The following is a 67,517-nucleotide window of genomic DNA, read 5'->3' as shown; positions in this document are numbered from 1 at the left end:
CGTGGTCGAGGGCTTGTTTAAAGAACTCGGGCGTCGCGTTGAACCGTTCGGCCTGCTGCCTCTGCCGCAGACTCTGCCGCCCCTTAGCACGGGAGCGTGGGCCTCAGGCGCCCACGGGGGAGCCGGGGGCGGGAGGCGGGACGGGCTGGAGCTCCCCCGCGCTGACCCGTGTCCACTCTCCCCTCTGACGGCAGTGAGGTGCCGGGGGCTGCCGCGTGCAAACCCAGTGCCGGTCGTTGCGTCTCACCTCGTGTTCTCCTCCTCTAAGCTGTGAAGTGGACGTACCAACTTCTTCTTCGTATCGTTTCAGAGTTTCTGGAAGGAGGAGTCGGCCACGTCGAAATGCTGTTCCGCTGCAACTACTTAGCGTTAGTTGGCGGTGGGAAAAAACCAAAGTACCCTCCCAACAAAGGTAAGGCCGCCATGTGCCTCACGGCCGCGGCTCCCGTGTGCGCCTGTCGTGGCCGCTGTGGCCCACCCTCACGTCTGCGGCCCTTCGAGCCCCTGCAGTCCCACCCGGGGAGCGTGCAGGACGGGCCCCTGGGGAAGGGGTGTCCTCGGGACCCCGTGTGGTCCTGGGTGCTCTGCCTGGGCCGGTTTCGGAAAGGCCACACGTTTCTTCTGAAGCAGGGTTATTCTCCCGCAGAGGGCCTCTGCCTTAGAGACGGGAGTGCGTTTGCCACGCAGAACGGAAAACCAGCGTGGCTCTAGGTGTAAAGGCACTGCTTTTGTGGCGGGGGGGGCGGTTAAAGACGTTGCTGTGTGAAAGGCTGGCCTCTTTCAAAGCAAGGGAGGGCCCCGCTGCTGTAGCTTGGCACACTGAGCACCAGCCTGTGAACCCAAAGGTCACCGGTTCAGTTCCCAGGCAGGGCACAGGCCTGGGTTGCGGGCCTGTCCCCAGCCGGGGGCATGTGAGAGGCCACCACACACTGGTGTTTCTCCCCCTCCCCCTTTATCCCTAAAAATAAACAAATCTTTAAAAACAAAATCACGGTGAGGGACACAGAGGAGGTTGCTGCCGGGGCTGCAGCAAAGACAGCGCGTCCGCAGTGTCTGGCGCCCGGCAGTGCGGCGCCCCGAGGCCGTGAGGCTTTCTCCCGTGATCCGGGCCGTGCATCCGGTCCCTCGTCCTCGTCTCTGGGCAGCGAAAGTGCACACCACTGCCTCGGGCCGCCCTCGCGCTTCCAGGCCTTTCTGCGAAGGGAGTGAACTCCGGCCCCGCCCGCCTGCGGGCTCTGTCTGCTGGCGCTTGCCCACCCCTGCCGAGCACTCACAGCTGTGGGGGGGGGGGGGCGGCACAGGGCGTCCTGAGTAGGGAGGGCGGCCGCGTCTCCGCCTGCTCAGGTGGTGGTGGTGGTGGTGGTGGTGGTGGGGCCCTGTGCTCACGGGTCTCTCTGGTGTCGCAGTGATGATCTGGGACGACCTGAAGAAGAAGACCGTCATCGAGATCGAGTTTTCCACGGAGGTCAAGGCGGTCAAGCTGCGGCGGGACAGGTGGGTGGGGAGCCTGACTTGTGGAGTGGGGGAGTCACGCTCCCTGAAGACGGCCGGCGCGCTGCATGCTGAGGGAGGGCCTGGGAAAACGACACACTGGACTGTGGTGGCCCCAGTTCTCCACGCAAGGGCGCGAGGCTTGTTCATGCTGCTGCTGCAGGGAGAAACGGGGCTTCCGGGGCTTCCGGGGGTGGCTGCTGGCGAGGGCCCGGGGGCCTGGGGGGGTGCGCCCGCGCTGGGCCTGGCACCGCCCTCGGCGGCGCTCAGTCTCGGGGGGCGGTCCCCGCTCGGCAGGTGCAGACTGGGGACCCGAGTTGTGAGCCGCGCTTTTCCGAAAGCTGCCCCAGTGCCCGTCTTCAGGTGGGAGGTAAAGGGGAGTTTGGAGGCTCCTTGGGGAGAAGGTGTCATAAGAGCGAGTTTCTTTCTCAGCCTTTGCCCTCAGAGGGTTTGGGAGAAGAGCGAAGGTTTCTTACTGGTAGCAAGGTAGGGCAGCGCTTAATTTGGATTAAATCTGGTGAGCTTTACACAGCAGCACGGTCAGCTGCAGAGGACAAAGGCACTGGAGAAGGCCAAGGTCGTCCCCGAGTTCCTAGGTTGGTTACTTCCAGCGATGCCAGTAGGTGGGGACCCTCAGGAGTGCCAGGCCTGGCGCCCAGCCGGGACCCCTGCCCTTGGGCGTCCCCGAGTCACCAGACGCACCTGGAGGCCCTCAGAGTGTTCCTCTGCCCCGTGCGCCACGGGGCTCTCGCTGCAGGGGGACCATTGGTGACAGTGGTCTCAGCACGGGCGGGGGCCACCTCTGCCCGAGCCCAGGTGGCTCCCGGGGCCTTGCCGGGAGGGCCTGTCCTGCCAGGGCTCAGAATGACAGGAGCAGATGCCACGAAATGGTTGAGTTTTGCTTTTAGGGAGAAGAATGCTGATTGTTCTTTTCCTTCCAGGATCGTGGTGGTTTTGGACTCCATGATCAAGGTGTTTACATTCACACACAACCCCCACCAACTGCACGTCTTTGAAACCTGCTATAACCCTAAAGGTGAGGCGTTCGGCGACGGCCTGGCGGGTCCGAGGGCCCCACTGTGGGGGGTGGTCCTGGGGCTCCCCCTCCCCCGCCCCTTGGGTGGTCCTTCCCCCACTTGCTCGTCGTCTGTTCCCAGAAGCCACCTGTGGGCGGGGGCTCTCGGACCTCTGTAGCGGGAGGGGGGGCCTCCCTCGGGGCGGCTGCCAGCCCGTCGGGAGCTCCGCTGGGCCCGAGCACCCGAGCGTCCCTCCTGTCCCCCGGCCGGCGGGGGGCGCGCTCACGGCGAACCTCGTCGCTCCTGCTGGCGGCTTCACCTCCTCCGGGGAGCTCCGGGTTTTTCTCCGAGCTTTCCGAGACGTGACGTGCCCGTTCTGGGTGCGTCACGTGACAGACTGTGGCAGTTGTTCCAGGTTGTGTCACGGCCCCACAGCGAGGGCACACAGAGCGGCCCGTCACCCAGGGAGTGACCCCCGGCGGCGAGGGCCCGCCCCGCCCCCGCCCTCCCCGGCTGCGGCCGGCATCCTCCTCTGGGCTGAGTGCTTCCCGGGCTCCTCCGCACGCAGGGCTGTTTCCTTCCTTGTTGTCGCTGAGTCACGGTCGGGGGCACGGGCAGGGCACGGGCAGGCCACGGCTGTCTGTCCACACGGGTTCTCTCGGCCGTCGCGATCAGCATCTGCCGTGGACGCCGACACATGGGCTCTGTGGACAGAGTCCTCATCCGCCCCCCCTCCAGCAGCTCCACGGAGGGGCGGGGCTGCCGGGTCGCGCCGCAGCCCCCTCGGTGACGTGTGCGGGTCCAGCTGCCGGCCTCGCACCTGCAGATGCTGCCGCAGGGGGTGGCCTCGCTGCCGTTCGCGCGTCGTCTTGGTGAAGGAGCTTCGCGTCCTCTGCCTGATTTAAAGTTGTTCGTGTTACTGAGGTCTAAGGATTCTCTGTGTGTTCTGGTGACGAAGTGCAGTTGGGGTCTCGATTCTCTCCCCGTGGTCGGTGGTGTCTCTGTCCTTGTGCCAGCCCGGAGCTGCCTCGGTGTCTGGAGCTTCGAGATACCTCTAGCAGTTAGGAAGCCTAAGTCCTCCAGTCTTGTTCTCATTCACAAAAGTCTTTTGGTTCTTGTAGGATTTGCGCCTTTCCTTTAGCATCAGCTTGTTTACTTCTTCAGGACAGCCCGCGGGGACCGTGTGAGCGCCCGGGGCAGGGGGACCGGGTGCGGACCCCCGTGCCCGTGCGCTGCAGCCCGGCCGTCCGGCCTCCGCTGTCCCGCAGGGCCCTGCCCCCCGAGAGACGGGCTTGGGAGAGTGATGGTTCAGAAAATGTTTCCAGTCACGAGACGGTCTCGGCGGGGGGGGTGGCTGTGCTCGCCCCTGTGACACCCTTTTTGGGGCTCCGGTAGAAGGGGAGACCCACGAGTGACCCTGACTGTTTATTCCTCGGGAACTGGCGACCGGAGCGCGGGTTGGACCAGGCCCTGCCTGTGGGAGAGCAGAGGCCCCGACGATGGCCCGAGGCCCTGACGGGCTCCCGCCGTCTGTCTCCGTGCAGGCCTCTGTGTCCTGTGCCCCAACAGCAACAACTCCCTCCTGGCCTTCCCGGGCGCGCACACCGGCCACGTGCAGCTCGTGGACCTGGCCAGCACCGAGAAGCCGCCCGTGGACATTCCCGCCCACGAGGGCGTCCTGAGCTGCATCGCCCTCAACCTGCAGGGAACAAGAATCGCAACTGCGTCTGAAAAGGTGAGCCCGTGCCCCTGCCCCTGGGGAGGCCGTGTGCCCCCTGCAGTGCCCCCCCACCCCGCCCCGGGCAGCGTTCCCTTCTCTGACGCGAGGGACCCCCGTGTGGGCACCGCCTCTCCAGACACGGGGCCCACAGCCCTCGAGGGGCGGGGTGGCTCCCCGGGCGGGCGTCTGCCCAGGGTCCCGAGTCCCCCTGCCCTCCCTGGCCCCTGCCCAGAGCTGTCGGATGACAGGGCCCGCAGCCCACTCCTGGGCACGACCGAGGAGAAGTGGGGTCCGGGGAGACGTGGGGGCGTCTGGGGGAGGCCGTGCGGGCGGGTGGGTTTGTGAACGTCAGTCACTGCGGAAACCGACTGCCACGCTGCGAACCTGTGATAATGAAACACTTCACTGTCTTTCAAAGGGGACCCTTATAAGAATATTTGATACTTCATCAGGGCATTTAATCCAGGAGCTGCGAAGAGGGTCTCAAGCAGCGAACATTTATTGGTAAGGACCACCCGCGTCTCACCCCAGGGGAGGCCGCTGCTGTGGGCCCACACCTCGGGGGGCCTGTGTGTGGGGAGGGCCGGCAAGGGCCCCGCCCCCAGGCAGGAGGCAGCCTGCCCTGTTGGGGCTCGAACTTCAGTTCATTTTATCGTTGCTAATCTTAACATCCCTGATGGGAGCGTACACAAAAGCAGGGAGAACGTTGTGACTTTGAACCCCTCACTGCCTGAGCGTTTACCGGCACTGGCCGACCTCCTCACGTTCGCTCCAGCCGCTTCCCGTGCTGCCTTCAGGCGCACAGCAGAGGCCGTGCCGGCCGGCGGTCACCGCCGGGGCCCTCTCTGGGGACCGAGCTGCGCGTGTGGTGGCCGCAGCCCCACTGTGCGCGGCCCGGGAGGGCGGGACCCCGCCTGGGCCGGGCTTCGTTCTCCGCAGCCGCCGCGCAGCGTTTGGGTCTGTGCGCAGAAGCCTGACTCGTGTGTGAGGTCAGCGAGTGTGCCCGCGGGCCGTGGGGCCCCTCCGGCACGGCTCCTGCCGCTCTGCTCCCAGGGCCCCTGCGGCGGGGCGGGGCGGTCGGAGAGGTGGCGCTCTTCTCCCCCGAGCGGCGTGTGGAGGCCGCAGTCTGCAGGAGGCCCTCCCTCGTCCCCAGAGCGTGGCCCTGGCTGTGCGCCCAGGGAGGGGCCTGCCGCGGGGCTGTCAGTGGGGCCGGGAAGGCCGGGGTGGCGGGCGGCGGCTCGGTGGGCCTGTGGCTGGGGTCGGCGTGGAGCCCGAGCACGTGTGGTCTCCCTGCAGCATCAACTTCAACCAGGACGCGTCCCTCATCTGTGTGTCCAGCGACCACGGCACGGTGCACATCTTCGCCGCGGAGGACCCGAAGCGGAACAAGCAGTCGAGGTGGGTGTCCAGGGACGGACGGTCGCGTCAGTGTCTGTCGGGTCTCCCCCGAGTTCCAGCCTCTGAAGCCCGGGCGGGCGGGCGACTCGACGCTGAAGCCGCGGCGTCACGGCCCCGCCGCTCGTGCCTTTGGGCGTCCGCCCAGGGTCCGGGCTTGGCCCCGGACTCCTGCGGCCACCTCTGTCCGCTGTGGCCGGAGACGCGACTGCCAGCGAGCCCCGGAAGCCTGCGCCCTCTGCAGCCGCGGGGCCACCACACGGTCGTTTGGGGTGACCTGGTCCTCCAGGTGGACGGCACAGAGTCTGAGCAAGGCCGCGGCTGGGTCGGGGAGAGCCGTGTCTCTGACGTGCTGACGTGACCGTGGCTTCTCCTCCTGTCCCCGCAGTCTGGCCTCGGCCAGTTTCCTCCCGAAATACTTCAGCTCCAAGTGGAGCTTCTCCAAGTTCCAGGTGCCCTCGGGCTCTCCGTGCATCTGTGCCTTCGGAACAGAGCCAAATGCCGTCATCGGTGAGTGGTCCCTCCAGACGCGACTCCACCCCCTGCCCTCGCTTGGGCTGTGCTGGCCCAGCTCGCCGGCCCCTCCTGGCCTCCCCCTGGGGGCTGCACAGCCAGGTGGGGTGTTGCCGGCTCCCCACCCTCTGGGGTTTCCCAGGAAGTCCTGGGGCCGGTCGGTCGGCTTGTGTTTGTTTGCAGTGCCAGCACTCCCGAGTGCTTGGGGCTTGTGGCCCCATACATGCCCAGCGAGGAAGGGGGGCCCCTGGCTGCCCACAGATTCACGCACGAGCCGGCTGCTGGGGCTCTGCCCAGCCCCCGGTCGTGGGGCTGCACGGGGCCTCCTGCTCCGAACGTCACGGGGAGAAACGTGTGAGTGAAGGGGCCTCTCTCTCCGCAGCGATCTGTGCTGACGGCAGCTACTACAAGTTCCTGTTCAACCCCAAGGGGGAGTGCATCCGAGACGTCTACGCCCAGTTCCTGGAGATGACCGATGACAAGCTGTGACCCCGCCTCCGCAGAGCGGTCGGCACCCACGGCCGAGCGCCCCGCGGTGCTGGGTGCGCCCAGACTCCTGGGGCCTCGTGGGCCATGGGCCGGAGGGACTGCCCGGGGACCTGGGCCTGGAAGCCGCACGCGGCCATCTGTTTCCCTCCGCAGAGCTTCGCATTCCCAGTGTTGGAGGGGGAACCACCGTCGAGGCCCCACGGACACTCACGTAGCTCTGGGCAGCCCGAGCTGGACACTGGCTGGTCACCAGGGGTGCGGGCGCGGCGGCAGCTTCAGCGACCACCACTCCCCACGCCTGCGCCGGGGCTCCGCACGGACTGGGGGCCTGGGCGGGCGCGGGGCGGACACACCGAGGTTTGCTCTGGGAACAGATCCCATTGTGTTCACCGAGTCCGCGACGGGGAGGTGGGCGGCCGTGTGTAGATGTCAGTCCTCACGCGACGGCCAGAGGTGGCAAGAGCAGCAGCACCAGCAGCTTGCCTTGCGGAAGGGGAGGGGCGTGTCCTCCCGTCCGAGCCCGAGGCAGAGATGCCGCTGTGTCAGGCACAGGCGGCCGCTCCCCCGGGAGCCCTGCTGCAAGGTCCCCGCCTGCTGCGACCGGCGTCCTGTGTCCTGGGGCGGCTGTGGGCTCCGAGGCCGCCGCCAGGCCCACCCGTGGGCAGGGCACGTGAGCCTCGCCTGGGTCCCCTGGGGAGGCGGCGGTGACACGGCCCCCTGCTGTGTGCAGGGGCAGAGTCGTGCAGTGTCACCTGAGGCAGAGAACCCGGAGGGGCAGGGTCGGTGTCCCCGCAGGGCGGGTGGGACCCCCGCGCCCGTCTCCCAGCGCCGGCGGGGTGGGCCGCTCACTGCGGTCCCGGCTGTGGGCTCCCCCCCCGCCATCGGTCGGTGCCGCTTGAGTCTGCATCTGGGCTCCGTCCGTCCCCTCTGGAGGCCCCGGGTCACGGCTTTCGGTTCACGTCGCAGACACCTGGAGCCTGCGCAGCAAGTCCTCCGTCCGCCTGTCCGTCACTCTCCTGTAATCGCTAACTTTGTACGTGGGTTTCAGCGTCCAGCATGCATGTTCTGTCATGTGTATTTAATCATGCAGTTTAATTTTGCACACTTGTTTTTAATGTTTCTTTTAAATAAAAGTGACTAATTTTGTTGTACTCTGTACCCCCCAAGGGAAAGGAGCTGTGTCGCAACACCAAGCCCCTGGTGCTGAGAGGCGGGCCGGGTCGTAGGCGCTGCCTGCGGGGCTGCGGGGCGGGGGCGGGGGCCAGGGCCGCAGGACGCCCGGCCCGCGGACCCGGGAACAGAGCCCCAGGCTGAGCGGACACGAGCTGCCCGCGTGGCCTCAGGCCGTGGGGTCGGGTCCCACGAGCTGCTTCTCCTCCCCTCTGGTCAGATTTGCCAGGGGCACGTGGCCCCTGAGTTTTCTCTGTTTTCACTCAGGAAACACGTAACACACAGTCAGCCATTGTGCAGGGGCGTGTGGGCGGGTACCTTCGCAGTGTGGGCAGCTGCAGCCTGTCTCCTGTCTCCCACCACCCCCAGAACCCCTCGTAATCACTAAGAAATTACTCCCGTCTCCTCGCCTGGTGACCACTCATCCGCTCTCTGTCTGTGGGACGGCCTGTTCCAAGGTACATACGTTGTTTTTAGACAATTCATTTTAGCACACACAACAGACCACAGTATAACTGTTAAATGCATTCAGAAGCCTAAAACTTGTGGGATTCAGAATTAATATTTTACCACCTTTCTCCTTTATGTTGTGATTTTGTCAATATATTACATTTTACATAACCCTGAAAGACAATGTTACAGTTTTTACATTGAAAAGTCAGACATAAAGACTTCCGGTCAAAATGGTGGCACAGATAAACAGGGCCCACCTCTTTGCACAACCACATCAAAATTACAGCCAAACTACAGAACCACCGCCACTCAGCACCGGCAGAAACCGAACTGAATGGGAGTCTGACAGCCACGGGACTGAGGAGGCCACACCCATCCGGGCTGCTACGGGGTGCACACGTGGGACAGGCTGGTCCCCCACCCAGGTGTGGTGGATAAAAAAACCAGAGGAAGCTTCCATCCGAGACGGAGGCACAGGTAGACACGCTGTGACTCCTCAAAAAAAAAAAACGAAAGAAAGGCAACAACAAATTTAAACACAAAAACCAACCAAAACTGCCAGGAAATCCAACTGTATGGAAGTCCGACAACCAAGGAGTCGAAGAAACCTTCATCCAGACGGGCAGGAGGGGCGGAGAGGACTCGTGGCAATGCAGCGGCTGGTGGAGCGGGCGGTCCCACGTTCACGTGCGGACAAACTGGGAGGAACGGCTGGAGAGCAAGACAGACACGCAACCCAGGGCTCCAGCTCGAGGAAATAAAGCCTCAACCCTCTGACTGAAAACACCTGTGGGGGTTGAGGCGGCGGGAGGAACTCCCGGCCTCACAGGAGAGTCCATCGGAGAGACCCACGGGGTCCTGGAACGTACACAAACCGCCCACCCGGAGATCAGTGCCACAGGGGCCCGGTTTGCTTGTGGGCAGCGGAGAAAGTGGCCCAAAGCTGGCTGAGAGCTGAGCAAGTAGCATTGTTCCCTCTCAGACCTTCCCCCACGTGCAACACCACAATGCAGCCAAGAGGGTCGTCCCACCCTGGGAGACACATAACGCCCTGCCCCTCACTACGTAACAACCGCGCCATGGAGACAAAAAGGCCCAAATGAAAGAACAGATCAAAGCTCCAGAACGAATACAACTAAGCGATGAAGAAACAGCCAACCTATCAGACACACAGTTCAAAACACTGGTGATCAGGGTGCTCACGGAACTGGTTGAGGAGTGTGGCTGAAAAACAGAGGAAGAAGTGAAGGCTGTGAAAAGTGAAATAAAGGAAAATGTACAGGGAACCAACAGTGACGGGAAGGAAACCGGGACTCAAAACGATTTGGAGAAGGAAGAAATAAACATTCAACCAGAACAGAATGAAGAAAGACATAATTTTTTTTTTTAGATTTTATTTATTTATTTTTAGAGAGGGAAGGGAGAGAGAAAGAGAGAGAGCAACATCATTGTGCGGTTGCTGGGGGCCATGGCCTGCAACCCAGGCACGTGCCCTGACTGGGAATCGAACCTGCGATACTTTGGTTCGCAGCCCGCGCTCAATCCACTGAGCTATGCCAGCCAGGGCTAAAAGAAAGAATTTTTTTTTAAAAGAGAGGTTTAGGAACCTCCAGGACAACTTTAAACATTCCAATACCCAAATCATAGGTCCCACCAAGAGGAAGAGGAAGAGCAATAAATTGAAAACTCATTTGAACAAATAATGAAGGAAAACTTCCTCAATCTGGCAAAGGAAACAGACTCCCAGGAAGTCCAGGAAGCTCAGAGAGTCCCAAAGAAGTTGGACCCCAGGAAGCACACACCACTGCACATCATCATTACATTACCCAAGATGAAAGATAAGGAGAGAATCCTAAAAGCAGCAACCAGAAAAGGAGACAGTTACCTACAAAGGAGTTCCCATGAAACTATCAGTTGATTTCTCAGAAGGAACTTGCAGGCAAGAAGGGACTGGAAAGAAGTATTCCAAGTCATGAAAGGCCAGGATCTACATCCAAGGTTGCTCTATCCAGCAAAGCTTTCCTTTAGAATGGAAGGGCAGATAAAGTGCTTCCCAGATAAGGCCAAGTTAAAGGAGTTTGTCATCACCAAGCTCTTATTATATGAAATGTTAAAGGGACTTACCTAAGAAAAAAATCAAAACTATGAACAGTACAACCAAACCTAAAGAAAAAAAAAAACGAAGCAAACAACTAGAACAGAATCACAGACATGGAGATCACGTGGAGGTTATCAGCGGGGAGGCAGAGAGGGGCAGTGGGGGAAAAGGCACAGGGAACAAGAAGCATAAATGGTGGGTACAAAACAGACGGGGGGAGGGCAAGGACGGCACAGGAAGTGGAGAAGCCAGAGAACTTACATGTACGACCTACAGACATGAACTGCGGGGGGGGGGAGTGCTGGTGGGAGGGAGGTTCAGGGTGGAGGGGGGGCAAAAGGGGGAACATGGGACAACTGCAACAGCGTAATCCATAAAATATATGTTTTTTAAAACGGCCCCAGGGACAAAGCCAGAAGGGGTGGGTTCAGGGGTGGAAGGCGAGGACGGGCCGGGTAGGGGGGTGTGGGGGGTGAGGACGGAAACAGCTGCACAGGAACGGGTAAAAAACAGTTGGGAGGAAGATCTCGGAAGTCCCAGGCCCCCAGCCCAGGGTACCAGTGCCAAGGCGGGAAGTCCCCATGACCTCTGGGCGCAGAAACTGGCGGGGATTCAGCCAGCACAGAAAGCTGCTGGCGCCCCGAGCAGTTCCTCCGAAACACAGGCGGCCAGCACCAGGCCCGCGGGCTGAGCCCGGCCCTCCACCTCGTTTCGTCCGCCCCGGCACCTTGTTTCTGCCGGCGGCAGCGCCAAGCTCCTGGCCCCTAGTTAAGGGGCAGTTACATTTATGCCGTCCTAGAATTCCACTCGGCCCTTCAAAGGTACCCATGAGGCTGATGTGGCCCCCAGTGAACATGCGTTTGACCCCCTGCTCTCAAAGAACCGACACGTGAACTCACTCAGACTCACGCCCTCTGAGCTCCAGCATCGGGGTAGCAGCTTGAAAGGCACCAGTGGCGTTTGGTGAGGCACCGAAGTGTCTGGCACCAAGGCGGGAGCTGGGCGACAGCTGTCTCCCAGACAGGCGGGCGGGCAGAGCCAGAGCCGGCAGGTGGGTGCCAATGCACCCGAGACTCCATCTTACCTGCCCAAGGCTGTTTGCCCTGCCCTGGAGACCGCCTGGGGCCGAGTCCCACCCAGCTCACAGCTGGTAACAGTAGCGTTCCCGCAGAGTGACGGGTAGGTTCCTGCCTCACAACCTCCTACATCTCACCCAACAGGCAGCAGCTGGCCTCCGTGAGCCCGGGGCCCAGCACGAGCAGCGGCCGGCCTAGGTGCACAGCTCGGCTTCACCTGCGCGTCTCCAAGCCCAGCCCCAGCAGCGCCAGCTCAGAGCGGCCCCGGGGCAGAACACAGGTGGGGGCCGACTTGGGCCTGCGCCACCCAGGGAGCCCCAGGGCCTGTGCACCAGGTGGACGGCCCCCAACCACTCAGAGCACCACCCCCTGCCCCCGCACAGCGGGTCCTCCCTGAAGGGCAGAGGGCGGTGGGCGGTGGTCACAGCCCGTCCTTGCTGCTGACTGGCCTGGGTCAGGCCCTCCCACTGGTAAAAAACCAGTTTCTGCGGTCGAAGATACACAGCTTGACATGGTCTTCTCTGAGCTCATCCTGTTTGTGGCCCACTGATCTCTGTGCATCTTTGAGTTTACCTTTCACCAAATTTGGGATATTTCCGACCCTTATGTCTTTATGAACGTATTTTCAAACCGATGCCTTTCTCCTCCTGCCGGGACTCCCTCGACACACACACGCGGGCTGTTTATATTGTCCCGAGGCCCTGAGGCTGCCTGGGTTCCACTCCTGCAGGTTCTTCTGTTCGTTCACTGAAGTTTTCGTTTCAGTGATTTTTAGCTTCTCTCACTTCCGGTCCACTTTAAGAGCGTTTGCCCCGTGGAGGGTGGTGGTGACGGGCAGAGCGACAGAAGGCTCGGAGGTGTTTCTCCTGATTCCGGCACGGGTCCCCGTTCACGTCCTCGGACACGTTTTCCCGGATCTTTACGTATCGAGTGACTTTGGGTCGTATTCTGGACGTTGTGTGTGTGGGGAGACGGAGTCCTATCAGAACCTAGAAAATGTCGATTTTTTAGAGCAGGCCGATAGCCTGGCCGGGATCTGGCGGCAAGGCGGTGGCTCTGGCGTCTTCCGCAGCCCGGGCACTGGCTTGTGCCCACGTGGGCGCCCTCCACCAGCGGCCCGTCCGGGTGTGGCCCCGGGCTGACATGCCCAGCCGGTGGAGGGGGGGTGTTCTCTGATTCCGCATTTGCTGCCACCTGCCCCACGCTTGCTTCCCGTCCCCCAGGCTCCCCTCCTCCTGGCCCCGTGACCCAGCCCAGCGTGGGCCACAGGGTGCGAGGAAGAGGTAAGGGATTCCCTGTGCGCCCTGGGTGCAGGTGCCCCTCTGCGACCCCTCCGCTCAGGGAAGGCCGTTCTCGGAGGCCTGGGTCCCGGCTCCCAGGCGCACAGCTGCGTGACCCCAGGGGCTGTCGTGCGGCCCCTCCCAGGACTCTGGCCGGAACGGGGCGGGGGGCAGGGGGCACTTTCTCGGGCCCATTCCTGAAGCGCAGCTCTGACACGCGGGCTGTCCCGGAGCCTCTGCCCGGTCACACAGCAGGAAACAGGGCCCGGAGGCAGCCGCCGTGCTGCTGCTGCCACTGCTTCCACTTCTTCACCCGAAGACGTGCTTATTGATACTAGAGACAGGAAGGGGCAGGGAGACAGAGATGCCCATCGGCTGCCTCCCGGAAGTGCCCCGACTGGGGACGAACCCGCAACCAGCCGCCTGGTGTGCGGTGCTCGGCGGCTCCCGGCCCAGGCCCAGCAGATCACACTGACCGGGCTGGCCGCTCACTCTCAACCCCTGCCCCGAGCTGCCTGCCGCCGTCTCTCCCTCGGGCACTGGGACAGTGGCTTTGTTCATCGGTACTGGTGGCGGCTGGCCGTGACCCCAGGGGGCGGCGCGTGCTCGCACCACAGGAGCCTCCACGGACACTTCTGAACCCGGGCCCTCGTGCCCACAGGGTGGGTCACCTCACCAGAGCCCGCCCGAGGCCCCTGTGAAGACCCCACTGTCGTACTGCTGTGGACACCAGCCCAGAGAGGGGCCGTGGCCGGCACGTCCGTCCAGCATGCGTGGAGGTCACTGCAGAGCCCAGGGGAAGCGCTGGCCAGTGGCGGCAGTTTGAGCCCATGTGCTGGAGGGTCCTCCGCCTGCCCCGGGAGACCTGGACGGACCACGTGGCGACTGCGGGGTGTCTGCAGGTGCCGGCAGGGCGGTCTGCGGACAGGGACTCTCTGAACGGCTCCTCCACCGGAAGGGAAGGCCTCCTCCCGGCCACGTCCTCTGTGTGGGTGAAGGTGGGGACCCTGGGGACAGGGGCCGTCTCTCAGTTTCGTCAACAGGCGAAGGTTCACCTAGCCCAGTTACCAGACTAGCACCTCCTGAGAGAAGGCAGGGTTCAGGTCATACCACATTTTATTTAAAACAATTTTAATTGATTTTAGAGAGAGAGAGAGAGAAACACTGAGCTGTTGTTCCATTTATTTATGCATTCATTGACTGACTCTTTTTTTAAAAAAATATTTTATTTATTTTTTAGAGAGGGGAAGGGAGGGAAAAAGAGGAGGATAGAAACATCGGTGTGGGGTTGCCTCTTGTGTGCCCCCTACTGGGGACCTGGCCTGCAACCCAGGCCTGTGCCCTGACTGGGAATTGAACCGGCGACCCTTTGGTTCCCAGGCCAGCGCCCCACCACACCAGCCATGGCAGTTGGTTCATTCTTGCGTGTGTCCTGACTGCGGACTGAACCGGCAACCTTGGTGCACCAGGACGACACTCTTACCCACTGAGCAACCCGGCCAGGGCCAGACCATAATGCACCTTAAAGCACCGATTGACACGCCATTAATTCCACACTGAGAACGCCCGGCGAACGCCATGGTGAATGCTTCAGTGGGGGCGAACAGCCTCTGGACACAACGAGCAGCTGTTTCTGCTACGGGACCTGTCTCTGAACTCTGTCCTCAATCGCTCAGCTTTGGCCTCCTTCACTCAACCAGCCAAGAGGGACGTCACATGACATTTTCCCGGACGCCTCCCTGCTCACACCCTGACGGACGTGGGCGGCAGCCGCCGGGCGGACGTTCGGTAGCAGCCGGATGGCCAGCGTCCCAGGCCGGGCACCGCGCGGTCACGTGCCCCTTTAGACTAACACGATTTCATCTCACGGGGGGGGGGGGGGCGCGAGATTTCCAGGCGTTCGCAGCGACCTTGATTTGCGGCTGTGAACTCAGCTGGACCCACCCCTGCCTCCCTCGCGTGCAAACCCCCAGCGCCCATGCGGTGCGGGGGCCGCCGGGGCTGCTGCTCGGCGCATGCGCGGCGGGGCCCCAGGCCCGTGCGAGCTCGGCGAGGAAGCGCCCGCCGAAGTTGCCCGACGACAGACGCGCCGCGTTCCGTTAAAACCGATGCACACATTTCACTGGACTTCAGGAAGTCGGTACTGCTGTAATTTCGAATCTGCACACAGACCGCCACTGTACTTCCTGGACCGACCGCAGGAGGACCGGGAGGCTGTCACTAACCTCCAGTGTCGCGCAGCAGGGAAATCCCGAGTCCTGACGCGGCCCCGCCCACTCTGGCTCTGTCCTCCACCCCACGCGCCGACTCGCGGGTGGCGCACCGGAGGAGCTCACGGTGCCCTGGGGCCTCGACCGCAGAGGGAGCGCAGTCCCCACTGCCGACACGTGGGAATGCCCCACGTTGCGTGGGTCACACGTTTCCCTTCTGTGTCTTTGTTTGGTTCGAGGCAAAGCTGCAGAAATGAAGTTTCTAGTCCCTCAGAAACTCCCTCAAGTAAGACATGCAGGACCTGCCAGTGCCCAGCTGCTCCGTCACCCCAGGCCCCCAGCAGGGCGGCTGGGACGCAGCTCCGTGGCGCCTGGTGTGGTGAGGGCTCTTGGGAATTCAGAGCTAAACTGAAAAACACCTGTTAGGGCCCTGGCTGGTGCGGCTCAGTGGATTTACTGCAGTCCTGAGAACCAAAGGGTCACAGGTTCAAATCCCAGTCAGGGCACGTGCCTGGGTTGTGGGCCAGGTCCCCAGTAGGGGGCGTGTGAGAGGCAACCACCATGGATGTTTCCCTTGCTCTAAAAATAAAATAAAACCTTTAAAAAAACTTGCTTGGAATATGATAGCTCTCTAATTCATGTGTTTCTGGCCTTCTCCTTAATACCCCTAAACTGCTACATGCTGGTCAAGCTGCCATGCGAGTGAGGGAGGAGAAGGAAGGAGAAAAGCATGCCCTCGCCCCTGAAGGAGCCCACCCTCACCGCCCGGCAGCGAACACCGTCCTCTCTCTGTAATCTGAGGGCCACACACTCACCTACCACCCCGTCCGAGCTCCTCCAGCCCCCGACAGTACGTTTTCGGCTGAAGTAATCACCCGACCGGGCGCGCTAACCTATGCGAGCCTCCCTGGATGGCGGCCGGCACGCTGCTGTGCCGACGTGTCCACGTGCCGCCCGAGAGCGCCTGGCCCGGGGCTGGAGCGGGGCAGATGGCCCGGGCCCCTCGGAGCGGTGACCTGACCCTACACGCACGGCGCGCGCAGTCTGCATCGCTTTGCAGATCGCCGACCTCGGGAACGCACCGCCGGCGAACGCACGCTCTGGTGCTCCGGTGCGGCGCCGGGAGGCGGGGCTGCTGCCCGGGAGCCCCGCCCACGCTTGCGTCTGTCACACACGCGGGCTCACGCACTTGATGGTTCCGCTTTATTTTTGAAATGGCTGAGTTATAAATCCAGCTGCTGTGCAGTAACTCCACAGTTTCCGACGCGCATCATCTGCAGTGACATTGTGACAGCCCCACACTGGGGATCGACACACAACTTAGAACAGATTCATCATATTTGGTCTTCAGGTAAATAATGTTTTAAAGTTGCCTAAATATACCATTCTGAGCCGTTTCATCCCGCCAGGAAAATACAGGGTTTTCTCCTCTCTTTTAAAAAAAATTAAATACCAAAATAACTACATTTAAATAAATAACGTTACGGTGATGACATTTAAAAATTCACAATAAGGCCCAAGCCCTCTTTCTAGTTGCACGGCTGCTCAGCCCAGCCCCGGGACGCTCCGGAAGGGCGAGTGGTTTCCTCCCGGAGGAGCTGGGCCGGGGCTGGGGGCCCCCTACTCCCCGCCCCACCCCCTCTCCCCTTCGTCTCCCTCCCTCTTGCTGTCACTCTCTGTGGGAGGGAAGTCGGCCTCAGCGCTGGGGTCGGTCCCGACGGGTGGAGGGGAACTCGCTGTTACAAATCGAGAGATCACCTGGACGTCCCCAGTGCGCGTGACCCCAAGGCCTTCGCTGCCCGGACCCCCGATGCGCCCGCGGTCCCCACGACGCCCCCGCAGCTGCTCCCGGGTGAGCGCGGCCGCCGGGCAGGCAGCTGGTTGGACCAGGCTGAGTGGTGACGGCACCTAAAATAGCAAACGTGCCACCGAGAGGCCCGAGACAGCCGTTTGCAAGGGAGTGTGGTCACATACGAACCGGTTCCCCAGACGGAGCAGGAGTAGTTCTGCCGTTTCAAACACACAGCACTCAGGAGACTCGCTTTACTGAGAGTGGAAAACGGACCAGGGACCAGGCCAACACAGAGAACAAACAACAGAAAGGAGCAAGAGACAGGTAAGTGCAGCCCGCGAGGCCCGCGGCACGTCCGTGAGGCCCGCGGCGGCCCCGGCGGCCCGCGCGCAGCTGCCAATTCATCCGGCAGCCGTCATCACGTGACCCCCCCGGCGCTAGAACCGGACAGGCAGATCCTTGCGCAGGCCGAACACAGACAGGACCGCGCGGTTCCTCGCCTCCGCGTGATATCCGCGCCGCAGGCCCTGCGAGTCCAAACCTCCCGAGGGGAGCTGGAGTGCTCTGAAATGTCGCAGACCCCGTCGTTTCGTAAAGAAAGAAAGTACTCAAAATACTCTAATTCCACATGAACAACAAAATACTGTCTCGTCTGCCAGCCCCTCGGGTCCTCGGGTGGTGGGGCGGCCCCGCGCGCCCGCGCCAAGCGCCCTCCTCACTCAAAGGGCGCGAGTCTTTGCTCGGAGTTCGAAGGTGCGCGCCGGGCGGGCGCTGCCGGAACCGGGCCGTGCGGTTCTCGAGTTCGGGGTGACTTCCGTCTGCAGGAGTCGTAAGGCCACCTGGGTTTCATCTGCGGCGCTGACGTCAGGTCCAACCGCAGGGCCCTCTGCCCCCCGAGCGGCGAGGGCGGTGTCTCCTTTTGGCACCAGAGTGGACGGCAGAGCGGAGCGCTCTCCGGCGCTAGTTCTGGAGGCCCTTCTCCCGCACGGCCGCCGGGGGCGTGTCCACACTCAGGGCGATGACGATGCTCTCGCCGTCCTCGGTCTTGACCCGCTTCAGCTCCGGCTGCTCCGACTGGCCGCCGTTCTGGCGCTTCGTGGGCAGGGAGGCGGACGCGGAGGCGTGCGTCGCCAGCATGTGCAGAGGGCTGGCCGCCGCTGCGGAGAGACAGTGAGTCAGACTCCGGGGACCCCGCTGTGCCCGGAGGCTCAGCTTCTCCCTGCACCTGCTCTGCGAGGCCCCGCGACCCAGGGCTCGCTCTTTCCCTCTTTCCGTCACTCCCCAGAGGCCACACCCATCGAGGAGGCGCACCCTCTGGGGCCGGGGAGGACCAGGAGGGCTCTTCCCGGGAGACAGACGCGCCTGCAGAGGACGACCAACAACCACTGCCCCCTTCCTTCCTGACACCCGCGCTCCACCACAGAGCCTGGGGCAGAGTCCCCGCAGAGACTGCCGAGCCCCTCCAGCCAGACCGCATCCCGGCGGGCTGCGCGGCCAGAGCACGCTGGGCTTCCTGGGGAGCAGGGCACTCACTGCCACCCGAGCACCACCCAGCGCCCCCGCGGGAAACTGACACAGTGCCCTCGGCCGATGAGGGGCGAACCAAACGGAACCTCACTCTGACGGGCTCCCCACCACGCGCGAGCGGGGTGCACGTCGGGGGTCGGAGGAGTGGAGGGTGGGCCCCACGGTCCCCTCGGCACGGGGAGGCCCCGGCGACTCGGCCCCTTTCACGGTGGAGCTTCGCAGCCGCGCGGGAGCAGGAGGGGAGCGCCCCAGCTCCCCGAAGTCCGCGGGCAGCACCCCACGGCCGACACCGGCCTCAGCGGGGTGCCTCCCCGAGACCAGGGCGCTGGCTGCTCCCGCCGCGGCCACCCGGCACCACGCGGTGCGTTCCCGCCGGCACGGGCGGACGGGAAGGGCGGCGGGGCCGCGTCTCCCGCCGGTCACGCACACCCGGGACACCGCCCGGCAGACACCGCCCCCGGTGACAGACCAGCGTGGAGGCCGCCAGGCGTCAGATCCCAACTCCAGAGTCTGCCGCGCTGCTGTGCAACAGACAGCTCCGCAAGGACACCAAGGACACGTCCCCCCGGGAGAACCGCCCGTCCCCCCGTCTGCATCGCCCCCCGGTCTGTCCGGTCAGCTCCCCTCGTCCGCGCTGCGGAGGGCGCCGCCCGCGTGCACACACAGGGCCACCCCCTCCCGCGCCAGGCCTCCCAGGGGCCACGGCCGGACACAGAGAGGGCCCGGCCCAGGGAACACGCCCCGAACAGCACCTCGTCCCTCGAACCCCAGGCTCCTCCCCAGCCACAGCCAAGCAACGGACCAGAGGCAGGAGCCCCCGCCCCCCAGGGTTTCGGAAACAGCCCTCAGGCCGGGCAGCCCCCCCTAGGGCAGCCCCCAGAGCTGGCGCCCACGAGGGTGTCCCGGGTGTCCTCAGGTGGAACTCCTCCCCGCCGGGACCCAAACCCTCGACGCGCCCCCCTGCAGCGACGGGCGGAGGCCGCCCCCCTGCTCACCGCTGCCGCCCGGGCCGTGAGCGGTGGGCACCGGCACCGCGTGCGTCCCGTTCTGCGTGACCGTCTGGATGGGCAGCTGGTGCTGGCCCAGCGGCGCGTGCTGCACGATGGTGACCGTCTGCACCGGGCCGCCCTGCGCCGCCTGGACGACCCGGCTCACGGCGGGGACGGGCTCCACTTTCACTGAAACGCAGAGGAGGCGGCTGAGGGGCCCACCAGCGCGGGGGCCCCGGGCCAGGGAGCTGCCCTCACCCCCAGGGCGCCCCGGCGGGGAGACGCTGCTCACCTTTCACCTCCCGGTGATCCCCGTTCTCCTGCGGCTCCGCCTTCGGGGGGGCCAGCACGGCGGCCTGCGCGACCACCGCCTGCCCGGCGACGCTGGTGACGGACACGGCCGGGATCTGGTGGACCACGTGCACCGTCTGCACCACGGGCGGCTGCGAGGCCGGGGCGGGTGCAGGGGCGGCGACCGCGTAGGTCACGGGCTTGATGGTCGGGGGCAGCGGCCGCTGCACGGCAATGAGCACAGGCTGGCTGGACAGCGGGGAGCCTGCGGGGGGGAGGGGGGAGGGGTGAGGCCACTGTCCCAGGTGCCCCCGCACCGGGCCCTGACAGCCAACCACACACAGACACGGGGCCACTGGACAGGCCACTCGTTCGCAGACCCGAACGCCGGCCACGCATCTCCCGACGGCTCCCCCCAAGTCCCCCGTCTCGGGAAGGGACGCAGACATGGGGGTGGGGGAGCTGCCCGCTGGGCCTGGGCGAGGCCCCGCTCCCCGGGGGGCGTGCCATCACCCCCCCGCAGGGGCCAGGGCACTGGGAAGTTCGGCTCGGAGGGCGGCCGAGGGCAGCTCTGCCCACAGCCCCCCGTCCGGTTCAGGCCGAAGCATCAGAGGCTGTGGAGGCAGGACGGGGCCAGGGCTCCCACACAGCCCGACGCCCGTCCCTCCAACCAGCCAGGACCCAGAACACCGTCGGTCTGACACGCCTCCACACTTTTTTTAAACTTCCAGAACACGTTTTTAATCTGCACTGGCTTTATAATGTGCACCAATCATTACATGGACTTTTTTTGCTGTTAATCAACGTCCAATTTATTATTTCCTTGGGGGGATTCTTTCCAATTTTTTAAAAAAGATTTTACTAATTTATGTTTAGAGAGAAGAAGGGAGAGAGGAACAGAAGGAGAGAAACGTCAATGTGTGGCTGCCTCTCACACCCCCTCCCCCCCCGCCCCACTGGAAACCTGGCCGCAACCCAGGCATATGTCCCAACTGGGAATTGAACCGGCGACCTTTTGGTTTGCGGACCTGTGCTCAATCCACTGAGCCACCCCAGCCAGGGCCCTTTTCCTAAACTTTTAAATGATGAGGCAACTAAGAAGCAGGTTAATTCGAAACAGCCTCAGGCACCCACACGGCGTCACACTCAGGAACGCTGGGTTTTTTTAAACCGCAGTGCTGCCGGTTTCTTGGAGCCGGAGAACCATGCTCTGCCCTGCGCGCCACGCATCAGGCACGCGGCAAAGAGCCACCGGAGCCGCCCCCTCCCCCGTTCCTTCTCCCGAGCCTCCAGCTCCGCCCCCCCGCCCCCCGCCAGGCCTGCCCGTGCGCCTCACCTGGTGCACTCTGCGCGGACCGCGCCTCCTGGATGACCGCCAGCTTGGGCTGCGCGGCACCGGGCTCGGGCTCCAGGGGGGCCGGCGAGCCCTCGCGGGACAGGCTCTCGGGGGTCTGGGCGCCACTGGAATGAGCGGACAGCACTCCGGCGTGGTTGGGCGAGGCCGGGGCGCTCCTGCGTTGCCAAAGAGAAGACACTGGGTTTGCGGGGGCGGAGCTCCCGAGGCCGCCTCGTCTCGGCACGGCAGGTGCGGTCCGTCTCCCGCCCACCGACTGCGTCCCCACGATCTCCCTTTCGCCGCGACGCCTGACCCAGGTGCACGTCCGGCGACAAGTGCGGCTGTGCCAGCGCCCCGCCCAGCGGCGCGGCGGCAGGAGCGGCAACGTGCACGCCGGCGGTTCGGACTTACGCTGCCGTCGGTTGAAAGAAACAGTCAGTGTTTTGAGAGAGGAGAAGGGAGGGAGAGGGGGAGGGAGAGAAACGATGACCGGCCGCCTCTCGCGCGCCCCCAGCGGAGGCGGGCCCTGCACCCCAGGCCTGGGCCCCGACTGGGACCCAAACCGGTGACCTTTCCGTTTGCAGGCCAGAGCTCAACCCACTGAGCCACACCGGCCAGGGCTCTTTTTCAGTTTAAACACAGTACCCATTAATGAAGCTGAAAATGTTTAATTCTGAAATCAGGCCATCGACCCTGTACGAACCCACTGAGTTTAAGCAGCGACGGGGCCGCCGGAGGGAGGTGCCAGGCAGAGGGCACCGCGGGGCAGGGCACCGCGGGCCGGTGCGGCTTTGGGCTGTGGGTCCGGGACGCGGCCGAGCGCCCAGTGCGGCGGCAGCTGCCGGTGCAGAGGGTTCGGGCAAACGGCCCGGCCTGTTCCCGGCGCCGGAAACAGGAGAGCAGCAGGGACGCTGTTCGCGAGCCCGCGTCCCCGCCCCCACGTTTACTCCCAGCGCGCCTGCGGCGCCCTCCGCCCCCCAGAGGCAAGCGGACCGATGCCCGACCAGGAGGCGAGCCCTCTCCCCTCACCTGGACGACAGCGGCCCGAGGGGTGTCCTGAAGCAGGGCACGCCGCGCGGCCGCCGCTTCCGGAAGGCCTGCTCCACCAGCTTGCTCTCGGACGCGGGGTCCACCCGCCAAAAGGAGCCCTTGCCCGGCTCTTCCTGGGAGCGCGGCACTTTGATGAAGTAGCGGTTCAGAGAGAGGTTGTGGCGAATCGAATTCTGTGAAACAAACACGGAGAGTTCGTCTGCTTCCTCGCTGAGCAGTGGAGATGCGCTTTGTCTCGGTGCCTCCCGAGGGCGCCCCCAGCGGGAGGGGCAGAGGCCGCGCCACGAGGAAAGGAGCTACTCCAGGGGGGCGGCGTCAGCCTCCGCCGTTTTTCCAGGCAGGAAAGGAGACGTCCCTGTGGTCGCCGGGCCTCTCCTGCCATCCCCCGCTGAGAGGCACGGCCAGGCCTTTAACACACTTTCTGGAGCAGAGAACGCCGGCTGCTCGGAACCAGCCAGCCCAGGGCCCAGCTTCTGGCAAAGCAGCGGAGGCGGCAGCGAGCCCGAGGCGGAGCGGCGTCCCATGACACCACCCCCCGGCAGAGGCTCACTCTCCGCGCTTCTCCTGAGCCTGGGAGGCCTCGGGGGCGTGTGGCACCCGCCCCCTCGCCTCCTGCCCCTCCTCCCCACGAGGAGCCGGGGTGGGTCTCCACGCCCCCGAGGCCGCAGCCGGCCCAACCCAGTACCACGAAAGGACGGGACACGCTGGCTGAGAGTCCTGCATTCGGTTCGCTTCGTGCACTCACACGGACGTTTGAGATCATAATAAAGTCAAAGGGAAATTCTGGATCATCCAATCATGACTAAATTCCCCAATTAGCCTCCTACTAGAAATGCCAGCCCGGGCCTGGCGTCTCAACGGCCAGAGGTGGCTCAGCAGCCTGGGCCGGGGGGCGGCCGGGGGGCACCCAAAGGCCACGCACCAGGTGCCTCCCTGGGACACGGGGGCGGGCCGTGGGCGGTGCGGTTGGGGTCTCCGCACTCAAGCTGCACTGTGAGCGCAGGGGCACCCGGCAGCCGCAGGGGTCGCCGGGTCACCACACCAGAGGGTGCAGCCGAGAAGCCACTAGTGCCTTCCTGTCTCCGGCTCCAGAAAACCGAGTCCGCCATCGTCGAAGGCGGGGAACAACCCCCTCCCCCGCTGCCCTCAGGCCCTTCCGGTTTGGGGGAGAAGGCAGGTCCCCAGACTGTGGCCGAGGACGGCAGAGCCAGGTGGGGCCACGGCAGTGACCACCGAGCCCCAGGGTGGAGCACTACGTGCCCGTCACCGTGCGCACCAGGCAGGGCGGGTGCGGACACACTGCCCGTCACCCTGGCCGTGACCACCGCGAAGGATGTCCCCGGCTGGGGGGCAGCCGCCTGGGCAGCGACCGCAAGCAGCACGGCCCCCCACCTGCGCCTTCCCCGCCGCAGGCGCGGCCCCGCACAGCCCGAGGGCGGGCTGCCTCCCGACAGGCCGGGACGGGCTCACCTGCCAGCCCTTGTCGGCGGTCCGGTAGTAGGGGTAGTTCTTGGTGATGTGCGTGTAGATCCCGTTCAGGGTGAGCTGCTTGTCGGGGGCCATGGTGATGGCCTGCACGATGAGCTGAGCGTAGGAGTAGGGCGGCTTCGAGTCGTCCTGCGCGGCGGGGGCAAGGAACACACTCAGGGCTCTTGCGTGTTCAGGCACCCATGTGTGTGCGCGCGCGCGTTTGTGTGTACATGTGTGTTCAGACGTGTGCACGCGTGCCACTGTCAACCTTTGCAACACACTGCCTGTGACCCCACAGGGAGCAAGGGCAGCCCCGTCCCCACAGCTCTGTGCGGGCGCCGGCACCAGGAGCAGGCCCCACAGCGGCCAGCCCCGCACCCGCTCGGACCCCCGCACACCTGCGGCCCTGCTGGGGTCGCCGGACGCACGGGCCCTGCTCGGGCTGCAGGACGTTACCTTTGGGCTGTCTCCACCAGAAGCTTCCTTCTCGTTCTCGGGCTGCGAGCTGTCAGCCATTAAACTGAGGTCAGATGGCATCACGCGGCCCATTTTGTACCCTGAAGACCCTGCTCCCCGGGGGCTGGACGGGCAGGAGTTCGCGGCGCTGTGAACGAGAGGGGACCGTCCCGTCAGGCGTGGGCTCCGGCTGTGAGTGGGAGGATGCCAGCACTGCCCGCGGACCGCGGGCCGTCGCCGCCCCGAGAGACCCGTGGGGCCGCAACTCTGCGCCCACGTGCGTCGTCTCGCATGGTCGTGACACAGACTCCGGGGAGGCAGGGCCCCCCTGCGGCCCCAGTGAGGAAACTGAGGCTCAGGACGGTCCTGGGACGGACCAGCTGAGCACAGGCCGTGAAGGCCGTGCCCGCGCGAGCATGCGGAGGGGGCGCCGCGGGCAGAGGAGCAGGGACCCGGTGTCGCAGGCACTTTCTTCCACGAGGTCGGGCGGGGGCACCAGGAACACTGCCTCCTAACCTCGGTGCCAACTCAAGGCCAAGTTCAACTGTGACAGCTCGCTCTCCTGACGAGAACCACCCTGTCCAGAGAAGGGGCAAGGGGAACGGGGGCACGCCAAGAGGAACTGTTTCAAAAACCCAGTAAGTCCCAGAGAAGCACGTGTGGTTAGATCTCGTCTGTGCTCTGGCCAAGCTCGGCACGGCCTCTCCGGAGGCCCGCAGCTCCCAGTGCCCGGCTGCCGGGGTGACCTCTGGGCCCGCACGAGCTCCCCGCACGGACCAGGCCCTGGACCGCGGGCGCCTGCTCTGGAGACAAGCAGGTGCGTGCACTTCGCCCCTGAGTGCAACGTGACCCGCAGGTACGGTGCCCAAACACATCTTCCATGCTCCCGGGAGACAGACCCGCAAGGCCCCACCTGCCTGAGCCCCGGCCCGAGGGCACAGCTGGACCGACAGCCGCGGGGGCCCCACTCCGGCCGCAGGGGCCGTCTGACGGCCCCCGACCACCACCCGTCTGTGGGGGCCTCCTGTGCCGGGAGCGCGGCAGGGCCTGAGCACCACGCGCGGCCTCCTTGGGGCCCACGGGGGACAGCGCGTCCGGGGCCACCGCCCTCCACTCCCCGCGGGGCCCGTTCTCCGTGAGGTGTGCCCCTGCACTGGGATCCACGGGATGCAGCTCGTCAGCCCAAGAACAAGTCACCAGAATCAACGCGAAGTTGCAGCAAACGAAAAAAACCCTCAGAAAACTGTGAAGGAAAACCCCAGACGTCAGACGGACAGACCGACCGGGTGCCCCTGCCACTCCCACGCCAGAACTGCCGCCCACGAGTGGGGCGGGGACCCCCAGGAGCTGCAGTCACAGCACGGGGGGCCGCGAGCGAGCAGCGTCCGGGACGGAGGCGGCACTTGGAGCCCCCCCCACCCCAGTCCACCAGCCCCCGGAGCCCGTACCTGATGGTCCCCGTGGGGGAGGGCAGGGGGCTGAGGAGGTGGGCCATGGAGTCTGGAATGCTGATGGTCAGAGGCGAGGCGTGGGCCTGCGTGGGCTTCCCTGGGGATGCGGGCGCCTCCGGCGGCCCCCTCTTCTCGCTGGAGCTGGACAGCGCCGTGAACGTGATCTTGATGTTGGTGCTCGGGAACCGGAACGTGCACCTGGAAGGGAGCAGCCGCCGTCAGCGCCTGTCTGCGCGGCGAGGGCAGGGCCCGCCCCCCGACCCGGGGCCACCACCCGGGCTGTACCTCGGAGCTGCACTGCCCCGGCCCGCAGCGGGGCTGCCCCAGCCGGGCAAGGAGAGGGGCAGGCGGCCCAGGGAGGCTCCCACAGCCGCTCGTCCTCCTCCCAGACCCGCGTGCGGCGGCTCCAGGCTCCCGGCCGACCCGGGACAGACCGCACATGCTGACGCCCACCTCTCCCCTCAAAGCACACACACGCGTCACTGGGTCATCACGCACAAACAGAGAGTTCTGTGCCTGTTTCTTATTTCAGAAAGAAAAGTCAAAAAGAAAAAAAAAGAGAGAGAGAGAGAGAGAGAGACATGTCTCAAACAGAAGAACAGATCAGTGCCCAGGACTCATCCTTTTGAGCGACCAAGAGATAGCCAACCTATCAGAAGCACAGTTCAAAACACTGGTGATCAGGAAGCTCACAGAATTGGTTGATTTTGGGTGCAAATTACATGAAAAAAAAAATGCAGGTTACCATAAAAGAGATGAAGGAAGATGCACGGAGAACCAATAGTGATGAGAAGAAAACTGGGACTCAAAACAATAGACTGGACCAGAAGGAGGAAAGAAACAACCAAACAGGAAAGAATGAAGAAATAAGAATTCAAAAAAAACAAGGAGAGGCTTAGGAACCTCCAGGACATCTTCAAACGTTCCAACATCCGAATTATAGGGGTACCAGAAGGGGAAGAGGAAAAGCAACAGATTGAACACGTATTTGAACAAACAATGAGAACTTCCCCATTCTGGCAAAGGAAATCGACTTCCAGGAAGTCCAGGAAGCTCAGAAAGTCCCAAAGAAGTTGGACCCAAGAAGAAACACACCAAGGCACATCATAATTACATTAGCCAAGATAAAAAATGAAGGAGAGAATCCTAGAAGCAGCAAGAGATAAGGGGACAGTAACCTACAAAGGAGTTCCCATCAGACTGTCAGCTGATTTCTCGAAAGAGACCTCACAGGCAAGAAGGGGCTGGAAAGAAGTATTCCAGGTCATGAAAGGCAAGGACCTACATCCGAGATTACTCTATTCAGCAAAGCTCTCATTTAGAACTGAAGGGCAGATAAAGTGCTTCTCAGATAAGGTCAAGTTAAAGGAGTTCATCATCACCAAGCCCTTATTTTATGAAATGTTAAAGGGACTTATCTAAGAAAAGAAGATAAAGAAAAAAACTTGTATAGTAAAAGGACAGCAAACTCACAATTATTAACAACCACACCTAAAGCAAAACCAAAAGAAACTAAGCAAACAACTAGAAGAGGAACAGAACCACAGAAATGGAGATCACATGGAGGGTTAGCAACAGGGGAGAGGGAGGAGGAGAGACGGGGGAAAGGTACGGAGAATAAGTAGCAGAGACGGTAGGTAGGAAATAGGGGGAGGGCAAGAACAGTATGGAGAATGTAGAAGCCAAAGAACTTATGACACATGGACATGAACTAAAGGGGGGGGATGTGGGTGGGAGGGGGTGTGCAGTTTGGAGGGGAGTGAAGGGGGGGAAATGGGACAACTGTAATAGCATAATCAATAAAATATATTTAAAAAAAGAGAAAAGAAAAGTCATTCCTGTTCCTTTAAAAAATACCAGCTTGTTCACTGCGCAAACAAGAATCAGTCACGTTAAATTTCAGAGGACAAGGTTTACAATTGACATTCTGGTTCAGCTTAATGCAGCGGCCTTGCGGTGACTCAGATAAAACAGTAAGAAAAGAACGAAACGTAAGCCAAACGCCTTCAAAGAATAAAGGTTAAAAATAGCCCCGCAGACTCCTGGTCTCCGGGTCTGGGCGGCGCACCAGCCACAAGCGCCTGATTCGGGGACTATTTATAGACAGCAGAGCGACCGGGATCCGCCGGTGGCGCTCGGCCAGCCCCGCTCACCGCCCTGTCCTACTTGGGCGCTCACCAAGGGAGGGTCCCTCCCACGTCCCTGCCACGGTCAAGGTGACCCGCGCCCACATCCCAGGACGCCCCCACAGCACCTGGACACTGGCCGCCGCCTTCCCCGGAAGTCCCTGCTCTCGGGCCCCTCGAGGTCAGCCTTCTGTGGCAGGGCCCCCAACCTCTGGGCCCGGGAGGAGCCGGGCCACGCCATAGGAGGGAGCCTGAATCATCCCGAAACCAGCTGCCCACCAGCCCGTGGAAAAGCTATCTTCCACGAACCCTGTCCCTGGTGCCACAAAGGCTGGGGCCACGGCTCTGGAGCCTCGGAGGCCAGAGCGGGGCTGAGAAGCCACCGCCCCCACACCTGTGCTGCACCTGTGCTGCACCTGTGCTGCTCCTGCGCTGGGGCCCCTCCTCACACCTGCGCCGCACTCCCGGCCTTCCCCCCAATGCCCGATGCTTCTACGCTTCTCTGTGCCACCCGGGCCGTGACCTTCAGCTCCCCCCATTTCCTGCACACTGGACCCCATGTCCCACCGCCCCCACCCCACGCCACCCGCCGTTCTCAGACCAGCTCCTCCCGGGCACCCGCTTCCCAGTGTGACCGAGTCCTCCTCCCCCAGACTGGGCAGGGACCCTGGGTCCAGGGACATTCCGGCCCGAGCCAGAGAGCTGGTGCTGGCGTTTCCGGCCACACGTGTGGCCAGCAGCTTCCCAAGGGGCAGCCCAGTGCCCCCGAGTTCTTCTTGGGCTCGGGTAGGGACTGTGTTTGGGCCCCCTGCCCCTGCTTGCTGCCCTGAAACCTCATGAGCACAGGGTCCGAAGCGCCGCGTGCTGCTGGGGGCGGGGGCGGGGCCAGGCCGGGGCGGGGCCAGGCCGGGGACCACAGCGGCACTCTGTGCTCGCAGTGCTTCTACTGGGACGTTCAGTCACAGGGGACCTGCACTGGACTACTTTCCGCCGCCAGGTGTGTGAGTAACACCTCAGGCCTCTCTCCCGCGATCACGTCCCGCCACGCCCACGGCTCCAGTGCCCGAGGGCGGCGAGCAGGCGTGAGCCCTGAGCACACAGCAGGTGCCCCACAGGGAGGGCCGCTCCTCTGCGGTGGGACAGTCACACGCCAGCCAGCCAGGCTCTTCGGGAGACGCGCAGCTGCCCAGACTGAACCAAGAGCCGCTGTCCCTCCCCGCTCCCGCTAAGGCAGGAGAACAGGGGCCTCCAGTGCCGCCGGCCGCACGCCTGAGTGCACGCTCACGCAGGGCCGACGGCGACCAGCGCGCTGCAGGCAACCGCAAGGCGAGGGGAGACGGGGTGCAGTCGCAGCGCTGACCTCTCCAGAACGACTGAGGTTCGGGCGCATCTCTGCAAACTCGGGCACACACGGCCCACCGACGACAGCCCCACGGGCCTTCCTGAGGCTCGCGGGAAGATGCTCACGCCACCAGTTCACTGAAATGCAGCCCAAACCACATGAGGCACCACCCACCTCTGCGGCACAGCTGGCACGCAGAGGCAGGCAGACAGACCACGTGGGACCGAGTGCCAGGCACCTCGCTCGCTCTGCAGGCTGGAGGGCACCGGGGTGGTACCGGGGGAGCGAGCCTCCCGCCCAGCCTGAGCTCTGGACCCTCACGTTCACCGGTGCTCGCAGCTGCCCGGGCCACTCGAGTCGCACCTGGAAACTGCCGGGTGTGCAGCCACCGGTGAGCAGGCCCAGCGGTGGGGGCGCATCCGTACAGAAGGAACATACCTCAAAGAGGAAAATAACCCGACGAGTGCTCCCTCCCCTCACGGATCACCTCGAGGTCTTTCTGGGGTGCACACCACTCTGCAGACTGACGCACACGAGAAAACTCATTCAGTTTTGTTTTACCTGCAAACCCACGGAAAATAGAACCTAGGAGGGTGGGGACCCGTGCAGTCTCACTGAAATGTCTCGTGAGGCGTCCAGTGTGAGTTCCAGGTGCACACGCAGCGCTCGGAACACGCACGCAGTGCACAGCGCCCCCCGCAGCAGGCCCCGACACCCGCCTTCCCACCGCTCGTCGTCCCGGGCTCTGGTGTGCGGAGACGTCCGAACCCGCCGGTGCTGACGGGAGTGGCCGTGCTGGGGCCAGACCCGCGGAACCGGCTCCCCTTGTGACCGAGGTCTGGGCCCTCGGACCCCCCCCCCACCCCCCGCCGGGCCAGGACTGCACTGCTCTTAAAAATCCTCACCAAGGACGTGCCCGTCCATTGTAGGGAGACACACACAGGTTGACGTGGGAGAGAAATTCTGGTCGGTGGTGGCCTTCCCTGCGCACCCCGAATCGGGATCAAACCCGCAGCCTAGGTGTGCGCCCTGACTAGAAATCGAACTGGCAGCCTTTCGGTTCAGGGGATGAGGCCCGACCCGGTGAGCCGCCCGGCCAGGGCGGGACTGTGCTCCTCAAACCGTTAGTAAGGCCGCCGGTTCCGCAGCGGGAAGAGCCGTCGCCGCGCCGAGGTCCTCGCTAAAAGGCGCGTTTTCACCTACGTCTGACGTTGCGAAAGGCTCCCCACCCGCAGGGTTCTTTGTGAAAACAGTCACTTCCACGTCGTGGGTAGGAAAACAAAAGCGTAGCCCAGGAGGTGGTGTGGGGCCTCCGGGACAGGTGGCGCTGCAAGGGGGGGGTGTCAGGGAAGCCCTCCCCCCGAGACACGGCCAGCGAGCACGAGAAAAGACCCCCCCCCCGCGTCCTTAGCTGTGGGGACAACCCGCAGGGGAGGCCGCCCGCCAGTGCCAGCACGCTGAGACCCAGGGCTGGGCGGTCAGCAGCACAAGGGGGCCCGGGGGCCGCACGCAGGAGAGGGCGGGGCCACGCCCCCAGAGCCCTTGCGCGTGCTGCGCAGTCCCCGCCCACCGCCGCGCAGTCCCCGCCCACCGCAGCGCACCGCCGCGCAGTCCCCGCCCGGCTTTCCCCGGAAAGGCCTTCCTTGCCCAGGCGCCCCCGGAGCACTCGGGCAGCGCTGTCCGTCCCAACTGCCCCAAATAAAACCGCCCGCAGCCCACGGACGGCAGAACGTCGGCTCTGCACATCCACACCGCTGACCACACGGACCTCGGGGGCAGCAGCAGAACGAGGGCTCCACACCCTAGTGCGAAAGTGCGGGCCGACCCCCAGACACGCAGTGAAAACCACCCCTGAAACCCATTCCGTGGGTTCCGTGTGAGAGGGGGACCCCAGCAAACCAGAACTATCTTCCCGAGGGCGGGCCTCTCGTGACTGGGGCTTCCCCTACGCGCCGAGGGTTCTGGGAACCCATCTCCACCAGTGCGCCAGCTGGTGGTGGTGTGGGAGGCTGTGTTCGGCCTCGGTGAATTTTTCGTTTTGGAGACCCAGCGCATTTGCCCATTCCCTGATGGGTGGTTTACGAGCGCACCTGCTCACACCACGTTGAGTGTTCAGCAGTTTTTCACCAAAAATGGCATGACCCCCGTGCACCCCCCCTCCCATTCATCTGATCGTACCCGAACGGCTCTTTGTCTCCCCCGATTATAAAAGTCCTCAAAGGGAAACATTTTGCTGATGGGGAAGAAATGAAACAAAAAATGGCAGAAGCACTAAAAACCATCAAAATCAACGAGTTCAAAAACTGTTTTGAGCAGTGGAAAGAATTTCTTGATAGGTGTACTACATCAGACGGATAACACTTTGAAGGTGACTGAGGTTTAAATGTGCGAGAATAAATACGCACTTTTTAATAAATAAACTCCAGGTTTTTCTGGGTCCCCCTCATATACCAAGTCCAAAGCAAGCAAAGCCACGGGCAGTCTGGGACTCGGGCCAGTGCGTCTGTGGCCGGGGGCTGCTGCCGTGCAGGGCGGCCTGAGCACGGACGGACTGCCCCCCTGGGTTCTCCTTCAGCTTTCAACACCGCGTCTGGGTGCTTTTCTGGGTGCAGACAATACCAACAACAGAGAGAAAAGCAACTGCGAGGAAGGACGAGACGGGAGACCGCCTGACAGAACGACCCGGAAGTCTCCCAGGTGGGAAACTGCTGCGTCAGGAGTGAAGGGGGGGGCCAGACCCGGAACGTTCTGGGGGGTCCGGGCAGGTGAGCGGTGAGCGCAACGCGGCAGAGCGGAGGGGGAGAGGGCGGGGCCGCGGTCTAGGAGGGAGGAGGGCCGGGGCAGGCAGGACCCCGGGCGGCGGGACGGCCGCTGTGCCTCAAACAGCCAGCACCCCCTTGTCCACAGTTTCCGCGAAGCGCACAGCTCCAAAAACCCTGACCTGAAATCGGGAGGCAGCCCATCCTGACCTGAGCTGAGGAGGAGCTAATTATAGGCTTTAATTATCCCACTTAGAGTGTCCGCGTGTTCTGCGACGGCAGCCCTCGTGTGCTGGGTGACAGGGCGCTGGGCGCGCGCACGGTGCCACCTCCCCAGCCCCAGCCCCCGCACCGCCGGCCCCCCGGCCTCCGGGGGCTCATGCGTGTCATGCGCTGCCTGCTGGGCTCAGCAAGTGTCCTGTCCCCGAGGATTCCTCCAGAAACACTCTTTAGTTTGCAGGGATATCAGGCGGCTCACTTCAAAAATAACGAGTCCACTAGGCCACTGGCCCGAGTAGAGTATCAGTGATTACTTTTGTTGTCAATAGGTGGTTAACGTGCACAGCACACACACTTAAAGCCACCGGAGAGTGAAACAGCGAGGCCCCCCCTGCCCGTGTGAGCAAGCGCACCGCCCACAGCAGCCCGACTCCAGGGGCGTCTGCCCCCAGCCCCGCACCCGGCGCCTCCATGTAGGTAACGCCCCGGGAGGTGACCCCAAGAACCCGGAAGACGAACGCCCCGTCTGCACGCAAAAAGCTCTCTCCCTTCTGCCTTCTTGGCGACCAGACTGCCCTCTGGTCGTGGCTGACCCCCACAACCTGGTCAGACTCCGGGAACGGCCGGACGCAGTGTTTTCTGTTTGTTTTTCAGAGAGCGTCTCTTCGGGAAGTCGGGCCCCTGTGGCAACAGGGACGGTCTGGGGGACGCCAGGCTCTGTGAAGCCAGTCAGACACCGGGGGGCGGCCGCTGTGGGGCTCCAGGAGCCCCCGGAGCAGCCGGATTCCCCGGGCGCAGGAGCAGAGGGTGGTGGCGGGGCCGGGCGGTCAGGGCTCTGCGGGGCTGAGCGTCAGTTCTGCGAGGAGAGCACTCCGGCGGCGGCGGCGGTGCTGGGGCGGCTACAGAGCAGCGTGGGCGTGCGGAGTGCCACTGACCCACACACCTGGACAGCGGTGAGGACGGCCCTGGACGCTGTGGCTGCTCGGCGGACCGGGCACCCTTCCACCAGCGGGAAGGTCACCAGTGTGATTCCCGGTCAGGGCACAGGCCTGGGCTGGTGGCCTGTCCCCAGCTGGGGCGCACAAGAAGCAACCGATGTTTCCCTCTCTCCCTTCCTGTCTCCCTAAAAATAAATACATAAAATCTTCTTAAAACAGTAAACGGTAGATATTATGTCACATTTTACAATAAAAAAAAAAAAACTGTTCAAGAGCACTTGCAATTGTGCCTGGAACACAGGCCAGCACTCAACAAGTCTCAGTTGCTGTTTTTTCTTTCTTTTTAAAGACATTTTGTCAAAAAAACAAGACAAGCCAGCACGGAAGAAAATGTTGGCAGGAGACACATCTGCTAAAAGACTGTCCCCTGGGACACACAAAAAACTCTTAAAACTCAAGAAGAAAACAAACCACCTGATTTAAAAATGAGCAAAAGACCGGAACAGGCATCTCGTGAAAAAAGACACACAGACACCGAGCGGGCCCACGGGAGGGGTCTCGGCCGCCGTCGGCGAGACGCGAGTGGAACGGGAACGGCCAGGCCCGGGGATGTGCGCACGCGCCGCATGCACGGACCGCGTTTCCAAGGCAGGTGGGTGGGCGTCGGGAGGGCAGCGCCCCGAGGCCCTCTGGCGCCCCCTGCCGACGCGGACGCCGCTCCTGCACCCGACACTTCGGCGCCATCCGGTGCTGCCTCGGTTCCGCAGCGGTTCACGGCACTTCAACACCAGAACGGATGAGACAGACTCGTGCAAATAAAAAACCTGTTTTAGTCTGGCTTGCAGGTTTTCCCATCCTCCAATTAAAAAAGAAAAAAAAAAACTCACTTATTTTTAGAGAGGAGGAGGGAGGGAGAGAGAGGGAGAGAAACATCAGTGGGATGCCTCTCACCCGCCCCTACCAGGGGCCTGGCCTGCAGCCCGGGCCCGGGCCCTGACTGGGAGTGGAACCTGCGACCTTCCGATTCGGGGGACGACGCCCAGCCCTCTGAGCCACACCACCCAGGGCCCCTTCTCCGATTAATGGCTTTTTCTTGACCTCAAATAGGGCTGATGGTTAAAAAAAACAGCCAAGGAAGCTGGACCCAGGTTTGAACCTCAGCTCTACCATGTCCACGCCTAAACTCTCGCCTGCAACAGGGAGAAGCATCCATGCAACGGAAGTTGCAGAGCAACAGGGGGCAGGAGCCCGGCCGGCCAGTGGTCAGTGCGCCCAACTGCCCACAGGGAAGAACCGCAGCCACCGCTGAGCAGTGCGTAAGGCCCCACTGAAAAACACCTGCAATGACTTATGTGCAGAAGGATTTCTTGTTTCATGTTAAAGTAAAATCCTTCTTAAGACATCGGGCATCAGGAAACACTGCTTTAACAAAACCGCTGTCGCTTACGGACCGGCGGCTTCCGGAGGCATGTCGCAGAAATGAGACGGACGCCTCACACGGGACGAGGCCACCGCAGACTCTCGTGCGTCCTGGCGCAAAGCACAGACCCTGAAGCCCAGGCAGGGCAGCGGACGGGCTCGCCGGGACGCCCACGTCCGACACCCCGCTGGTCGGTGCTGCGGGGAGCGCGGGAGCGCGGTCACACCACACCCCACTTTCTGAAAGTGGGAAATACATCTTATTTAATTCAAATGTTGTCACATCACTAAATCCAGGAGAAAGAACTGAAACGTCGTACTCAGTGAAGGATGCAAATTAAAAGATGCACTTTGGGATGGTCTACCACCAACACAAACAAACAAACAAAAGTGGGGGGAATGATGGAACCACTGTGAATCTAATCGTACCTGTAACTTGTTTCCTGGGGTTCAGCGTCCACCAAACCCGACCTCGAAGCCCCCGGGACATCGGAGCCTCAGCAAGCACCTGGCAGTCCTCAGGGCCACCGAGGGCCACACCACAGTCCCAGCGCCGGTGGGCCCTGAGGACGGCCCCGCGCAGCCCACAGAACTCCCAGGTCCCAGGGTCCAGGGGAGAGCGGCGTTCGGCCGCACGCTCAGGCGGGTCCAGAGGGAGACCAGGCGAAGCTGGAACAAGAAATGCGAAGAGCAATCGGGCCGACAACACACGTAAACTGCCTCCCTGCCTCTGAACCAAACAGCTGTACAACGGACGTGCACAGTCCCAGCACGCCCCAACAGTCCAGAAGTGGGGAGAACACAGTAGTTTTATATCATCGCCTTTGTACTCAAAATGCTGTAATGTCTGAAAACACCTCCTTGCCCAAGAAAACAAAAGAAGCACCAAGTCTCCAATGCACTTGCACGGGGTTTTCCGCTCCCTGCCCGGCCGCCGCCGACAGTGAGAGCCTCGGGGTGGCAGGACACGGGCGGAAAGGCCTCCTGAGCAGCCCCCCCCCCACTGTGCGGACCTCACAGAGGCACGCACGCACATGTGGGGGGCCCAGCCGCCGCCCCAGACCGGAGGGTGCAGCCTCCTGCTCCCGGGCTGCGGACCTGCAGAGCCCAGAACCGCACGGCACGCTGCCAGCAGCCGCAGCGGGAAGCACTGGTGCGCCTGGACGCAGCTCCGCGGAGGAGAGGCAGAGCGCGAGCGGGGCGTGCGAGGCGCTGGCTGCAGCTGGGGCCTCGGGGTGGGAAGTCACTCTGGGGGGAGGGCCGGCCAGCCGGGACGCTCGCGAGAACCACCGCGGGCGTCGCAAACGCTGGGCACCGGAGCTGCACCAACTCGTTGAGAGTTTTTCTTTGTTCAGCACGTTCACTTATTCTAGTGTAACCTTTTTACTTTATAAACTTTTACAGTATTTTAAACGTGTCCATTATTTTGTAACAGCACTTACTTTAAAATACACACTGTACAGCTGTACAAAAATGTTTTCTTTCTTTAAAACCTTATTGTCTACGTTTTTTTCTGTTGGAGTTTTTAACTTTCTAGCTTTACTGTTGTGCTGGCCTCAGTGGCACCCATGCTGCTGTGTTCTGGTCAGACACTTGACACATACACACACACACACACTCACACACGCACCCTGGCCCGGGCTGACCGGGGTCGGGGTCAGGGTCCCTGGCAGCACTGTCTTCCTCCTCCGCGCCGTGTCCCTCGAGGAGGCGGCCGGGGGCAGACTGTTCCTCCTCCCAGAACAGTCCCTGGAGGACCCGCCCGGGGCTGCTCCCAGGTGTCCGCTCTCCGCACACGAGTGTGGGCCGGTGTGCTGGGTCTGCCTCCCTTCCCCCGGCACAGACATGCTTTCCAGAGGGCAGAGCACCCTGCACATTCCCCCCCACTAAGAAGAACTTCTCTGCACTGGGGTCCCTGTTCTCAAACCTTTGAAGGAAGGAGCTTGCTAAGACGAGGAAGCGCCTCTGCTGAACCCTTCGCGGGGAACTTCCCTGGCGCTCCCTGTCTTCACCTGCAGCTCCCTTTCCTCCGGCTCCCTCAGCTCCAGGCCCGGGTCCAGCTCCAGCGGCCCATCCATCCATCAGCTCCGCGACCTCGGCCTCGTCCGCACCCAGCGGTTCACGCTCTCTGCCGTCTCCACCTCGGCCCTGCTGGCGTCTGCACCTCCTCGTCCGAGGCAAACCCTCTAAGGCCGTGGGCGGACCTCCTGAGGTCTGGATGCTGCTCACACACACACCGGTGACCCGTGACGTCACCTCCAGCCCAAGCAAGGTCCCTGGTACCCGCAAGGCAGAGCCACGCAACCCTCCAGAATCAGCAACTTCTCGGCGTCTTCCTCAGCCCGTGGGCCTCGGAAGCCACTGATCCCTGGGTCCATCTGCTCACAGAGGCGCGGGTGGAGAAACACCACTCCGACCCGAGGTCTGGGTCGCCGACAGGAAGAGGGCGCCGGGAGCAGGTCAGAGAGAAGCTGCGCCTCGGGGCGTGTTCCCCTCCCCAGACGGCACTCTCGGCCCTGCAGTTCCGGAGGCCTCCTGGAGGAGGGGCGGGGCCACAGAGACCTCGCGTGGCCCCTGCAGGACACTGGCAGTGCGGGCCGTTGGCACGCTGCCAGCCGCTGCCGGCCCCCGGCTCGCCCCGCGCCCACAGAGTTCCCATGTGGAGCCTGCAGCACCGCGAGGAACAGGGCTGCCCGTCCGGAAAGCCCCGGAACCTGGCGCCGAGGTGGCCTCCGCCCAGGTGCGCACCCTTTCGGGCGCCCCTTTCGGAACAGGGTAACTCCGTCCACTCTGAACGCTGGCTCCGACGTGTCACTTCCGCGGGAGGTCAGCGCCCCCGGAGGTTCCCGACAGCCTTGGCTGCCCTCCCACTGGCGCTTGCTGTGGCCCTGCTCCCAGGCACCTAATGCACTGAGCACCGGTTCCGGAGCCGCTCGGGCGAGCGCAGCCGGGCCCAGCCCTCTCCGTCAGCACAGCGGGCACACTCTTGGCCGTGGCCGTCCGGCACTGAGAGCGGCAGCTTCTGTGCCTGGTCTTTACCCCGAGTCGCCAGCAGTCTCCCGTGTCCTGCACGGCCTTTCTCCAACTTCTGTTTGTCCTGTGGCTGCAGGGACGCAGACCCTCCAGCGGCTCGGAGACCACAGCTCGGGGAGAGCGGGGTGCTGAGCAGCGAGCCCCCCATTCTGGGCTATGGTCACTCAGCCCGGCCTCTTCCTGGGAATGCTCGCCGTGGGTTCTGTGCCCGCGGGGGCCACCACGAACCAGAGGACGTCGGATCAAACCCAACACCAGAGAAACGACGCCATCAGGAGAAGCGCGGCAGACAGGAGACGCAGTGCCGCTGCCGCGCGTCCGACCGCCTCACAGCAGTTTCCGCCAGCGGTGGGCACGCTGAGGAGAGCACGGCGCCGTCTCCACGCGAGCCAGTGACAGCGCGGCCCTGATCATGCTGGCACCCCCAGACGCCCTGCAGCAGGCTGCCCGTGAGGCCACGCACAGCGGCCACGGCCCCACTGCCATCTCCCGGGACCACCGCGCACCTGCTACACGCACCTGCTATTGACTGAAACGGGATGCGGCACGTGCCTGCCCTGGTGGTGCTCCCGTCGCACTCCCTCACGGCACCAGGGACACCGAGGCCACGATGCGCTGGGCCCGCCCTGCCAGAGGGGCTCAGGGTCCCCTTTCCCGGCGAACCACACTTGTGCTCAGCGACTTCACCAGTCAACGGGGCCGATGGCTGCCCAGAGCCGCGCCCCATCTCTGCACAGCTGCAGGGCTCCCGGCAGGCCTGTCCACCTCGGGCCCCGCGTGGGAAGGACCTGCCCCTGGGCTGCAGCCAGGGAGCGCTCTGCTCTGGGGGCTCGGATCTTCACCGGGGCCCACCGTCGGGCTAAGCACTGCGTCCAACTGCTACCAGCCACCGCATGACCCCCGCTGACCCTGGGGCCCGGCACCAGGGCCCGGCCGTGAGGCGGGCCGCCCCGTGCGCCGGAGGACTCTCAGCAGGGGCCCAGGGCCAGCCCACGAGCTGCCGCCAGCACGCCCACCCCCGCCGTGCCGACCGGACGTGTGTCCGGACGTGTGTGCAGACGTGTGTGCAGACGTCGCCGAGTGCCGAGAGGAGACACGGGAGGAGAGCGGGTGCCCGGGAGAGGACCGCTGTCGCACAGCGAGTCCGCGCTGCGCACCGGCCACGGGCTCGGCGACTCAGCCAACTGTCGGAGGCGGAAACCAGCGAGAGTCCCGCTCCTTCCGCGGCCGCCTCACAGCAGACCTGCCGCGCTGTCGCCTTCCGCCGCATGAGACGCATGCGCGCCCCGTCGCCCCCAGCCGGCGGCAGTCAGAGCCCACGCCTGACATCCCTGCGGCCCGGAGCAGCGCCCCTTCCCTGCTCCCACCAGAGGGGCCGAGACAGGGGACCGAGCACACGCTGCAGGCGGGGCGTCAAACTCCCCTTCGCCGGGGGCCACAGCAGCCTCGCGGGGGCCTTCCAAGGGCCGAACGCAGTCTGAGGACCGTGTAAACGTGACTACTCCTTAACTGGGGCAAAGAGCTCGGAGCTGCCGCCGGGTGGAGACCAGGTGCTGGGCTGGATTTGGCCGGTGGGCCTTGGTGTGCCGCCTGCGCTGTAGTGCTCCCGCCGGCCCCACGGCCCCGTCCTGGGGCGACAGCAGCAACGCCTCGCCCCGGGACGCTCCCCGTTTCCAATCATAGGAAGGGCACCTTGTGCCGCAAACGAGCCCGGTGTGTCGGGCTCGTCAGCAAATCCGAAAACGCTCATCAAACACGGGGACCGGACGTGCGGGAGCTGAATCGCTGAGCTGTCACTAAGACATCGTGAACTGCTCCAAAACCCAAGCCCAGAAGAACACAGGGACACGCAAAAATGGCAAGCACACACTATCCAAATAATAAATGCTTTCATCAAACGTTTCCTTATCTTAGAAACCCTTTTCTTCGTTGCTCAGAAAAACCCCAACAAGCCTCTCCTCCTCTGCAAAGCAAGAACGGCCACAGGTTCCCGGGAAAATGCGCCCCGCCCCCGGACACGCCCACCTGCAGGCACGCCCCGCCTTCACGTGCAGCGCAGGGGGGCGGGGCCTGCTGGTGAGCAGGGGCCGGGAACCACGGGAGTCACTAGGCGGTCAGCCAGCATAGGAGACCGGTCCCACAACAGGTCAGCGGTCAGCAGGCCAGCGACCACAGCCCCGTGCCGGTCCCAGGGGCACAGTCACCCGCCGGAGCTGCTCCCTCCGGGAGGCGCAGCAGGGGAGGCTGAGTGGGAAGACGAGCCTCGGCCCACCCCCCCGGGGGCCCCCAGCACCTCACCCCCCCCCCCCGGGGCCTGCAGGGGAGCCCGGCTCCAGGTCTTCACTGCCCCGCAAAAAGAAACCTCGGCCGGAGTTTCAGAAGTCTGTGTCGTTCTGGACACTTCCACCAAAAAGCCGTTTAAGAAACAAAAACAGGACACTTCAGCTGCCAAGTTCCGCACACAGGCGACAGCGCCCGCGAGCCCGTGCCCTCCCGTCGCCCCCCCCCCCCGCCCCCAGACGGAGCAGACCTGCCTCCATCCCCAGGCCCTGGCGGGGTGGGCACCTCTCCCTGCTCAGGGAGCTTCCCACTCACTCAGGGCCGGCCCACCCGCGCCTGCACGTGGGGCTGAGCGAGTCCGAGTCCGAGAGGGCAGCCCGTGGCCGTTTCCAGCCTCACAACACGTCTGCCATAGCGCACCCCTGGGAGCCCCTCCACACCAGGACACCGGGACGGACAAACACCCAAGGCCCCGACGTCACCGGCCGGTGCTGCCCACGTGCCGCCAACGAGGGGACGAACCCTCCTCACCGCCTCCCGAGACCGCCCATGGGCACACGAGACCCCTGCGGGCGGCACGCCCACCCCGCGGGCTGGTTTTCCAAAGTCTGTTGGAGAGTCAAACCACGTCCCATCCGCACCGCCTTAGCCTGCTCACTGAGCAAACTCGAAAACGACCAGACGGGCCAGTGAGCACTCAGTGACGAGGGGCTGCCCATGGGGTCCCTGTCACTCAGTGCAGTGACGCTCGTGCCGGAGCAGCTGCACCGTGTCCCCCAGTGTCCACACGCCAGCGGTGAAAAGCTCCTCCAGCCAACCACATGGCGGCGTTCCCAGAACGACGGGCGCTCGGCACCCGGAAGGCAGCCGGTCCACGCACCAAGCACTCTTCCGAGGGCCGCTGCCCGCCACCCCACACCCCGGCCCGCAGCTCTGCCAGTGAGCCGGGCAGGGTCTCGGGTCGTGAAATGCAGGCATTTCAGCAGCCCCGCAGCCCTGCGACAGGGAACCCTGCCACAGACGCGGAGAACAAGCCGCTGGCCGCCGAGACGGGACGGGTCGGGGGAGCAGAGCGTCAACAAGCTCCCTCAGGCGAATGAAAACAGAGGAAGGAAGACGCCAGGCCCCACTGGGGACACCCCACCTGACCTCCCTCCACTGGGAACTCGGTCCACCCTCTCTTCCTCCCACCGCGTCGGCGTCCACACCTCGGCCCCTGGGCCAGGCTGCACCCCCCGGTGGTGACCCACAGGGTCTCCACTCCTTCTGACCCTAACGAGGCCTCCGCCCTCCTCACCCCCAGCCCCGCCCCCGCGTGGCTCCTGTCTCACCCTCTGGCCGTCAGTCCGGTGCATGGGCCGCTGCAGGCTGCCGCCCCTGCCTCCCCGGCCTCACAACACGTCTGCCACAGCGCACCCCTGGGAGCCCCTCCACACCAGGACACCGGGTCCCGCTCTTTCTGGTGCAGCGGCTCTCCTGGACCCACGGGTCTGCCCGTCCCCATTTCTGGGCCCAACCCTGCCGCTGTGCGTCCCCGGGGCTGGAGCCGCTGCCCGAGAGGACGCGCCTCTGACCCCACGAGAAAGCACTCCCACGTGCCCCACCCAACCGCACCTGCACGCTCCGACACGCCGCACTAGCCGGGCGGCAGCGGGTCCCTCGGGTCCCTCGGCCTCGGAACAGTCCCCTGCACACACCCAGCGGCCGCTCCGTGTGCCCCGCGTCCAGGGCACCAGCGAGTCCAACCTGCTCCACTCACGTCTGGCTATCGGATACCGCCAAGACCTCGCTGACCAAAGCTACTGTCCAGTCCACTGGGCATTTCAAAGCAGAAACAACTGTTAATGAATTGCTTTTTTTTATTTATAAATTATGCTTTGTTTGCTACCATGGCGACAAGAGCGACAACACACCCAGACGTTCGTGCCCAGCCAACCCTCACCGCTCCCCCGGGCTCCAGACCAGGTACCAAGACCAGGAGGGCCCTGTCCTCAGAGAGGACACCCTCCACCCTGTCACCGAGCACATGAAAGTGCCCCCCCAGGTCCATGTGAACCTCACGTCCCACAGTGCGTCCCAAGGTCACTTCCAGACCCAATTTCAGCTGCTCCAGTGCCAGCCGCCAGCCCGGACCTGCCCACAAGGCCACCTTCACCTGCAGGGCAGCCCGGGGCTCTCCCACCGAGCCCGAGGCACGGAGCCCCCATTCCCAACACCTCCCGCGCCTCCGGCCAGGGCAGACGCTCCCGGATGGAAAAAGCTGCATTTCTGTGCACCCAGCCTTGCGTACTTGGCCCAAAATCAAGGACTTGTGGGAATCACTTGTTTTCTGGAAAAGCGCTGGCCCTGGCACCCCCCCCCACATGCCTGCACACGCTGCTGCCCACACTGGGCACAGAGCCCACCCAGCACCACGGAGCAGGCGCTGTGTCCGGCCCCGCCAGATCGTTTGAAACACTCGTGACGGCCACCGCAGGGCCCCGTCCCCATCTTTCTCTCTAGTGCACCCCCTCGCTAGTGCGCCCCTACGCTAGTGCGCCCCCACGCTAGCACATTCAGTGTTTTAATAAAGTGACGGGCCAGCCCCAACAGGCGGGGCTCAGTGGGCTGGTGTTGTCCGGAAGCCGAAGGTCTCCGGCTCGGGTCCTGGCTGGGGCAGGAACGGGAGGCAGCAGACCAGTGTTTCTGCCTCCCGCCCCTTCTCTCCGCACGTAAGCAGGTGACATCTCCAAAACCGCGCGAGGAGCCACACTTCAAGCCTACGCTGCCCCCGCACACCGCTAAATGCTCTGCAGTGAGTTTTAAAAGTAACGACAAAACGCAAGTTCATCTTAACGCTGGAACTGAGACAGAACCCTCGGCGGCCGGCCCGCCCTCCAGCGGCAGCCCGCGGCGCCCGTGGGAAGTGAGCGACGCTCCCGCTCTGCGCCGCGGGCTGCAGCGCTCGCGCGTTACCGCGCTCCACCTCTTCCTTGCGGCACGAGCACGTGGAACACAAAACTGAGCTTAACCTCGAGAAAAGGAGTTTTAAGTTTGTCTACATTTAACTCGTGCCAGTCGCCTTCCCAGTCGGCTCCGCTGGCTTGCACCGCACTGCCCTTCCGCGAAAGCTTCAGGGGGCGGTTGCAGAAAGGGGGGCACTGCCCAGTTCCCGGCCACACCGGCGAGTCCTGACCCTGGAGTCCCCTGGCCGCCCTCCCCACCCTGCGCCCCAGAGGCCAAACTGTCGCCATGTCCAGCACACGCACACAGTTTCGGCTGAATGGGAACGAAAATTTTCTTTCAAACCTTCGGCGTAAAGACACAGCATCATCTGCCGGGACGTCGCCAGCATCCTGGGTGGGGAGGCCCGTGGGCGCCCGGACACCCCGGAGCAGGCCCAAAGGCCGCGGCCCAAGGACAGCTCCTGGCCGCACTGAGCTAACACGCTCGCCGCCCGACCCTGACGACTGAACCACCGCCTGACTTTTTTAAAGTTCTGTTAAATGTAGCCAGTCCTTCCAAGATTTTGAGGTTCATCACGCTTGAGGGGTTTCCCACTTTTAAGGTACCGAAAGTACGATTTCAGAGAAGGCGTCCCTGCAGCTCAAACACCCCACCCGCGACTCAGTACCGAGGAAAACCCGCGGGACAGACGGGCGGACGCGCCGACCTGGTCCTCGCGCCGGCGCGCACCAGCCCCGGGGAGCGTCCGGGTCCAGGCCTCCCCCTGCACGCCGGCGGGGGGCAAAAACGTGCGCGAACGCCCAGGACGAGCAGAGGGGCCCGAAACCCTGGACCCGCGCGCGTGGCACCCAGGCCCCCAGCCCCGGGAGGCCCCGTCCCGGCCGGGAACCGGACGGACGAGGCCGGGAGGCCGGCGTGGTGCATCGAGATGCGACCAGGTAATGGTTGTGGGTCGGGCCGCAGGTCAGAGGAAGCGGCCGCGGGCAGGGGTGCAGGTCCCGGGTGTGGGTAGGACGGATGGGATCGGGGGTCGGGGTCCTGGCCCGGACCCCCCTTGCAGACAGGGCCGAGGCCCGAGTCGAGGGTCGGGGTCCGGTCCCGGCCCCACTCACACGCGCGGCAGCTGCAGCGGCGGCGCCCCGCGCCTCTGGAACACGCCGTCCACGAACACGCCGTTCTTGCCGAGGCAGCGCAGGTAGAAGTCGCCGCCGGAGTCGGGCCCGGGCTGCGCCGAGGGCTCGGGGGCCGCCCCGCCATGGCCGCCGCCCGGGGGCGTGAAGATCTCCAGGTGGCGCCGCGAGATGAAGCTCGAGTGGCCCATGCTCACGTCCACCGAGCCCTGCGACGAGTTGCGGCCGATGGTCACCGAGCGCTTCTTCATCAGGTACTCGAACTCGCGGCCCTCGAGGCGCGCCACGGCCCAGCCGCCCGGCGGGGACCCGCCGCCGGTCCCGCCGCCGCCGCCGGCCCCGCCGCCCGCGGGAGGCCCGCCCGCGCCCGGGAGCGCCGCGGCCGCCGCCATGGGCCTGCGCGGGCCGGCCCTTCCGCCGCCGCCGCCACGGAGCTGAGGCCCAGCGAGGCCGCCGGCCGGCGAGCGACGAGCGGCGGCGAGGGGCGGGACACGCGCGGCGCGCTCGAGCGGCGCCGGGCCGCTGACGGACGGCCGCGCCCGCCTATCGGGGCGGCGCACGGCAGTGGGGCTACCGCGGCCCGCTAATGGCGAGGCGCGCCGGCCCGGCGCCCGCACGTCCGGCCGCGACGCGCGACGCAGGCGCGGCTCCGGCGGCCCGGAAATCCCGGCGCGGAGCGAAGCTGGCTGCGGAGCCACCGAGCAGCGCGCGGCCCGGCGGGGCGGGGGCGGGTCAAGGTCGCCGCGGGCGGCGGGGCCGGGGCACCTGCTCGGAGGCTGGCGGCTCTTCCGCCGGGTCCGCAGCGCCCGCAGACGCCCGCGGGCCGCCGCGCGCTGGGCCTCTGCTGTCGCCGCAGAGCCTCGAGCAGCGGGGAAGAGCCCGTCGTGAACCATCCAACACGGACAGATTCCACGTTGTCACTTCTCATCCCGGTTCAGATAATTAGCGGACGCCCTGGACATCGAGAATGTCAAGGTCTGGATGTTTCGTAATCAGTGAAAACCTTGTACACGCGCCTTGCCCACGCTCCGGACCGCAACGCAGCACCCACGGCAGCTCGGGCGCCCTTCGTGCACAACGGGGACCTTCAGTGCACAACTCACGCTCCTTAGGGAGCCGTTCCTGTACAGGATCAGGGACACCGTTCGGCGTCCGAAACAGGGACGAAGGAGCGGAGGGAATGTCAGTCCCAGGAAAAGCTGTGTGAGCGCCAAGTGCGTCTGCGCAAAATCTGAGCCGCGGTAAATCGCACCTCCAGGCCCCTGCCGGAGGAGGCACGTGGACCCTGAGGTCCCCAGGAGGAGCCTGTCGTGAAGACCAAGAGGAGCTGGTGCCTATCGACTAGGCTGGCCGTCAACGCGGTGCTCCGCTGTTTGCCGTTAATCGTGGAGAACAATTGGAACGGAAAGATACAATTTACGTACAGAAGGAGCTCAGTGTGAGTGGAGGGCGTGCAAGGTGCTGGGCTTACCCCGAGCAGGAGAGAGGAAACGTTCCCGGCAAGGTCTGAACAGAGGCCCAAGGCAGGACCCAACTAGGGCGGCCCGTCCTGTTTTTGTTTCTGTTTTTTTAATTTGTTTTTGTGTCTTAAAAACTCATTCTAAAGAAAATGGACATTAATGGGTCCCTCTGAATGTAACATTTGCATGTTTTATTTGCTATGAATGTGTTTGCAGTGATAGCACTAATTCCTAAGAGATCAGACTGCTTTGAACCATAGTGCAGCAGGATGTCCTAGCAGGAGAAAATACAAGTTTCCTCAAATACTCGTTTGTCTGTCGGAGAGGTTTTAGGTGGTGCTGAGACAGGCGTGGAAGCGACAAGCAGGGAAACCTCTGGTTTAAAAACAATGTCCAGCCCTGACCGGTGTGGCTCAGGGGGCTGGGCATCGTCTGGTGAAGCCAGAGACGACAGGTGCACTCCATCGATGCTTCTCTCCCTTGCTCTCTGCCTCCCTTCCCCTCTCTCTAAAAACAAATAAATAAAATAAAATCTTTTTTAAAATAACAAAAAAAAAAGAAACAACACACAGTCGATCGGAAGAAAGAGCATAGGGTTCAGCATAACAACCGAGTCTCCAAGTCACTGTGGACAAAGGGACTGCGGAGTGCGCTGTCCCAGGCGCCTGCCCCCCGGGGCTCTGTGCCCCCCCCCCCCGCTCCGGGCCGAGCGCATACCACCCAGGACACGCACGGCTCCGCCTGGCTGCCAGCAGCTTCCTTGAGATAAGCGTGTTGGTGTTCGGAGCATGTGTTGTCTGCCTTTCTGGAAACTAAAGTCGTGACCTGGAAATGGTCACGGACTTTGGACAGGTTTCACCCCCACACAGTGTCTGCCCCCGGCAGGACTCCTGGCCTGCAGATGTAAAGAGGGTGAGAGCTTGTGGCACTGCACTCACGTACCTCAGGCATACCCTTGCTGCAGACACGGGGGCCTGGATAGCAAGGTGGGCGGCGCCAGGCCCTATGCAGGTAGAGGGGGCAAGCACCTCACGGTTCGCAGAAGCAGGGGAAGCACCGAGGGCCGGGACGGTCAGAGAGGCTGCGGAGCAGAGGCAGGGCTTGCACCGCGCCTCCCGTCCACGCCGAGTCCACAGCAAGCATCCGATCCGCTGTGGGCCGGGCACAGGCTGGGGGTCGCACAGCCGTGAGCAAACCGGGCAGCCCCGCCCCGTCCGTGTGGAGTCCCCACGTGTGAGGGGAGACCGACAGGAAGCCAGCCCTTGGCCTGTGAGCACTGAGGGGAGAAAACAGCCCCAGCAGAGGCTCGGGTGGGAGGGAGGTGCGTTGGGGCCCTTCCTGCCAGGGAGCTGCAACAGACGTGTGCAAGAGACCCCGGACCCGAGTGTCACAAAGGTGGGCTGTTTCATCCAGGCCAGGAGTACTGCCCGTCTGGTACATCCTGGACGCAAGTGCAGGAAGAGAGCGGGGAGCCTGACCTGGGTGCCCGCCCCGGGGACCTAACTGGCTGGCGGACCAAGAGCAGGTGTGGGGATGAATACGCAGCTGCAAGGCGGGGTGAAGGGACCGGACACGGAGGAAGGCCAGCAGAGGAGGAGGCACGGTGACATCTGGGCCCACAGCCAGGACGTTGGCCCTGAGGAAGGACGTGCTCACTCCGAGTGCCCGGGGCAGGGGAGGGCCAGTGAGCGAGGTGAGGACGGGGCAGTGGGGACCAGGCCGAGGCCCCCAGAGCTCGCTGTGCCCCCGGCTCTGCGTTCCCTGAAACGGGGATCTGCTGGGCAGTGTGAGCCAGGAGGACCACAATCTGATTTAACTTTTTTTTAAAGATTTTTAAAAGATTTTATTTATTTATTTTTAGAGAGGGAAGGGAGAGAGAAAGAAAGAGAGAGAGAAACATCAATGAGCAGTTGCTGGGGGCTGTGGCCTCCAGCCACAGGCATGTGCCCTGACTGGGAATCGAACCTGCAACTCTTTGGTTCGCAGGCCAGTGCTCTATCCACTGACCTATGGCAGCCAGGGCCTGATTTAGCTTTTTGAAAGACACACACGTTGGCTGTGGGGACTGAACTGAAAGGAGCGAAACCGTTTGTGTTGCTTGTACTCACTCAGGCTTCAGAAAAGGGAGGCTCCACCCACGGTCCTCAAAGCATTTTTGCATAAGTACACGTGTAAGCCCCGCCCCCCGTAAGATAATAGCAAACCTTTCCACCATGTTTCAATTGTTGCAATGGATACAATTTCCCAAACATTACAAATATTGACTTTTAAAATGAAACTGTAATAAAATAAAACCATGACATCACTCCTGAGATGTATCCACTGCAGCTGCTCTGATCTGAAACCCACTGCCGTACGTTTTATGAACACAAACAATCTCACGGTTAACAGTCAGGAGTTCCATTAAATCCTTCTCCCCTAAACTCATTTCCATTCAAATTCCCCCAGATGTTCTTCTAAATGCAGTATTATGCTTGAACTTTATTTATTTATTTATTTACTTACTTACTTATTTTTAGAGACAGGGGAAGGGAAGGATAAGGAGAGGAAGAGACACATCAATCGATTGCCTCCTGCTCGCCCCAGGTGGGGACCTGGCCCGCAACCCAGGCTTGTGCCCTGACTGGGAATCAAACCGGTTCCCAGGCCGACACTCCACTGAGCCACACCAGCCAGGGCTGTGCTTGAACGTAATCTATTGATGACTCTATTATTTATCCCCGGAGTGAGGGAGAGAGAGATTTAATTTGCAGTTTCCTGTGAACATAAGTCTCTCGTTAAAAACATTTCCCTTCCGTAGAGTTAGCCTTACAACTACTATTCACACGTAACTGACCAAGGCAACATAAATATACGCAATTCTGATTAAGACTAAAACATTGAATTGTACTGGAGATCTGTCTCTCAATGTCCGGGGCTTCGTGGTTTCCCTGTTGGCAGTTACTTCCCGTATCCAGTGAGGAGGCAGGTGCAGGGTCGATGTTATCCCCATCTTTCCTAAATGCAAACACGTAAGAAATCAGAACTAGAGGAAGTTTTATTACAGCGACCCGACCCTGACCGTCGACCTCTCCAGCGTCAGGTGCCACGGGAGAGCTGCGTCAGACCTCAGAGGTCTCTCAGCACGGGGACAGGCTGGAGCCACGGGAAGAGGTCCTGGCGCAACCCAGGCGACCGGTTGAGACACCAGAAGGCCACACCCCGGGGGTGCGGCTGCACACCGGGAGTGAAGGAAAAACGAGAATGCAGAGATGAAAAACTCTTTGAACCTGCTGACTGCCAGACTGGCTGCAGCTGAAGACCCCCCACAGCGGGCGTCCCAGCTGAGAGAGGGGCTGTCCCTCCAAGGCCGGTCGGGTGGGAGCGCTCACGGGGGACCACCATCCCCGCAGCCAGCGCCTGTCCCATGGAAGAGCTTCTCAGAACTCGCGCGCAGGCAGGCTGCACACCCGCGGGCGGCAGCACCACTGGTGAGCGCCAACCTTGAGGTCGCGTCTTCGCAGCCCGACGTTTCAGATCAAGTCTTGGTGGATCTTAAGGGCCCTGTCTGGACAAAGTCTGGATGTTTCCGGAGAAATAGCACTCGATTTGGTAATGACACAGCACCAGGGCCTGGTTGAAAAAATGTGTTTTAGTGACAACATTCCTTCGCACACTCGCCAGTAGGCCAGTGCCTGGGGTGTGTGGTTAGGTTCTGGCCCAGCTGCCGGGCTCACCGCTACACAGAGACCACTCTAAAGTGCATCTGAGTTGTGCTTGTGTTTGCCTGAAAGTCACACTGTGCACACCTTGCTTTTGAACGATTGGTTACACCAAAATTCAAACATTACTGGCAGGAAATATCTTACCGGAAGGAAAAGAAGTGGAAAGATGACTGGTAGAAACTTCAAAATATCAAAAGTGTATCAGGAGGGAACTAAAGCCAGTTACAGTCAAAATAATGAAGGAAATGAATCGTGACAGCAAAGAAAATGCGGCCGATGAAAATGACAACACAGAGATGGGGTATATGGAGAGAACCAGGACACTCCCAAACAGGAAGCAAGAAAGAAGAAGGAAAAGCAAAGCAGAAGGAAGATGGTGGTAACGCAGGACGCACCGGTGGGGCCAGACCGCGGCTTTGACGTCTGTGGACTTCGGGGACCACTGAGGCTTCAGGACGCCTGTTCCCATGGGTGACAGTCCCCCCAACAGTCTTTAGCGAAAACTTCCTTAGTTCAAAATTGTGGTCCCAGGCATAGAGGAATCCAGGAGAACACACAATGGGCTCATGGGATGCTTCTTGAAACATTCTGAAAGAATTTTTTTTTTAACAGGGAAACTGACAGATGAGTAAAGGTTGCTTGTGCTGTTTTGCTTGTATTCAGTTTCCAACAAGACGGATGTCACTCACAGCAGACAGACTTTCCAATCAGTGTCTTTAGGACCCTGGCAAGTCGTGAAGTCACCGTGGAGCATGTGACACGGCCACCTGGACACAAACACGCCATGAACACACACCCGCTCCTGTGCAAAGGGCGACGCACGCAACAGGAAGGGCGAGTGAATCGCAGGCACCTAGAGCGGCTCCCGTGTTCCCCGGAATTGACGCGAAAGGCTGCTGTCGATTGTGGCGGAAGCTTGGAGACCACGGCGACCGGTTGTCAGACCAGGCCCTGCATCCAGACACCTGAAGCACCTGAAACCCTTCAGCTCTTACAGGAGTGGTTTGGCCAAACCTGATAGCAGTCCTAAAAGATTGCCAGCTGCCGGCCTTTTCTAAAGTATTAATAAAAATCAAAATGTGGCCCTGGCTGGCGTAGCTCAGTGGATGGAGCGCGGGCTGCGAACCAAAGTGTCGCAGGTTCGCTTCCCAGTCAGGGTACATGCCTGGGTTGCAGGCCATAACCCCCAGCAACCGCACACTGATGTTTCTCTCTCTCTCCCTATCTCCCTCCTTTCCCTCTCTCTAAAATAAATAAATAAATAAATAAATAAAATCTTAAAAAAAAATCAAAATGTGATCAGCCCTGCAAAGACTGAATTATTTCCTTCTTGGCGCTATAAAGAGTTCTACCAAATCATTGCCATATCAAAGTCTGCATCCCCAAAATCAGGAAAAAGTATATTAGAGGTGCGCCTGGCAGTTGAGTGAAATTTTTATTAATAGGACGAAGAGTGTGGCCTTGATCTGCTCTATAGAATTCGCTGTTTATTACTTTTCTTAGCCTAATCAACATTCGCCTTCGTATCTAATTCTGTATTTCTCTTAAAAAGGGGGCTCCAAACCGCATGAGCCTGAGGCCCCTGACCCCGCAGCCAGACAGTGGGCGTGGGGCGGCGGGGCGCGGGACAGAACGCGGAGAGGACGTTGGAACCCCGGCTCCTGGGCATCTGGGCACCTGGACCCGCATCTGGGGAGGGCGGGGCAGGCGAGGGCGCCGCGGGTACGCAGCCCCGCTGAAGTCGGGGTGTAAACCAGCAACGTCCGTGATCCGGGGACACCCGCAGGCCGCCCCACCCCCAACCCCGGACCCCAGACCCCGCTTCTTCCCGGGAAGACGCCCACTCGCTCTCCACGCGCCCGCAGTTGCCGCTGCGCACGCGCGGAAGTGCGCGCTCCAGCGAGGGGGCGGGGCGGCAGCTCTGCGACGCGCTACCGGGACCACGTGACTCCGACCCCGGGCTGGCGCCTCGCACCGGCCGATCCGCTCAGTCGGTCCTGGGGGAGGCAGAGGCCTTGGCGCCTCGTCCCAGCGCCCGTCACGCCGCCCGCTTTCTTCGCGGGAGCGCGGGGTGGGGGGGGCGGCGCTGTGCCTGCGGCCCGAACCGAGGCGGGGGGTGCGGGGTGCCAAAACGGCCCCTGCCTGCGAGTCCGACGTGGCCTGAAGCTGCAAGTCGGGGCGCCCCGTCGCACCCTGGCAGCAGCTGTGCGGAGCGGGAGGAAGGCTCTTCACTCCGCGCCCTAGTCTCACCGCGGCGACGCCCCTGGGCCCGTCCTGGGGAGCAGGCTGCGGCTCGCCTTCCCGGGGCCGCGGCTTCCGAGGGCGAGGGCCTGCGGGGAAACGCAGCTTCCCCGGCAGAGGCCCCTGGCCTGCTGCGGGGCCGGACACGGGGCACGGGCTTTGGCCCGCGGCGCGGGTGCATGCGCAGCGCCGAGTGCTGGGGTCCCGACGCCAGGGCTGGCCTCGCAGGCTGCCCGCACAGAGAGGATCAGTGGCGCCACCGGCCAGCAGGCGCCTGGTGCCCCCTCCCTGCGGCCAGAATTGGGGTTCGCTGTTGGCCACGGAAGCGAGTTCGCCGGAGTCACAGCCAAGACTGGCCTGGTGGGAAAAGGAGTCTGTGTGGTCCAGCCTGGGCCCAGCCTCCTTCCCTGTGCCCGTGGCCCCTTCGTCCCATTTTGGCCCGAGGGCTAAGCCAGCATCAGGAGGGCGGCTGGAGAGAGGGCCCGCCCGGCCTGTGTCGGCTACTTTGTGCATGAGTGATCCTTCCCACGCTGGAGACGTGCGATGTGCTTGCACGCGGGACGTGAATCTCAAGTTCTGGCCGCTCCGAGGTGTGCGTCACACGCCTCGCCGTTCAGGTTCTTTGACACCGATTATCCGGCCTGGTTTGATCGCATCCCCCGCACTGGGGCGCGAGTGAACGTGCGGATCGCAGGGCTCCCACCGCCTTCTCCCCGGGGCCGCCTTCTCGCCTGGGATCACCGGGCTCAGACAGCACCGTTTGCCGCTGTGGGGGAGTCAGGCCCACAGTACAGCCCCCGGGGTGCGTTTCAGGGCGCATTAACAACCCCATGGCAACCGCCAGTCTGTCTGGAAGTTTAGCCAGGGGCTGCCCACCAAGCCCTGCTGGGTGTGTCACGAAGGCCACAGGAGCCTCTAACAGCTGGCAGGCTGTGCCCAGGGCCTCCACTTCAGGTCCACCCTCACCCTCTCCTCCCTGCCCTTGGCGGTGGTGCACCTGGGGTAGAGTTGTCTCCGCCGGTCCTCCTGCATGTCCCCTGTTTGCCCTCCAGACCCACCTCTACCTCTCTCTTCCCTGAAACCAACAGGAAGCCGGAGGGCAAGAGAGCTGAGCAGCGGCCTGCAACTGAGGCACCAGCAAGGAGCGGAGTGGTGGAGGGGAATGGGCTCTCCTCAGCAATGTCCTGCCTGGCCAGGTGTCCCCGGTGCCACTGTGGGAAGCCCCAGCTCCTGTTGGTGCCTGCACCACTGGCTTCAGATGCCACAGGGTCCAGGCGCTGCCCAGGCCCCGGGGTCCTGACTGCTCAGTGCCCCAGCGAGTGCTGGCTCCCTTTGGCCCTGCTCATGACTGCAGCTCATTCAATTCTCTGTGGTCTCGTCCTCCGAGTGTCTGGGCTGACCCTGACAGTTAGACGCTGGAAGTTTCCGTCTGCTGCTTCCTCCTGATGCGTCTGTTGGTGGGAGAGAGGCGGGCCCTGCTGTCGGCAGCAGCAAGTTCCAGGGACACTGTGTGCACGAAGAGGCGCAACAGGAATTCAAAAAATGTTTCCCTCAAAGGATTTATGTCCAGAATGTTCTTGGGGAAACAGTTTCTATCTTTTTGAAGGTGCAGTTTTTCAAGTTAAAAACCTGAAAAGCATGGTTTCTTAACACTTGGAGTGTTGAGCAGTTTTGTACAGAAGCACCCGCCCCCCCGCAGGAGCACGCCCATCCGGGCCGCACACCAGGTGGGTGCTCGGCTTGTCGCCCTCGGAGTCGGACCCCACACGTGCCCAGCAGGGCGAGGTGCAGCTGTGCTGGGGCGAGCTGGACCCTCACCACAGGCTGGGCATCAGGGTATCCTCTGCTGCAAAACCACCTTTTTCAGCCCCTCCCCTTCCTGTCCCCGTCCTGCTAAGGTGCCTGGGGGACACAGCACTAGCTGGTGTCCCATGGTGTAATGGTTAGCACTGAACCCAGTGACCTGAGTCCCCGTCCCGGTGGCACCTGTGTGCCTTCTGTCCGCCCCCGCCCCCGCCCCCCTTCACAGTGAGAGTTGCTGGAACTTGAATTCTAGGCAGTCTCGTGCAGACACAGCCAGTGGCTTCCCCTTTGGTGTCTCCCCTTTTCGTTTCCTCTTCATCTTGTCCCCTCCTCTCCCGTTGGTGCCCTCCCTCTCTCACTGCGGCCAAGGCCCGGCAGCGACCCGGACAGTGGAGGCCCTGCGGAGTGACGGCCAGCGCTCTGGACCTCGAATGCAGCGGTCTGAGCTCAGGGGTCAGCAGGGCACACGTCTGACTCCCGTCCCCACAGGGACCCTGCAGGCGAGGACCCCTGTCGCTGGGCACCCCCCCAGCATGTTCGTGGTTCCCGGATCTTTGTTCCTTTAATGTTCATTTTCTCCTTCCTTGGTTTACAGATACACTTTGCATTTCAGTGTAAAAATGAGACTTCAGTCCTGGTACCTGCTCTCCTTGCCCTCAAAAAACATGGCCCGTCCTTGCTGCAAAGTACAGGGTGCGGCCCGTCTGAGCAGCGCCGTGCCCCTGCTGCCTCTCCCTGGGAGCAGAACCGGTGCTGTGTATCGGGGTGCAGTGTGACCAGCAAGGCTGGGCCCGAGGTCAGGGGCCCCCGTCTGGCGGCCAGGTGAGCTGCCAGCCTGGGCAGCAGCAGCGCCCTCACCCGGCCGGGACGTACCCCGAGGACCTGAGCCCTCACTGCAGGGTGTGTCCAGCACCCGCACTGCTCAGCTGTGGGCCAGCACCAGGTGGGACCTGGCAACGCCCTGTTGCAGGAGGCGCCCTGCTCCCTGGCCTGCATCCAACTGGCGTGCGGGCAGTGGGCGGGCTCCCCTCCCTGCAGCCAGGTTGAGGAGGAAGGACAGGCATCTGCACTGGCCCCAGCCCTCAGGCCGGGCAGAACCAGAACTGAGAAGTCCAGGCTCTGGTGGGCCCAGAGACCCTGGACCCGGTCACGGCCCGCGGGCGTTCCGGCGGGACTGGCACTCGACACCAGCGCTGCTGTCCAGGGGCTGCTGGGCGGGGCCTGGATGTGGACTCGCTGCCCGCTCCACCGCTCACCAGCCACGCTCCGTGGTGGCCCGGACAGCACAGGGACAGGGTGGGACGCCCGTGCCGTGGGGCCCCAGGGCACCCGCCGGCCTTGGCTGGAGGGCAGCACCCGCTCAGGCAACTCCCCACACGCAGACACTCTCGGCGGGTTTATTCCATCATCGGGCACCACAGAGGACGGCGCCCCACTGTGCGGGGGGTGGGGGGGCTGAGGGCAGGCAACGCGCAGTTTCACACAACACCGCAGATGCGCCCCGCGCGGTGGTGGGGCGGGTGGTGGGGCGCAGGGGCAGGATAACCAGGGAGACCTAACAGGCGGAGGGTCCGAGAAGACGGTCATCCTCGTGTTCGCAAGACCCGAGTGCGCTGAGAAACCGACCCCAGGCTGGCCACAGGGGCCTCGCTGACAGGACGGCCCTGACCCCTGACGCGCGGGGGTCGGGGGTCGCGAGTGATCGCTAGCCCTTTGCTTCCTGGCTTGTGGGCAAACCGCCCCTCTTCCTGCTCACGGAAGGCGAGCCCCGGGAGCAGGCGCGCAGTCGTGGGGCGCAGAGGGCCGCCGAGAGCCAGGCGGGGCGGCTGGGATCACTGTGTGAGGGGTGGACGTGCGCGGACACCGCCTCGCCAACCACGGTTTGGAGGAGGGGACAGCCTTCGTTCGCCAGACCCAGCCCCCGCAGGGGCGGAGCCAGGCGGCCCCCCCCCACTCCAGCCTCCCGTCTGCGACACCTCTCAGCCTTGACAGGCCGCCCCACCAAGGTGCGTTCAGCGCAGACCCCAAACGCAGAAGGGCGCGCGAGGGGCCCGGTGCCCAGAGCCCACCGACCCCCGTGACAGCGCCTGGTTACGGAAGGGGTGCGGCCCGCCACTGCCGAACCGCGATCCAAGAAACGCTGGAAATCCAGGTTTGTGCGCGAGCCTCCTGATCCCCAAAGGTGGCAGTTTATTCCCAGGGTGGCCACAGTCGAGGTCCTAACCGGGCGACCCCACAGCCCGCCTGCCGCGCCCTCCTCTCCACGTCCGGTCTGAGGCACGTGAACCAGAACAGGGTCTTAGCTCTTTGCAGGACACTTTCGGGTTTTTTTTTTTTGTTTTTTTTTAAGCCTAAAGACAGTGGTCTGTCTCCATTCTTGTTCTTTGGGACTTTCTCCATCTTAGGATAAAAGGGTGCACAAACTAGGGCAATCCTCTTCTCGAGGTACACACCCCACTTGCACAGATGATGAGACGGCGCCCCTCCGAGCGCAGGAGCCGTCCACGGATGGGAAGCAGGGACTCTGAAAACCAAAGCGATGCGAGAAAAGCTGGGCTGCTTCTTCGGGCGTCACTGACACCCCCCTCGGGCGGCCTGCAGGCCGGTCTGCCGCCTGTTCACCACTTGATGTCCCGGCTGCCGGCGGGCTGCCCGGGGCCCTGGTGGGCCGTGTGCAGGGCCTCCTGGACCCTGGGGGAGTCAGCCCCGCCCAGCCACTCCTGGTACAGCTCCTGCACATGGGCACTGGTCTCCGGGGGCCGCACGGGGAGGGCGGCGTAGATGCCTTCCATCTGCCGCAGCAGCGCCCTGTCCACACGCCCGTCCTCCGCCTGGGCCTGGCCCCTGCCGCTTAAGCACCCTGAAAGACAGAGGCAAGGGCTCACTCCCGCCTCATGTCCTTGAGCGACGGTGGTCCCGGGGCAGGAGAGGAGCAGCAATGGTGGGCAGCATCGTGAAGCGGCAGCCTTGAGGTGGGCCCTGGACACGTGTCCCCAAGGCCTCAGGAACCCCGGCCGCAGGCTCACAGCCCAGTGCCCTCCAGTTCTTCCCTGGTCACCTGACCTCCGTGTGTGCTTCCCTAGATCAAGATAACCTGCTGACCTTTCAGAAGTGGGGGCTGTGCGTGCAGACCTGGGCTTCCAGCTTCCCTCGAAACTTATCAGCGCCAGGGGAGCGCGGACGCCGTTCCCGAGCGGCCCCGTCCTGGTGCCTGCGGAGTGCGCGTGCACCGCTCCCCGCCTGGGCTGCGCCCAAGGCCCCCACGCCCTGAACACGACGTGTGCCTCCTACGTGTCGGGGCTGCACTCTCAAACGCGGCGCGTGACGTTCCGATTTACAGAACACGCGTTCATTTAGAAGAACATGGAGCGACCTCCCGCCCTGGTCTGAGAGAACTCTGCTCTCCCAGCACGGGGGCTGCTGCTCCCTCCCCCGAGGCCCAGCCCCCAGCTGAAGCTCTAACCCAGCCCCATCCCGAATGGCACGCAGGTGCTGGGCGTCCCCCCAGAGGCCCTGCGTGGACCCCTCGCCCCATGCCACCAGCTGCCTCCTCGTCCTCACCTCCCATCTGCTCCTCCACTCAAGCTGTGCCCTGGGTCCCTGGAGCAGAGCTGCCAAAGCTGCTGGGTGCCCCAAAGCCAGCGCCTGCTTCTCTGCCCTCAGCGTCCCTCACTAGCCCCCAACCCCCACACATGCTCGTGGCTTCTCCACCCCAGTCCTTTGTCTCCTGTCTGCACCATCCGCCAGGGCCTCTCTCCTCCAGGCAGTGCCACACTGCAGCTGCCCACCTGGAGTTTCCAGCTGAGCCCCTGCGGGTGCCCTCACTCACAACGGCAGACACCCCGACCCTCTCTGAGGCGGCTCCATCAACACCCTGGGGCCCGGACCATCGGCGGCCACAGGCGCCCCTCCTCCCTGACACCCACACTGACTCCACTAGCGAGTCCTTCCAAGGGACCCCACCCCGGCCCCTCGTGTTGGCCTCGATGTCTCCTGTGGGCCAGGTCCCGGGGACGGGACCTGGCTAGAGGAGGTGGGGGCACCCGAGGGCCAGCCCCAGCCCCCATGTGCCTTGACTCTCCCTCCACCAGCCCCTGGAGCCGAGCTGGCTCTCCCCAGGTGCTACCAGGCAGAGACTCTTCTCTGGGACCCCTGACCCAAGGGGTTTCCAAGGTGGCACCTGGGTGCCTGTTCCTTCCTCACAGGGTGGGTGCGAGGGAATGGGGGGATGGTCGTGCTGCAACCACCTGGGCGACGTCTGCGTTCCCTCGAAGCTGAGCGAGGCGCAGGGTGGGCACGGGGGGGGGGGCCTCTTCCCCGGGGACTGTGGGGGGCCTTACCGCCGGCGCAGGCTAGGACCTCCACGAAGTGGAACGGCAGCCTGCCCTTCTTCAGCTTCAGCACCACGTTCTGGAGGTTCCGGAAGCCGTAGGCAGCAGCAAAGCGCAGGAGAACCTCCCCGCTCCTCTCGAGGGTGACCTCCTGGAAGTCCTTGTTCCTGCAAAACGAACAGAGGGAGGCTGCCCGGCCACGTCCTCCTCCAGCCGCGGGAAGGTCCTTCCAGGCCACGTCTGCGCGTGACACGCAAAAGGCCTCTGGGTCTCGACTGGTGTGGACTCCGAGCAGAACAGCACAGCCCCCCGCACGCACACACGAGTGCACGCGAGCCCCGAGACAGCGCCGACCACCCCGCAGACGGGCGGCAGAGCGCCCCACGCACCTGAGGGTGCGGTAGGTGACCTCCCCCACGTCCTCGTCGAACAGCTCCTTGGCCGCGTGCCGGAACACGTGCGCCAGGTGCCCGTCGGAGCCGGCGCCATCGTGGCGCCTCACCTCCTCCGCCTCCCGGTCTCCGAACCTCATGGGGCAGAGAAAAGCGACGAGAATTAGACCGGACTTCCCCGGTTCTGACCCCAGGGGCCCCAGGGAAAGGGAACTCTGCGGGTGAAATGCGGCCTGTGCCCCCGTCTGCGTCTGCGTCTGCGCCTGCGGGAGTCAGGTCCGCTGCTCAGGCGGTGACTTCCCTCTGCTGCGCGCACGTGCGTGCGTGCGTGCGTGCGTCACGGCGCCGCGCAAGACCCCCGGCCCGGGGGCGGGACTCGAGAGCTGACCCCAGAGCGTGCCTGTCTGAGCCACGGCCGGGACGAGGCTGCGCCGTCAGCCCGGCTCCAGTGCAGGCCACGGCCACAGGCACTCGAGTTGCTTCCACTCTGGGAACCTCAGTGGAGCCTCCCGCACACGGGCCACACGCAGTCCCGGCGTGGCTCCACACAGTGCCCGGGGCACAGGACACAGCAGGAGTGCCGTCGTCGGTTCGGGTCACCACTGACCACAGAAACCCAGCCTGTTGCTCCAGACATCAAAGGGCCCGAGGGACCTGCCGTTCCCCAGAGGAGGTGACCGCCCTGCGGCAGGCGCAGCCGCGGCAGGGCGGGGCCAGACGCAGCTGGGCAGTGGAGAGCGCTGATGCGCAAGAGACCACGGAGGCGATTCCCCCGTCAGGCCCGGGCACGTGGGGTCCCACACCAGGGTCCGCGTCTGATTCTGGGGCCAGAAAGGTGGCCGAGGGCCCTGGTGGGGCCCCGCAGCAACGAGGGCAGGAGCACCCCCCACCATGCCAGCACAGCAGTGCGGGACCTCACTGTCCAGTAGGGAGGCCCTGAGCCGCGTGACGCCAGAACCCACCCAGGAGGCCCCGTGGGCACGGGGACCCGCCCCGCAGAAGCCACTTACAGAGTGTCCACGGCGGCGTCCTTCCCGCAGGGGTCACTCTGCTCCATGATCTGAAAAACCTCCCCTGCGGACGAGCAGGGGGCGTCAGGCCCCAGGGGAGGCCCCGCGTCCCCCAGGGCTGCTTCCAGGGTCAGCCCCTTCCCCACAGGAGAGGAAACCCTGAGTCAAGGTGACCCTGGATGCTGTCCCTCTCACAGACAGCAGAGTGACACCGACAGAATGAAAAAGGCTAATAAAGGGTTTCTCTCTGCTCCTGACATGAGACATCTTCGCAAACGGTCCGCGGATCTGCCTCCCACGCAGGAAGCTCCGGGGCGGCCTCACGTGGGTGGGACGACCGGCCACACACTGGCCACTCACAGGGCGTGCTGCTGTCGCCCAGGACGAGGCCGCCCCCTCCGCACGAGGGCCCCTGAGAGCACACCGTGACAGACAGGCTCCCCATCAGGGCCTGCGACGCCAGGTGTGCGCCAGCAGGTGGCAGGGCACACCTGCTCTCCTCTCCGGAGACACACGATGGAGCGTGCTTCCCGTGAGAGCACAGTCTCAGGGAAGCAGAGGGTCCGGTGGCCCCTCCTGCCCACAGGAGCCTGCGCAGGGGGGGCCTTTCCAGGGGTGTCCACGGGCTGGCGCTCCAGGCAGGGGACCCACGGAGGGAGCATCTGCCCCTGGAGGCTGCCCCTCAGCAGGGGCAGCGCTCTGTGAACGGCTCTGAAGACCCATTTCCACCCGGCGCAGAGCCCTGCAGAGGCCCTGCAGAGGCCCAACCCCAGAGCGCCCAGGTCTCCCGCCGTCCAGAAGGGGGAGGTTTCACCCGTGCCCCAGGGAAGGTGGGGCTGCCCCACGCTGCCGGAGCCCTCCCCCTCGGTCCCGGGCCATGCACCAGGCACTGGCAGCGGCAGCGTTGCCCTCTTCACCGTCCTGGGGTCCTGTCGGTGGCCTCGGAGGGAGACCGGCTGCAGCCCCGGCCCCGTGGTCCCCGGCCCCCCCCACCTCTCACCTGAGGTTAGCACGCAGTCCACGCCCCGGGAACCGCGGGCAGCTGTGGGGACGTCTTCTCGCAGGGCCTCCAGTTTCCTGTCGTAGCACGGGGCCACGATGACGTGGAAGATGGAGTCTGGGGGCAGGTTCTGTGCAGAGAGCACACTGTGCCCAGGGCGGTGGAGAGGGGCATGCCCACCTGCCCCAGGCCGGGCCGCCCTCTCGGTGCCCCGCTGCCGCCCTGGGCGAGCAGACCAGACCCCGTCCCGTGTCCCACCCAGCGTCGTTGGCTCCAGGCCCGCCCCTGCACCTCCCCCGCTCGCCTCAGTGCCTGTCACCGCCAGCCCCCCGGCACTCCTGTGCCCCGGCCCGTGCTGCCCGGGGGGAGAGGCTGGCTCACCTGCCGTCGGGCGAAGTAGTCCTTCACCAGCGAGCCCATGATCTGCTGCGGGGACTTGGCGGTGCACAGGTGGGGTGTGACGGGGTGGCCCAGCACCCGCTCCGCGTACCGCACCCAGCCTGGGGAGAGACCAGCCCTCCTCACCGCTGCTTCCTCCTCCTGCTCCCTCCCCGCCCCGCCCCACGCCGGGGACTGCGGGCTCCAGAGGCCCCGTCCCCACCAGGGGTGAAGCTGACACCCCTTCTGCAAACCTCGGCAGGAACGTGTGACAGAACCGACCCTGAGGCTGCGGCCTCCCAGCAGCTGGGGCCCCGGGGCCCCGGACTGGAGGGCCCTGCCGTGGGTGTCCCTGTGAGTCCCGGGCCACAGGCCAGAGTGGGGGAAACAGCTGGTCGGCCCAGGGAGAGAACGCACTCCACTGGAGCTGCTGCGAGGCCGCCCCCAGGCTGCACTGCCGCCGCGCCAGCCGCAAACCTGCTCTCGCAGCAGGGGGCAGGCGGCCCCAGCTCCGTGGGGGCCGATGACGGCCACACAGAGCCCGCGTGGATGGCCCCTGCCGCACCCCTGGGGGGACACGGTCAGAGCGGCTGGCCAACCACACGGCCAGCTCAGGGGCTGCAGCTCGCCCCCGTTGCCGGGGCCTGACCGGGGAGGAGGGCATCACGTGACCCTGCGACCCCACAGACAGGCCCAGGGGATGCAGGGGCATCGCCTGGGAGTCACTTTTCCAAAACAAACCAGACACCAGAAACCACCCCCCCAAACCGGAGCACGCCCGCCAGGCCTGGGCCGGTCGACCCGCGTGGCCGCCGGGACAGAGGGTGGATTGCTCTTCTTGGCTTCGTAAGTGGGTGGGAACTACCTCCAACTCTCCGTGAACACACTGTCCCCACTCTGTCAGCGAAGCACAGCCCTAAGGACTGACGGGGGACCTGTGAAACGGGAGGAGACTCCGGCGCCTCCTCGGTGGCGGGCAGGGGGGGAACTACGCACAGACACGGGAATGAGACCCCAACGCTCGCGCTGCCCACCGCCAGCCCGGACGGCGCTGGCGGCTCCCCTGGGCGCTCACGGAGCTGGGGAGCTCGGACTGAGCTCTCGCCACAGGCCGCCAGCCCCCCGGCACTCTCTTCCGGCCTCCCGGGCACCGTCTGCACACGCTGCGCGGTTGCCACACTTCCTCCCAGAGCTAGGAAGCCTGTGACAAACCGTCATCCCTCGGCCTCAGACGCCGGACCCCGCACTGGGGCCGGTCGAAGTCTGCCCTGAAGGGGGTCCTGGTGGGACCCCAGTGTCGGGGTGCAGGCACTTCCTGTTCTGTAGGTTTTACGTCAGCTGGCAAAGGGTGGATGAGTACTGGCTGTGTTATCTACAATTTTTGGATGTCTGAAATATATCAGACTTACAAGAGAAAGCAGACCTGCTTTTCTTGACACCTATGTTCCTCTCAGAAACTTCACAAACAGGGAAAGTGAAGATAAGACGTTTCCACTCAGCCATCAGGGCCCCCCCCACCACCGCACGCCCCTACCAGCACAAGTGTGTCGGCAGACAGAAACGGTGCAGCAGGCCAGACTCGTCCCTCCGGGTCTTGAAGCCACTGACCTCTGACCTCCCCCGCTGCCCACACCTGCCCAGAGCGCAGCCCCGTGCACAGGGAGGGCTCCCCAGACAAACGGAGACGCGGCCGGGCCCCGGGCGCTCACCGGGACAGGCGGAGGTCAGCATGGGCAGCGTGGGCTCCTCCGCGCTGTGCTGGTGGTACCGGCGCACGAACTCCTTCTGGCTCTCCAGGAGGCTGAAGTCCTCGGCTACCGTCATGTCGAAGACGTAGTGCACCCCTGCAGGGACGGGGTGCTCAGCTCCACAGCGTGGGCGCAGGGTGCCTCTGCCAGCTGGGGCACTCCGAGACCAGCCCGGCAGGCGCCCCCCGCCTGGCTGCCTTGGGGGGGCCCCCCTGGGCTCCCGGCTCCACCCGGGGACCGCGGGGGTGCAGGACTGGGCACTTCCCTTTTTAAACAGCAGCACACATCTTGATAATAAAATACCTACAATCTCTCTTCTGCTCCTCGCTTTTCTCTCTAAATCTATATTTACACGGGCACCTCCCTATGTAAATTAATGGAATATCAAAAGGTACTAGCAGCACTCTCTCCCAATTCACTGTATAAACCAAAAATCTCAGTCAGTAACGATCCTTGACATCTTTAAAATGAGTAAACTGGCTGAGCATGTCTTTATGAGGATCTTCATTTTATGTTGTCTTTAATTATCTTTTTCTTTATAAATCTTAATGTTGGTAACTAAGCTTGAAATAATGTATTTTATTATAGTTACTGAAAACACACTGAGCAATTAACATTGACATCTCCCACGTCTCCCCCAGCCACCCTGTCTGGAGGCAGCCCCTCGCCGCCCCCAGAGGGGCCAGCCCGGCAGTAACACAGCCAGGGGACGAGGGACACCTGCCCACCAGGGGTCAGAGGCAGGCCTCTCTCCCTCTGCGGGACACCCAGTCTCCCCCCATCCCACGCCCTTGAGGAGGGAACCCTGCCTGGGTCCCAGCCGGCAGTCACAAGTGCAGGGACACACAGCAGTCCCCACAGGCGCCTCACCCAGACTTTTGAGGAAGCCGCAGAGTCTTCTGGACACGTCGGTGACGCTCAGGCTCAGTTTAGCAGCGAAGTAAGGCAGGGACTGAGGACACACGGACACTGCCAGCACCTTGTGCTTTGAGGTGTCGCATTTCTAGGAGAGACAGGGCAGAACGTCACCCGGGCGGCGGTCCCGTGAGGAGGGGCAGGGAGGCACCACAGTGAGGGGCCCGGAGCGGACAGCACCAACCGAGCGGTTCGTAAAGCGGAAAAGAGGAGAGTTACAATAAAAACACGGGGCACCCCAAGACATTTTGCCAATTTTAAGAAAAGTATTATACTGATAAATGCAAGTATCTGGAGAAAAGTGATTTTAAAGAAAGACAAGTGGCAAGACCGGCCCAGAAGTAACCGAAACGACTCAGTGACAGCAGGAACACACACACGTTTCTCAAAGACACACACAGGCTGGCGCGGTGCCCAGAGGCCTGCTCCCAGGCCGGTCGGCGGCCACTCTGAGGAGCCAGGCCCGCGCTCCCGTCCCTCTGCCCGACCCCCTGCCCGCGGCGTCTCCAGGGCTCGCACTTCGTTCTCAAACGTCCCCTCTTCCAGGAGGGAGCAGTGACCGTGACCGGGAGGGCACCGGCCCGAGCCCAGCGCCCAGCGCAGCAGGGAGAGGGAAGCCGCCGTCTCCGACGGCAGCCCCGAACGGCTGCCTCCACGCACCCCGCTCCACCCCAAGTGCTCAGCTTCCGGTTTCGGATGCTCAGCCTTTTCCATGTACTTATGCCAGTCTGCGCTGCGGCGTGTCCGTGATCTGCACTGGAAGTGCAGACTGACACGCGCAACCACTAGAAGCCTCTGCAAAACGTACTTAATAGTAAAGGAAAGGTTAGTGCCGTTTATCACCACTGCTGTTTCGAGGCTGGCTTAAAGAACCTAGACAGCGTCATCAGAGACAGAGGTGTGAGAGGTGTATGGATTGGAGGAGATGAAACCCATCCACTGTGGCCCGTGAACAGGAAGGCTGGACAATCCAGAAGACTACCAGAGTATCACGTCGACGAAACAGCCACACACCAGGCAGACTCGGAAACCCCCTTCCGACACACCAGCAGTGAGTGACTGACTGCACAGAGCGTCGCAGAGTGAAGTGTGTGACGGAGCCCCGCCCCCGGGAACAAGCTGCAGGTGTGCGGAGTGGGGGTGACCTGACATACACGCCCGTGGGGAAGGCCGCAGCCCCTCCCGGAAGGTCGGGCGCAGCACAGGCCAGAGGCCGCGCACTGGTGGATGATGAGGCTCTCCAGGGTGGCGCACAGCTCCCAAACAGACTCGGGGATCCGTGCGGCTCCAGTCCGAGCACCGCCCCCTGGGCAGCACCGGGGGCTCCCGGCGCCTGCGCAGTGGGGCAAGGGACGCTCCCTGTGACTGTAGGGGGACGGGGCAAACTGGGGCGGCGGTTCAGCGCACCAGGCCAGTCTCTCCTTTCTTCCCCGCTCCCCTGTCTTCCTGGCAGGAAGGCCATCACTGCAAGCCAAGTGACGCCAGGGCAGCTGTGTACAGGGGGCTGCAGGGCTTGTCCCAGCCTGACAAGCCCCTTAGGACCCAGCCCTGCCCTCTGAGAACACTCTGGAGGGAGAACAGCATCAGCCAGGCCGCCAAAGATCCCACGACCAGGTCACGCTCCCACCGCACAACCGTGCATGGCAGAAACCTCCCCCAAGCCCAGGGAGCCTGGTCGGTGGTCCCAGCCATCACCCAAGTCAGTGAGGGGCGTGAGGCGGAGCCGCGTGATGTGGTTCTGGTGGGGAGGGGCTCTGGAGAGGGTCGCCTGCAGCAGCAGACGCAGGGCCAGGGCCCAGCTGCGTGCACCACGTCCCAGCAGAGGCTCCGGTGTCCCCCCCTGACCTCCGCCCGTCTCCTCCAGGCCGGGCTGCCGGGGCGTGCCGGGACGCCATACCTTATTAAGGTTCAGAACGCGGAAGAAGTCCCTGGCGTTCTGCTGGGAAACCTGGACTCCTTCCTCTGCGGTCACACAGCTGTCACATGCCAGGCAGTCGCTCAGAAATATCTTGGCCTCGGCCAACTTATGGAACTCTCCCTTCTAGGAAAGAAAGACGCTGTTTGGGCCGGTTCTTCGGCACGTGGCTCCCAGGGACAGAGAGAGCAGCACAGGAACAGCGCACGACACCGAACACCCGAGACGCCGCCGGGCCGGCCCGGCGCTCCAGCGGCCGGAGGGCACAGCCGCGGTAACAGACACCAGCGAGTCTCGCAGATGACAGGCCGGCACTGTCACGCGGCAGGAGGACAGCGGCACTCCTGTGTCCTGGGAGCTGGCCTGACCCTCTCCTCCCGACGGCCCCTCCCCCGCTGCCTCTGGGGCTCCGGAGCACACCCGGGCTTCACTCAGCCCCACGGCGTCCGCGGGCGCTCTGAGCTGACACAACTCACTGCCGGCTCTGGCGCTCCGAGTGCGCCGGGGCCCTCGGGCCACCACGCTCACTGAGAGTGACTCCGCTCACCCAGATGCCCCAACTACAAACCCTGGCGTCCACCCTAGGCCCTTCCAGCTTCTCCGTTGTAGCCCGCCCAGGCCCCACCGCCTCGCCTCCCACGCGGCATCCTTTGCGGCTCCCCTGCCCCAGCAGCTGAAACTGCCCTGGGCCACCCGCCCTACAACACACAGCCAGCCTCAGGGGCTCCCACCACCCCTCCCCAGACCACTTCTGTCCACTGCTTCTCTGGGCCTGACGGGCTCATGCCCCACCCCATATGCCCCTCAGCTCTCACTACCCCGGGGCGGGGGGCCTCCAGTCGCCCTTCCCTGGCAGGCGGGACCTAACAGCGGGTCCGCGCCCTGAGCTGGCGGCGTGCCCGCCTGGACTTCGAGCACACGTTATCTCCGTCACCACAGCCGGGGGAGGGGACGTAACCCAACTCCCCGCGTCACGATAAGGACACTGGGGCTCTCGTTAGACGTCTGTCCCGGGGGACGCGGCCAGAGGGCGGCTTGGGGCTCGGGTGGCAGTGCGGGCTCTCTTCTGCCGCGGCGTGCGCGAGGGCGCTGCGTGGACGGAAAGCAGGGCAGGGCGGGTGCGCGAGAGACCGAGGCCAGCACCTGTCAGACTAAACCTGCCTTCAGGACTCTGAACTGCAGAGAAAACCCGCCGCTGCTTCCCAGTGCGGCCAGTCCCGGTTCGCGGGCTGCTGCGGGGCGCTCTGAGGGCCGCGGCGCCCTGGCCTCCCCGCACCGCGCCGGGGAAAGCAGCGGGGCTTCCCTGAAGCGCTGGTTCCCAGCGGGAGGGAGACCGCGCACAGGCGCAGAGCCAGCTGCGGGGGGCTCGAGAAGCCATCCCCGGCTGCGCGCAAGCGAGGGTTCAAACCCTGCCGCGCCGAGTCAGCAGAGAGGCCGTGGGAAAGGCCCTCCCAGTCCCGGCGGCCCCGCCCACCCGAGCCCGCCCGTCTCTCACTTCTCCTCGGAGCAGGGGCGTCAAACCCGTGTTCACCCGGGGCCACGTCAGCCTCGCAGGTGCCTCCAAGGGGCTGAATGTGATTTCAGCTCCTTAACGGTTAAGGAGAAGTCACAGACACACAGCCCTCACATTACTTCGGCCCTGGGAAGGCCACACGGCCAGGCTCAAGCGGCCCCGGGTGAACCTGAGTTTGCTGCGCCCGCCGCGAGCCAGGACGAGCGCAGGGACAGGAGCCCCGCCCCCCCCCCGCCCCGCCCCGCCCCGGAGAAACCCCGCGGCCGCGGGCCCGGCCGGCGGGTACGGAATGGACGAGCGTACTTGCCTCTCCACCGTCCTGGGCCGGACTCGGCGCGCCGACGGAGGCATTCTCCGGGTCATCGGTTTTCGTCTTCTTACTACATTCCTGGAAAAGGCAAAGGCACGTGGGAAGGGGCCGGGACCCGCACGCTCCGTGCTCAGTTCTCGGGAAAGAGCAGCACCTGCACGCGTGGGCACGCCCACCCGCACGCCCGCGGCGCGGGCAGCGGGCCCCGGAAGCCGCGAGCCTCCCACGCACAGGTGAGCCCGCGCCCAGCGGCTGGACGCGGGGGCGGCGGGGGCGCCGGGGGCGGGGTGAGCCCGGAGGCCCCGTCGCGCCCCGGAGCGCCGCTTCCTGTGCGGCGCTAGGTTCAAAAGGAGAGCGCCCGGGGGAGTGCCGCGGACGAAGTGATTCGGTTCCGGGAAAACAACGCCCCCCGCCCGCGCGCCCGCCCGCGCGCGCCGTCCCGTCGCCCCGACCCCCCCCCCCCGGGGCGGGAAAGTTGCAGCCCCGGAAACGCTGCGCCGGCTGCCCTCCCCCAGGACCCGCGGCGCTCGCACTGCCCGCGGGGCAGCGGCCAGTCGGCTTCTCGGGGGTTTCGGTTTCCAGCCCCTGGGGAGGCCGGCTCCGCGCGCGGAGAACCGGCGCCGAGCACGCGCCGCGAGGTCCCGGGAGAGGCGCCCTGACAGCGGCGCGGCGCCGGCGGCGGGGTCCGTCCCACCGATCCCGCGCCGTCCCGGCCGGCGAGGGGACCTGTCAGCGAGCAACCCCGACCCGTGACCCCGACCGCTGACCCCGGCCCTGGCCGCACCGACGCGCGGGGCCCACCTTGCGCGTGCAGTGCTCACACTTCATCTGGAGCAGGGCAGGCGGGGCTGGCGCGCGCGACCTGAGGGGAGCACCGGGAAACGCGGTCACCGCCGCCGGCCGCCCGCCGCCCTTTGTTGCTGTCGCCCCCGGCGCGGTCCCACCCCGCGGCTCCGCGCGGCCAATGAGAGCGCTGGGGCCCGGCCTCGCAGCCAATCGCAGCGCGCGGGGGCGGGGCGCGGCCCGGCCCGCCCGGACGCCGCTGAGTCGCCGAGCGAGCGGCCGACTGTCCCGAGGAGGCGAGCTGGCCTCGTTCCGGGGCGCACGGGACCGTCAGCTCGGCGCCGAATGCGCACCGCCCTTCGGGCGCGTGCCCGCCCGAGACGGCGCAGCCCTGGCGGGGAGGGGCGGAGGCGCGGCCCCGGCCTGCCGCCATTGCCGCCCCGAGGCGCCGCACGTAGAACTGGCGAGGCTGCAGTGCGCACGCGCGGCGGGGCCGGGGCGCACGCGGTCGGCGGGAGCACGAGGGCGGTGTGAAGTGGCGGCTGCCCA

At 63.9% G+C, this 67,517-nt stretch overlaps 3 protein-coding genes across 4 annotated transcripts in view; 1 reads left to right on the top strand and 2 right to left on the bottom strand.

The window, feature by feature from the left end:
• The window catches only part of WDR45B (WD repeat domain 45B), an 18,345-nt gene extending 10,570 nt beyond the window's left edge, over positions 1–7,775 (top strand). Inside the window, exons 3-10 of the mRNA XM_045837479.1 lie at positions 311–412; positions 1,407–1,494; positions 2,433–2,527; positions 4,052–4,242; positions 4,646–4,731; positions 5,524–5,625; positions 6,011–6,132; positions 6,518–7,775. Coding sequence (XP_045693435.1) covers positions 311–412; positions 1,407–1,494; positions 2,433–2,527; positions 4,052–4,242; positions 4,646–4,731; positions 5,524–5,625; positions 6,011–6,132; positions 6,518–6,624 — 893 coding nt within the window. The 3' untranslated portion in view covers positions 6,625–7,775. The remainder of the gene's footprint in view (positions 1–310; positions 413–1,406; positions 1,495–2,432; positions 2,528–4,051; positions 4,243–4,645; positions 4,732–5,523; positions 5,626–6,010; positions 6,133–6,517) is intronic.
• An 8,324-nt stretch (positions 7,776–16,099) lies between these two features.
• Positions 16,100–43,929, bottom strand: FOXK2 (forkhead box K2). Its single transcript, XM_045837042.1, has 9 exons — positions 43,448–43,929; positions 25,271–25,471; positions 23,823–23,970; positions 23,367–23,513; positions 21,876–22,069; positions 20,847–21,022; positions 19,512–19,775; positions 19,226–19,408; positions 16,100–17,860 (listed from the first exon to the last, which is right to left on the bottom strand). Exons 1-9 carry the CDS (start codon positions 43,855–43,857, stop codon positions 17,664–17,666), a joined length of 1,920 nt encoding a protein of 639 aa, XP_045692998.1. The 5' UTR covers positions 43,858–43,929; the 3' UTR covers positions 16,100–17,663.
• Positions 43,930–54,826: 10,897 nt separating this feature from the next.
• NARF (nuclear prelamin A recognition factor) lies at positions 54,827–67,142 on the bottom strand. 2 transcript variants are annotated; one of them, XM_045837366.1, is made up of 11 exons: positions 66,987–67,142; positions 66,179–66,263; positions 64,345–64,488; positions 62,403–62,535; positions 61,494–61,628; positions 59,788–59,906; positions 59,407–59,536; positions 58,407–58,470; positions 57,394–57,531; positions 57,014–57,171; positions 54,827–55,533 (listed from the first exon to the last, which is right to left on the bottom strand). In XM_045837366.1, exons 2-11 carry the CDS (start codon positions 66,236–66,238, stop codon positions 55,292–55,294), a joined length of 1,323 nt encoding a protein of 440 aa, XP_045693322.1. In that variant the 5' UTR covers positions 66,239–66,263; positions 66,987–67,142; the 3' UTR covers positions 54,827–55,291. The 2 variants fall into 2 exon arrangements, with proteins under 2 accessions (XP_045693322.1, XP_045693321.1); XM_045837365.1 differs by having other exon boundaries at positions 66,183–66,263.
• Between the last annotated feature and the right edge of the window lie 375 nt (positions 67,143–67,517).

This window comes from Phyllostomus hastatus, unplaced genomic scaffold (assembly GCF_019186645.2).
Source record: "Phyllostomus hastatus isolate PE091 unplaced genomic scaffold, TTU_PhHast_1.1 phas_contig_210, whole genome shotgun sequence".
In the NCBI taxonomy this organism is placed as follows: domain Eukaryota; kingdom Metazoa; phylum Chordata; class Mammalia; order Chiroptera; family Phyllostomidae; genus Phyllostomus; species Phyllostomus hastatus.
The sequence above is the reverse complement of the archived record's forward strand: the minus strand, read 5'-3'. Positions and strand labels throughout refer to the sequence as shown.

What these genes read in the sequence shown, in the direction of transcription:
- FOXK2 (XM_045837042.1), bottom strand. Translation starts at nt 43,857, where the DNA reads ATGGCGGCGGCCGCGGCGCTCCCGGGCGCGGGCGGGCCTCCCGCGGGC. An exon ending in CCGCTGCAGCTGCCGCGCGT is followed by an intron (nt 25,472 to 43,447) that starts GTGAGTGGGGCC and finishes GCTCCCTTCCAG; the next exon opens with GTGCACGTTCCGGTTCCCGA. An exon ending in TCACGGCCCGGGCGGCAGCG is followed by an intron (nt 17,861 to 19,225) that starts GTGAGCAGGGGG and finishes GTCTCTCCGCAG; the next exon opens with CGGCGGCCAGCCCTCTGCAC.
- NARF (XM_045837365.1), bottom strand. Translation starts at nt 67,013, where the DNA reads ATGAAGTGTGAGCACTGCACGCGCAAG. An exon ending in GTCACCTACCGCACCCTCAG is followed by an intron (nt 57,172 to 57,393) that starts GTGCGTGGGGCG and finishes TTCGTTTTGCAG; the next exon opens with GAACAAGGACTTCCAGGAGG. An exon ending in GGTCCTAGCCTGCGCCGGCG is followed by an intron (nt 55,534 to 57,013) that starts GTAAGGCCCCCC and finishes TCTGTCTTTCAG; the next exon opens with GGTGCTTAAGCGGCAGGGGC.